Source organism: Arvicanthis niloticus, chromosome 2 (assembly GCF_011762505.2).
Source record: "Arvicanthis niloticus isolate mArvNil1 chromosome 2, mArvNil1.pat.X, whole genome shotgun sequence".
Taxonomy (NCBI): domain Eukaryota; kingdom Metazoa; phylum Chordata; class Mammalia; order Rodentia; family Muridae; genus Arvicanthis; species Arvicanthis niloticus.
The window spans coordinates 125,356,185-125,418,285 of record NC_047659.1 but is presented as its reverse complement, the minus strand read 5'-3'; the positions used below and the strand labels follow the sequence as shown (position 1 = coordinate 125,418,285).

Below are 62,101 nucleotides of genomic sequence, written 5' to 3'. Positions count from 1 at the left end.
GGTCTCAGACCTGGAAGCTCTAGTTTATATCCATTAGGCCTTTTCTGTAAGTGACAGGTTTGGCCAGTCTATATTGATTGGCTTGATACATGGTGGTTGGACTTAGGGGCCAGAGTCACTTCTAGTTTGATATGTTCAGGGAGGGACACAAAGATAATCAGACAGACTACTATGTGTTATGGGGAACAAAGCCAGATGGACTTATCAAATCAAGGCTTTGACTTTATGCAAAGGTCAAAGAGCCTGATTAAGTAAAGAAAGTTGGTGCTATACAGTACCTTTTATTCTCCTGTAGTAATTGTCTCCAAGGCTTACTGACTCCACTAGTACTAGAATCTAATCTAGGTCTAGAATATTTTCAGCCTCTGAAGCTTACTGCTGAATGAGCTCACTCTTTCTAGTTGCTTCTGACCTCTGGCAGGCTTGTCACCTCAGCTATTCTGGTCCAAAACTCCTTTCCATGTTAACTGATCCAAACTTGTTCTCTAGGCTTCTCCTAAATTGTTGTTTGGCCTCAGACTAACTCTAGCAATAGCAATATGTTCTAATCTCCTAGCCCCCCCACCGTTACCTGCCGAGTCTAGATTGTTCTCTCTTCAACATCTGGCTGTAAAATTCTCCCAGTAAGACTGCTCCTTCTCCTTTCCTCTTTGCACTTGCCCCTTAAGTAGCTTCTCCTTTTCTCTTCTTGTGAGAGTTGGACATATCCTATTCTGTCAGATTTTTCTGTGATTTGCCATTTTGTCTGACACTCAACTAGACAGCACTTTCTTCTTCTTTTTCTTCGAGACAGGGTTTCTCTGTGTAGCCCTGGCTGTCCTGGAACTCACTCTGTAGACCAGGCTGGCCTTGAACTCCCAAGTGCTGGGATTAAAGGCATGTGCCACCCACCACTGCCCAGCCATTCTTTTTTGTTGTTAATGTATTTATTTTATGTACATGAGTACACTGTAGCTGTCTTCAGACACACCGGAAGAGGGCATTAGATCTCATTACAGATGGTTGTGAGCCATCATGTGGTTACTGGGAATTGAACTCAGGACCTCTGCAAGAGCCGTCAGTGTTCTTAACCACTAAGCCATCTCTCCAGCCCCGTGGTGCTTCCTTCTATAAACTGATTTTACCTTCATAGTTTGGGATTAAAGGTATGTATTATGGGCATATCTGTATTCCAGCAGAGGGATTAAAGGTGTGTGCTAAAGGTTGAGCCATACGACAGTTATTTTTCTTCAGTAAACAGCACAATCTCAGGGTTCACAGTGTGATCAAACATCCTTCAGCAGGCGGCTGCTTAGCATCTGGGTTAGAGCTAGAGGCCTGCCATAACCCAGCCTCTAACCTTAGTCCCACTCTTTGCTACAGTAGACCAGTTGCCCACAGTGTGCTTAGCAGCACTCCCAACTTCTCCATCCCTAAAAGGTCAGTGGTTGACTCCCTCGCTCTATGGTCCTTGTTCATACTCAGAGGTCTCGAACTCATTAATGCGTTACTTGGTTCTTGTTTTGTTTATAGTATACATGCGTGTGTATAGGCATGTATGTGCTATTGCACATGTGTGGAAGTCGGGGGCAACTTATTTACCTATCTTGTGGGACCGGGGATAGAACTCAGGCTGTCAGGCTTTGCAGGAAGTTCCTTTCCTTGCTGGTTATCAGTCGCACTTCAGTTCGGCCCTGGGCTTTTCTTTTCTTTTCTTTTTCACTTGGTTTTTCAAGACAGTGTTTCTATGTGTAGCCCTGGCTGTCCGGGAACTCACTCTGTAGATCAGGCTGGCCTCGAACTCAGAGTTCCTGCCCCTGCCAGTGTTAGTGCTAGGTTTAAGGTGTGCACCACCACCACCACCACCCAGAGGAGATTTTCTTATGTAGCCTTCCCAGTTAGACAACACACCATGTAATATGTTCACGTCACCATGTAAAAATCAGTAAATCTTCCTTAATTCCCTTGATGCCCTGCTTCTGCCTATCTACATAAGCAGAGACAGAAGCCAAGGACTAATGCAAAGACCTAGGATTTATTGTTGAAGAGAAGCTGAGGGAGACACCGAAGACAAGTAGGCCATGGACACTCCCTGTACCTGATACCTTCAGAATGCTCCTGCCCAGGACAGGATACCCATACGCCGTTGAGTCTTTAGGCTTAGTGTAGATTGTGGTTGCTTCATCCAGCAGAAAGACAACAGATGCCCTGTAGTCAGGGCAAGGCACTTCTTGGGTAACAGTAGGTTAGCAAGCAAATGTAATTTGCCTCATTCCCACGTGTGCTGGGACCTTCTCTAGCCTGGAGGGTTCTTGTTTTCTTCCTGGGACTGTCAGCTGGCTAGGGTCTCCCAGGTTATGTAACAGGTAAATCTTGCCTTTGGCAAATCTGTAGCTCGGTGGGGGGGGCTGTGGCCCCTCTGCAGTCATCTGATGCTTGTACTACCTGGCTCGCACATGTCCTGCCCTGCCTATGGCCACTACCTGTGGGTATTTTGAGTAGTGTCCCGACTGGGATGTAGCAGGAATGGCCCTGGGGATGTCAGATTCTGATTCAGGGACTCATCCAGCTTTCGGGTCTCAGCCTCCAGAACAGTGGCCTCAGGGGCCTGGGCCACGGTGAGGAGGGAGTGAGACAGGCTGTGATGCAGGCCTGCTAGCTCACGGCTGGTCTGCACTGAGCGTGCAATGTAGTCCTGCCTCTGCTTTCGCTCCAAGGCCAGCTGGGCTCGCAGCAGGGCTACCTGGTGGATAGGAAAACCAAGGATGCAGTTGAGGGCTGTGAGGCTGTCCTGGCCCTTCTGTTCTGTGCTCTCGTAGAATCAAGCCTGCTACATATATGAATCAGAAACAGGCTCTAGGGGTAGGAAAAGGGCCCCATGGACTCCAAATCCATGATTCCTAACACTGGCTCCAGTTATGATGCTGGTTTAACTGTCAGCTTAACACATTCTAGAATCACCTGGGAAGCATCTCTGGGAGGGGTCATCTCTCCTACATAAACAGTGTGAGCACTCAGCTCATGTGGTGGTACCACTCCGTGGCTTTGATTCCTGGACCGTAGAGCTGACAGTGGTCATGCCTGCATTCGCTCTCTCTGGGCTTCTGACTGTGATGTGACTAGCTGCTTTAAGTTCTGCAGCCATGAACTCCCTGCTATGATGAAGTGTTACCTGAAATTATCGCTAAAATAACCCCTTTCTCCTGTACATCACTTTTGTCAGTGTATTTTATCAACGCATACAAGACAACAGGTGACACACAGGGAGCTACAAGCAGCAATAAAACTCAACAATTTTTTAATTTTTAAAAGGTTTACTTTTAAAAAGTGTATGACTGTCTTGCCTGCATGTGTCTGTGCGCACCATGGGTGCCTGGTGCCCGCAGAGGTCAGAAGAGGGCATTAGATCCTCTGGAACTGGAGTTTGTGGATGGTTGTGATGGGAACTGAACCTAGATCCTCTGCAAGAGCAACAAGTGCTCTTAACCACTGAGCTATCTCTCCAGCTCTTCGTCAGATTTATTAAAGGAAAACTTACATGTGATAAAATGCCTAGAGTTTTAATTTTAATAATTTTGATAATGGATATGTCTATGCATAACCACAATCTAATCAAGACATAGAGCATTTTAATCACAGTAAAAGTTCCATCATACCTTTTGGAAGAAAACATTCCAACTTAACTAGAATGGTGTGAGGCCCAGGTATCAGTATCTCCCCCCCCACCCCCCGTGGCTCTAGTGTACAGTTAAGGTTGAGAATCACCAACTAAACTTTCCATTCCTCAGGTAGACAGTGAGCTAAGCAGAAACGGGAAGTGACTGGAGTGTCAGGGTTATATAGAACTAGCTGAGGGGAGGCAGCAGAGAGCCAATCTGTGTAGGCATTAGGAAAAGAAGGGCTTTTCTTGCCTCAGGCTGAGTCAGGATTGCATCATATATATTTAACAAAATTAAAACCAACAGGCAAAGTACAAGAGCCAGCCCTGACAGTAATAACTGCTGAGAGGCTCAGACGTCAAATTCTACACTTCTGAAGGCTCCATGGCCGAGGCTGGGAGGAGAGAGGAAGGGTGAGAGGTGTGGGGGAAGGAACAGGGTGGGAGCTTTAAGTAAGATACTTGAGGCAGGGAGGTACTGATGTTTCCCTGAGTAGCCTGCTGGAGCTGTGTCTGGGTCCTCTGTCTATTGCGCTGTCGGAAGTCCTGCCTGCCTACAGCCGAGGCAGAGGCTAGCCACGGCTCCCTGGTCCATTCTGTTCTAGGCGCCCCTGCTTCCTTCCCTCTGTGGAGGCTGGCCTGGACTTATCCCCACATTTCAGGTGGGGTTGGAACTGCAGCACTATTTGCCTCCCATGAAGATGGAAGTTCTCTGAATGCCAAAGCTACTTCCTTTCTCTGGCTGGAAACACACGGGCCAAGCACATAGCAGACACTAAGCCTTGTTGCCTGCATAGTGAGAGGGAAAAGGAGACTAGAAAGTGGATCCTTCCAGAACATACCTCTTTCTGAAGCTCAACCACAAGCATGCTGTCCGAGGAACCCCTCTGACTTCCTCTCCCATTCTAGGAAAACAAACATGGATCCTGTTAGCTGGGGTACCCTGCTCTGGAGTATCTACAGCATCCTACCTCTGCTCCAAGGCCAGCTAGGCTTCCGGGGGGTCTATCTACTTGGCAGGCCCTAGGAGTACTGAATTCGTCATCCCTCTTCTGGGGGTCTAGGCAACATCTGAGGGCCAGGAGAACCTGAGCTCAGACTGAAGTTCTGTAGAGTGTTGTTCCAGGGTTGGGGGAGGCTGAGGAGGACCCATAGCAGCACATGGGCAACATCCTCTGTGAGGAACTTTTGTATTTAACATAAGGGTTCACAGTGGATCTGTTTTGTGGCACCTTGGGCTATGATCCAAAGATATCAAGGGGAAGACTGTCTGTCCTTGGGAAGTGGGGTAAAGCTAGATTTGTTCAGGTCCAGAAGCCATCTCTCCCTCCCATAACAGGCACGCTAACCCAAGGCAGCCATAGCTAAGAGGAGCAAACACCTTTCCTGAGGTCGGGCCTCTGTGCCAGGAGCTATCAAGAACCCTAACTTTGTAAACACAAAACTAAGGGCTCCAAGAAAGCTGCAATGTTGTGATCCCACTCCTGGGCATGTCAGGAGCTGGCAAGCAAGACACAACTCCTAGATACCAGGGATTCTGGTTGACCCGAGGTGAACCTGAGGCACTTGTTTGGGAGTGAGTGAGTGGATCTGAACTAAGAATGCAGGCCCACTATCCCTCAGAACACACTTACCTATGTAGGCCTCCTTCTGAAGTAAGGGCAGTCTAGGGCAGACTCAAGCAGTAGGGGCTCTGGGTTAGCTACATAGAAGAGTGTTGGGATGCGTGCTACAGAGGGTGGCCTTAGGGCGAGGTAAGGGCAGGAAGAAAAACAGGAACCTGTTGTGTAGGGGATGAATCCAGAGTTTCCCTGGCTTCCAGCGACCCTGCCCGTGATGCTCGCATGGAATCCCTCTTCAGCTTCCTCCGTTCTCGCTCCACCTGCCAATATGCAGTCGACAAATCACGTGTGCAGAGATGAATGTAAAGAGTTAGAAGCCGCCAGAAGACTCCTGGGCCGGGGAGGGCATAAGGCAGAGTGCAAGTGCTCCTGGCATAGAGGAAGCAGGCTAGCTCTCAGGCCTTGGAAGCAGAGGCTAGCTTTGTGGGCTGTTCCAGCTCTGTCACAACTACTGCGCCCCCTGGAGTGGTGAGCAAGCACCCACAGACAAAACTAATAATTTAATAAAAGTGTTTCAGAAACAGCAGGAGGAGTGGAGACGCAGGTGGGAGACTGCAGAAGTTACTGACCTGCTCCAAGGTGGTCCGCAGCTGTGCATTGTGGCACTGCAGCTTGCTCCGGTCAACTTCCAACTCTGCCACCGCTTGCTGCAGACGTTCAAGCCTCTGTGTCAGCCGTTCCTTCTCCTCCACTGCAGGCCTAGGCTCAGTCTCTACTACCTGTAGGGGAGACCCATCGTGCTCACCTGGGCAGCCCTACAGACAGGGAGAAGAGCTGGAGGGCAGAGAGACCCATTCCCAAAAGACAAGTAGTTGACAGAGCTCCTCCTGTGCCACTGGGCTGCACTCACCTCTTCAGGTTGTATGCCCTGTCCAGCTTTGGGTCCCCGGTCTGCTCTGCTGGCTGAGTGTGGGCCATGTGACTGCTGCTCTTCCAGAGCCTGTCTGCTGAGTACCAATTCCTCCTAAGGTACAGTATAAGAGTCACACTATGGCAAACCATGTCCAAAGTTGTCTCATTCCCTTCCATCTTGATAAGCTAGCCATGCTCAAGAAGGGAGACAGATCTGCAAGTGTGTTGTGTGCTGTGTGTGATATGTGGACCTGTTTTGTGTACGTGCTGTGTATGTGCACGTGTGCTGTTTATGTATGTGTTTTGTGTTTGTGTGCTGTGTGTATGTATACGCTGTGTGTGGTGTTTGTGTGATGTGTGGTATATTGTGTGTGTGCGTTTGTGCACATGTGTGTGTGTGTGGTATGTCACAGGCTCACAGGGAAAGGACGAGCCAAGTGGTCTAATCAGAGTCATAGTCAGACTGTCAGAGCTAAAGTACTTCAACCAGATGTCTGACTTTGGATAAATTCAGGTCTCTAGTATTTTTTAACTATGAAATGAAGAGTTCATAGTATCAGTTTCTTCTCTGAGTTTAATTAAAAGTGAAAACAATGGAACCTGGCATATAAAAATGTTTACAGTGTAAAATGCTAAGTGTAAAGAGATGTTCCCAGTGCTTACATGCCATGGCTCACAACTACCTCCAGCTCCAGCTCCAGCTCCAGCCGCTCTTGTCTGGCCTCTACAAGCGCCCGCACACACATAGCACACTCTAGAGACATGCATATGTGTCGCACGCCTGGTCTACAGAGAGTTCCAGGACAGTCAGGGCTACACAGAAAAACCCTGTCTCCAAAACCAAAAATACAAAAACAACAAAAGGACCCCCACCACAAAGTGCTGTCTCTGAAAGGTGCTTCTGTAGGGTCTGGGGATAGAGAGCACGCACAGGGCCCCTGACCCTCATTTGCTACTGACAACACTTGGTAACATAAGGGCATGGTTTCAAGTATCCTCGTGCCCAGATTCCTGAATTCCAAGGCCAGTAAGATGGCTTGGGGGGTGGGGGGTCGGTGAAGATGCTTGTCCCTGAGCCTGATGACCTGAGTTCAGCCCTGGGAGCCCACACAGGGAAAGGAGAGAACAACTCTTGCTAGCTGTCTTCTGACCTCTACACACGCACTGGTGAGCTCCACACTGCTGACTGCATCTGTTTCATTCTTCACCCACAGGCACAGCTGCCTGCTGGAATGTCCCCTCCATGGCCCACAGGTCCCTTGCTCCACTTCCAAACCAAGCCCACCTTCCTCAAGCCTACTTTTTTTTATCTCAGTGGGTGAAAACCCTGGTGCTGCCTCTGTCCTTTCCTTACTCACACTTGCCACCTAAAGTCCCCACCTCTCCCTGGACTTCTGTCAGTTAGTCCCTTTTTGGTCTTCCCAAGCCTGATGTCACTCCACATGCTGTCCTGAGCAGTTTTTCTGACCTTGCCCTAAATCTTCCATCCATTTCCCACTAGTGACCCATTCCTTAGAAGTCCTGATGCCTTGGCTTCTGCTGTCCTCTTCTCTTGCCAACACCCTCTATGTCCCAGGTGATTTCAACCTCCCTCACAGGTCTTCCATTTGTCCCTTCCTCCTTATGTATGTTTCTTTCCTCTGCCTTTCTCCAAGAAAGCCCTACCTCCACTCTACCTGGCTGATTCCCTGCCAGTCCCTTCTAACCTAACCTTAAACACCACCTTTACCAGGAAGCTGTTTGGTCCCCACCCTTGGAGGCTTAGCAGCGTGCTCCCAGCACGCTGAAGCTCCTCGATCAGGAATGAATGAGGCTGCGTAGGGCTGCAAATCTTCCCTGCTAGCGCTGAGGTGGGGCACTCACTGTCGGGCTTCTCACTCTCTGAGGAAGCCCAGGTAGGCAGCCCTTGAGCTCAGTTAATGGCTCTGTTCCCTGCCCTCCCTCCCCCACATGGCAGCTCACCTGCAGTCTTTGTTGTTCCGATTCCCGCTCTAGGACCGAGGCCTGTAGGAACATGGCTATCTCCTGCAGACTGCTGATGCTGGCCTTGCTTTGGGCCAGGGACAGAGCCAAGTCCTGAGCCTTCTCCCTCCATTCGATTTCCCTGGCCTCTGTCTGCCTTAGGGCATTCTGCAGTCGCTCCAACTCCTGTTGCGCTGGGGACAGTTGTAGAGATGGCTTCTCAGCTGGGAAGGGTCTGTGGCTTGGAGATGAGGCCTCCTGATTCTGCTTTTGCTGGGCTTCCCTCAGCATCAAAATCTCTTCTTCCTTCCGGGCTACAGTCAGCTGTAGCTCCTTCAGGCTCTCAAGAAGCCCCCTTGTTTCCTCTTCTTGGATTCCATCTTCTTGATTCCTCTGGGCCATAGCCTTCTCTAGGAGCTGCCTCAGCTCTTCTTCCTTCTGGCAAAGTTCCTGCTGGAGGTGCTGCATAACCTCCTGGTGTCGGAGAGCCTGGGCCTGGATCTCACCTTCTCGAATCCTCAGGGCCTCCTCCAGCTGCCGAGCACGTGCCTGGCAGGTGTCCAGGGTAGCTTGCAAGGTGGCAGTGCTGGCCTCCAGGGTGCAGCTCAATTCAGCCTGCTCAAGGAGACTCTGCTCTTTCTCCTGCAAGGCAGCTTGGGCTTTGCTGAGGGCCTCCTGCAGAGCCTCTGCCTGGCCAAATGCAGCATCCTCCTGCTGGCGGCAATACTGGTTTTCTGCTCGCAGAGCCGCTAGCTCTTGTTCTTGTTCTGTGAGTGTGGCCTGGGCTTGCAGCCAGCTGTCCTGCAGGGTCCTGGCTTCTGCCTCATGTTCCTGGGCCTGTTCAGCACATTGTTGTTGAAGGGCCAGCACAGCCTTCTCATGCTCCCGAGACTCAGCCCTTAGGTCTCCCAACACCTCCTCCAGGGCCCGTACCTGCCGTCCCTCCACTACTAGTTCTTCCTGGAGCCTTTGCACCTGTTCCCTGTGTTCTTCCAGCTCCTCCTGACGCTCCTTCAGTGTCACATGGGCCTGTTCCAGAGCGGCCTGTAGAGCACTTGTCTTTTGCTTCATGCTTTCTTCCTGGCCCCGGGTCTGCTGTTGTTCTTGCCGGAGGGCCTCTAGTTCGTGGTCCTTCTGGGCCAGAGCTCTCTGGGCCTCTTCCAGCTGACCCTGAAGTACCTGCTCCCTCAGCTCCCCTTGTTCCTTGGCTTCCTGGAGGTGCTGCTGCAGGGTTGCAGTCTCCTGCTCTCGATGGGTCAGGAGTAGGCTAGTCTCACCCACCTTCCTGTGCAGACCCTGGAGCTGCTGTTCCAGCTGGCCCATGTGCCCCTGCAGTTCCTGGATGCGCTCCTGCTGGCATTCCACCTCCTTCTCCTTATCACGCAGGATCAGCTTCAAGTGCTCCAGGCTCCCTCGCTGCGCTTTCCTCGGGCTCTTCCCGTCGTCTGCACGCTCATGCACTGGCGGCCGCTGAGAGGCCAGCTCCTGGCCGCGTTCTCTCAAGGAATGCTTGATCTGTTCTAGGTCCTCCTCTAAGATCTTGGTCTGCAGCGTCCTCTGATCTTCCAGAACCTGAATCCTTTCCTTCTGCAGCATCAGCTCCTGGCCTTTCCTCTCCAGGTCCTGAGTCAGCTGTTCCTTCTGCTTTTGCAGCTCCTCAATCTGCTGGCGTTGAGACGTCACCTCCTGGTCCCTCTCTTGCAGTTCTTTTGCCAGACGGGTGCTATGATTCTCTAGCTCATGGAGCTGGCTGCTTTGTGCCTGCAGTTCCTGGCTCCTTTCTTCCAGGTCCAGTGTGAGGTGGGTTAGAGCCACCCTCTGCATTTCCCTCTGGCCCTCCAATTCTGTGATCACCTTCTGTTGGCCCTCCACTTTGTGATGGCTTTCCTCCAGTTCCAGGGCCAGGCATTCCAGTGTCCCCAGTTGCTTTTTCAGATCCTGAATCTGTCCCCTTTGGGACTCAATCACCTGAGCCTTCTGCTCAAGGTCCAGAAGCTGGTGTTCCAAGACACTCCTCTGGGCCTCCCGGTCACTCTCCAGTTCTCTGATCTGGTCCCGCTGCACACTCAGTTTCTGCTCTCGCTCTTGGACGGCCATGGGCAGGTGCTCTAAGACAGACCTGCATTGCTCCAGCTCCTGAATCTGTTCTTGTTGCAGGTCTACCTCCCGACTGCGCTTCTTCAGGTCCAGGGAGAGCAGCTCCAGAGCAGCCTTCTGCATTTCCCGCTGCTTCTCTAGTTCCTGAATCTCAGCCTGCAATGTCTCGACTTCCCGTTCTCTGTTAGTCAGGGTCTGTGCCAGCAGGGCTAGATTCTCCTGCAAAGCTTTTCCCTGAGCCACCTTCAGCTCACCCTGTTCTTTCAAAGCCTGGGCTCTCTCCCGTTCACTCTCTATCTCCTCATTTTTCAGTTTGAGTGCAGAACGAGCCGTTCGCAGATCTTCTTCCAGGACACCAGCTGCACTTGCCTGAGCCTGGGCTTCTGCAACACAGGCTTGCAGATGCTCAACCTGGGCTGACAGCTTCTCCTTGGATGCTTGAAGCAACTCTCGATCACTCTGAAACAAGAGGCAAAACCCTTAAGACAAGATTATTTCTTTTTTTATGGAGGTGGAATGGGGTGGGATTTAGACAGAGTTTCTCTGTGTAGCCCTGGCTGTCCTGGAACTCGCTCTGTAGATCAGGCTGGCTGCAAACTCATAGTCTGTCAGCCTCTGCCTCCCAAGTGCTGAACAAGATTTTCTTGATACTGTCAGTCTAACCTGGCCTCTTTTATGGCACCAGCAGTAACCAGGCCTTAACAAGGACTGAAGAAGTGATGTATTCTACTTAAGGTGATCCTATAAAAGCATCCCTACTTCTTTCTAAAGCTCTTCTGTGTCCAGGGGAGATAGCCTGGTGCAAGGAGGCATTCTAGATCCTGATCTTCCAGACCAAGGAACAAGTCTCAACCAATTCAGAAAAAATAGAGAAGGTTCACAGTGCCCTTCACAACAGACACATCGGAGAGCCAGAGGAACTGTGAGACTTGTTGAAGGAAGCTGCCATGTGAGCACAGGCCAAAGTGGGCATGCCTCTCTCTAAGCAGTTCTACCGAGCCGTCCTTCCCCAGACAGGACTTTACCTGAGCTTCCATTTTTTGCAGTTCTGCCTGCCGTAGGCGACACTGTAAGGATGCCACGGTTTCTTCCAAGTCCCTTAGCTCCGACTCCAGGGAGTTCTGTTTCCCTTCCCACTTGGATTTCTCTTTTAAAAGAACAGAGGTGTTGGAGTCAGGTGCTCTGTCACAGGAAGAAGAACACGGGTGCAGGCAGAGGCAGATGGAGGACAGGATGGGAATCAAAGGGGAGCAAGGACAGGAGGAGAGTTACACCCAGTGCCTGGACCATCCTTACCTGCCAGCAGCCACTTCCAGCCTCACACCTGTGCTTGCTGCCAGCCTTGGCACAGCAAACCTACTAATCATTTAACACTTCCTCATCTGATCACCCAGAGCTCCTCCCATGAGTTCTCCACATGACAGTTGGCTGACAGCAGGCCCTTCTGGCCCCAAATCATCTAAGACTTTGGGAAGTTTCTAGAAACCCTCAAGCCTGAAGACACCAGAGCCAGCTGCCTGTAAGGGTCTCAGGGACCCTCAGATGACTAAAACAGGCTCAGACCCACCAGGTTGACCTCTCTCCTTCTGCAGTGGAACTACTTTCCTTTCCATTAGCCACCGGCCCTCCAAGCCCCCAGCAGAAGCACATGACAGCAGGTTCTTCCCCATTCCCTTCCTGGCCTTTTTTTTTTTTTTTTTTTTTTTTTTTTTTTTTGGTTTTTCGAGACAGGGTTTCTCTGTATAGCCCTGGCTGTCCTGGAACTCACTCTGTAGACCAGGCTGGCCTCGAACTCAGAAATTCGCCTGTCTCTGCCTCCCAAGTGCTGGGATTAAAGGCGTGCGCCACTACCGCCCGGCCCTGGCCTTTCTCACAGTACATTTATAACCACTCTGTCCTCAAAGGCTAATTTAGAGAGTAAAATGGGAAATGATAAAAATGATGGAAGAAATGACAAAAGAAACACAAATTTATGTTTTGATAGTTCTGGCCTGGGGTTGCCAGGATTTTGAATTTTAACCAATAAATAAAGCCTCCTGCTTGGGCTGGTGAGCTAGCTCAAAAGGGAAAAGCTCTGGCTACACACACACACACACACACACACACACACACAGAGAGAGAGAGAGAGAGAGAGAGAGAGAGAGAGAGAGAGAGAGAGAGAGAGAGACACATATACATTCGTTCTCTAATAAAAGTAAATAAAAAGTATGCAAGTTTAGAAATGCAGCGAGCAACAGCAGCCCAGGCAGCAGCATCTTTCCGTTACTAAATCTGTCCCTCCAAGTCCTCCTTCCACAATGGCCACAGGAGCTAAAGTCACGTGGTAAAGGAGTTTAAGAGGCTCCACCCTTTCCGGGCCATCTCTAGTCTCCCACTCCTGTTCGTATCTGCCCACCTGAGCGCCTCACCTTCCCGGCTCTGTGAGAGCTGCTTCTGCAGGTCCTGCAGGTCTGAGTGGACCTGGCTCTTCTGGGTCTCTGTGTCAGTCAGGCGCTGCACCAGCTTCTGGACCTGGTCCCTTAGGTCATCCTGGGAAAGGAAAGGTAGGGTTGAGCTTCCGCCCTCAGGAGTTGCCCCTGTCCTTGCTCTGTAGCCTTTGCTGTTATGACCCGACTCTAAACCAGCGGTTCTCAGCCTTCCTGATGCTGCAGCCTTTCCTCATGCCCTGGTGACCCAACCATAAATTATTTCTGTTCTTACGTTATAGCTGTAGTTTTGCTGTTATGAATTATAATATAAATATCTGTGTTTTGCAGGGTTCTTAGGCAGTCCCCGTGGAAGGGTCATTGGACCCCAAAGGCATGGAGACCCACAGGTTGAGAACCAGTCCTCTAAACTCTCATGCCTTTAGTACCCCGAAGGGAAGGTGAGCCTGATGGATGTGGGAAGCCCCTTGGGCCTATGTGTTGTTACTTCAGACAGTCTCATGTAGCCCAGGCTGGCCTTAAACTGACTATAAAACATAGGCTGGTCTGGAACTCCTGATCATCATCTTGCCTCTACAACCTAAGCACTGGGGTTACAGACACTCAAGGTCCTATACCTGGTTATCTGCCCAAAATCTTTAAATTTGGGGGGGAGAGGGGGGAGGACATGGTCTTAATAAACTTAGGCTGGTCTCAAATTCTCAATCCTCCTGCCTCAGCCTTCTGAGTGCTATGACCACAGGCATGTGCCACCATACCTGGATGATTTTTTTGAAATAACAGCTCAGTGTCCCATTACAGGGCACAGTCCTTCCCTCCCTAAAGCCTACTTCACAGTTTAGACCAGTTGCTTCTTCTCCTGACACTCCATCCCAGTTCCAACCGTGCTCTAGCTACATCTGAACCAGTGACTTATCAGTTCCAGTAGTAGAGTGCACTTTGGGCTCCACCATGGAAGGGCTTCTGGAAGGCAGCTTTGGTCTTTGTTGTATATCACTAGCTCTGATCTCAGTGGTTGGGGAACAGGCAGCTCAGTACTGACAGGTGCATGGTGGGGTGGACTTAGTTCAGTCTTAAGCCTAGAATGTTCTTATAAACAGTGATTCTGTGTTCCCCGGTTTATACTTGACTTTTCTCAGATGATCTGATACTAAGAATATACTCTTGCATGAGAGGAAATGACACAAAACAAAACCCACGTGTTGTGTTGAAGGGTTTACAGTTCACAGGGCAACTTCAAGAGTCCCACTCACAGCAACAAGGGTATGGAATGGTATGTAATGGTGGGGTGGCGGAGGAAGGGGATGCATTGTCTGCTCTACTTTCCAAGTGAAAACAGAGCCCAGGAAATCCAAATGCCCCATTATGTCTGCATGACAGTAAGTGACAGAGGTGCAACAGCAGGCAGAGCGCAGGACGACCGTCCTTTGGCCCTTCTTCCTCCATCACAAGTCTGTCTCGGCTTCACAAGAAAAGGAAGACAGAGGACATACCCTAGCCTGCTGAGCCTTCCACAGGTCCTGATGAAGCTTCTGGAGAGCCAGTGCCACGGCCTCGGCTGACAGTGCAGTCTGGAGGGACCCTTTCTTGAAGAGTCTTGAAGCTCCATTCTGATCTGAAGGAGGGAGATTCTTGTCACTTGGCTGCCGTAATATGCAGCAGCCAACCCTGAGACAGGCCTTGGCATTCCCACTAGCTCCTCCTCTCCAAAGAATCCCTTCTGTGGTTCAGCCACACACGTCCCATTAGATAATGCTGGCTATAGGCTGCTATGCTTTCAGTGTAAGTTGCAAATTTTATCTTTTTTATTTATTTGTTTATGTTTTTTTCGAGACAGGATTTCTCTGTGTAGCCCTGGCTGTCCTGGAACTCACTCTGTAGACCTCAAACTCAGAAATCCACCTGCCTCTGTCTCCCAAGTACTGGGATTAAAGGCGTGAGCCACCACTGCCCGGTTCATCTTTTTTACTTTTTTTTTTTTCTTTAAAGACAGGATTTATGTAGCTCAGACTGGTCTGGAATTTACTATATACTTGAGGAAGACTCTGCACTCGTAATCCTCCTGTCCCAGCTCTCATGCCAAGCAGGTTCCATCATGCCCAGCAACTCACATGTGTCTCAGACTGGTGGAGCTTACAGGCAGGTATCCCACATTTGGCCTCGCTCTTTGTTTGTAATCTCCTTAGAAAAATCCCAAGCTAGGACTTTAACACTTTCATTTTATAGTCAAGAAAAATCAAGTTCAGAGAAGTTAGGTAACTTACCTGCTACCAAACAGAATAGGGTTCAAACTCACCTGGAATCAGTTACAGCATCTTAACCTTGATACTATTTCACAAGAGGAACTACAGTCCCTCCCACCCCAGATTTAGCTCTCATCTGGCTTCCTCACCTGGATCAGGACCCCATAGGGTAGGAGCAGAGTCACCTCCACCCCTTAGCTCAGGCCGACTCTCACATGCAGACCCCAGGGCCTGCTGCAGAACAGAGCAGAGGCTAGCCAGCTGGGCCTGCGCCTGGTTCTCTGGCTGCTGTTCTGCAACCAGTGCCTCTAGCTGGCTCTCAGTGCTGCGCAGCTGCAGCTGCAGCTGGGTTGCCTTGGCTTCCTGGGCCCACAAAGATGCTCGCAGGTGCTGCTCTGCGACCCGTGAGGCCTCCAACTCCTCCAGCAACTGTGTTTCCCGGGCCACAAAGTCAGCCTCCTTTTCCTTCACCTCCTGTCTCAGTAGTTCCACCTGTCAGAAGGAAGGAGAATCCCTGAGAAGTGGCACCCTCCCCTTAGTTCTCCCACACCTGACCCCACTTGGGAAGAAGTCTGGCAGGCTCAGCTCTGCAGCGGGTAGGAGAGGCCCTGAAGTGAGTTGTTCTGACAACAGGGGTCCTAGGCAGACAGCTATGCCGGCCCGGCTGTGACTGCATGAAGACGAATAGGCAGACCTGCGCCCTGCCAGTGTCTAGCTCCTCTCTCCTCCCAACTCCATCGCTCCAGGCACAGGCCCGGGTCTCACCGTGAGCAAACTGAGTCTAGTTGTCCTCCTGTGGGTATTTTTTGATACCCTCCAACTTCTTCCTGCTGCATTTGCCAATCAGATAAAGCATACTTCAAGTGACTGCATGAGTCAGGTCCACATGGTCACTCTCTGAACACTGTTCAGGATGTCAGGCTCTCCACAGGGAACATCCTCTGGGTCAGGTTCTCCCGGCTGCCAAGCCCTGGATTCCCCCTACTGCCAGGGATGTTGAGGTTCCAACCTATCCCATTTCTTGGACAAACCAATTCATTCAGCCTCTCTAAGTACAGCCTCACCAGAAAGTGGGGCTCAGGCCTAGTGGGGTACCTGTACACCGAGCTCTCTTTGCCCTTCCTGGGCGTCCTGTATGTCCTGGCGCAAGGAGCTCAGCTCCTGCTGTCGAACAGAGTCAGCTTCTTGTAAAACAAGGAGTCTTTTTTCCTTTTCCACCAGTGACAGAGCCAGGCTGAAAACAGGTTAGAGAGGTAGGTCATTCTCTCAGGGAGTGAGACAGCATGCTTCACCCAACTAATCATTGTACTGTATCAAATACAGACAGTCATGGTGACAAGAGGGTCACAATGAAAGCTTCTATTTATTGAATACCTACTAAGGGGTTGTGGGAATTTCATACATATGAAGACTCATTTCAGCACAAATTTATTCTTCTCTGATAAATTCCACACTCATATATATACATATTTCAAATTCACTACATCCAAACTTCTGGACCCTTTGAGCCCCCAATTTCCCACTCAATCATCTCTCACTCTGTCCCCTGGATTTCTGAGAGGCTCCTTCATCAAGTGTCAGAGTATGGAAGCCATAACCATTTCAGGTCCCACGTGGTCCTACCCACATCTGGTCTATCATTATATATGATTGAGTTTTAAGCCCATGTGTCTCAAGGTCCTTTCTTCTTTCCTTCCCTACTATTTACCATGGCTCAGTCTTGCTACCTCTCACGTGAACAGCTACACCAGCTCATCTTTAGGACTCAGGTGTCACTATCAAAAAGACCCATCCCTTCTCAGACCCCTCAGGCACTGAGTGTATGCTGCTCCCATTCTGAATGGGCTCATGCCACTCCATGTGCTTCAGGCCATTACTGTCCCATTGAACACAGCAGAAACTGGATTGTGCTGATTTCCTCACTTGAAATCCTTGCAGTTTCCCGCTAAATATAACCTACAAGTTCCTTGCTATGGACTGTAGCAAACAGTACCTAATACCACATCTGGGCATCACAGTATACAGCATGCTTCCATTGGCCACAGGGCTTCTAAGCACGGTCTTACTGAGCAGAGCTCTCTTCCTCTGCATGGTTGGCTCCCTTTCAGCATTCAGGTGATTTATTTACTGTGTATGGAGGGTACATGTGGAGGTCAAAGAACAATCTTCAAGAACAGATTCCCCTTCCATCATGTGGCTCCTGGAGATGAAACTCAGATTGGCAGGCTGGGCAGCAAGCATCCTTACCTGCTGAACCATATTGCCAACCCTAGCATTCATTTCATTTCAATCAATCAATCAATCAATCAATCAATCAATCAATCGTTAATCATTTGTTTTCTTGTATTTGTTTATCTATTTATCTAAGGGTTTCTCTGTGTAGCTTTGTATTTGTTTGTTTCAGGTTTTCTGTGTAGTCCTGGCTGCCCTGGCACTCACTTGTTCACTGTAGACCAGGCTAGCCAGAGATCTACCTGCCTCTGTCTCCTGAGTGCTGAAATTTAAGGATTAAAGGTGTGCATCATCATGCTCAGCTTAGCATTCAGTTTAAGTTCAACTTTCTATTTTTTTATTTTATTTTATTTTTTTATTTTTCTATTTTTCTACTTTTTTTTTTTTAAGATTTATTTATTTAATGTATATAAGCACACTGTAGTTGAAATACCAGAAGAGGGCATCAGATCCAATTAGAGATGGTTGTGAGCCACCATGTGGTTGCTGGGAATTGAACTCATGACCTTTGGAAGAGCAGCCAGTGCTCTTAACCACTGAGCCATCTCTCCAGCCACCAATCCCTACACCTTTCTAAAGCAAGTCTGTCTGTCTGTCTGTCTGTCTCGCTCTCTCATTCTCTCTCTCTCATTCTCTCTCTCTCTCTCTCTCTCTCTCTCTCTCTCTCTCTCTCTCTCAGCACCTTGCTTCATTCTTCCATACCATAAGCAAAAATTTGTAACAATGTATCTTGAAAAATTGTTTAATTAAAAATTTCCCTACAGATATATTCTACTGAAGTGGGGGTCTCATTGCCATAAGACAATGGTGCACCAATGGTCTTCTCTAAATAGTTACTAAATGACTCAAGTAAGATTTGAGATAGAGGGCTGGAGAGATGTCTCAGCAGTTAAGAGCACTGGCTGCTCTTCCAGAGGTCCTGAGTTTAAGTCCCAGCAACCACATAGTGGCTCACAACCATCTGTAATGGGATCTGATGCCCTCTTCTGGCGTGTCAGAAGACAGCAACAGTATTCTCATATATACATAAAATAAGTAAATAAGTCTTAAAAAAAAAAAAAAAAAAAAGATTTGAGGTAGAGACCCCTGAAGTAAGACACGGAGGTTGAGACAGGCATGCACAGAACATGCCACAATGACACATGGAGACATGTGGAGTCAGAGACACGGTGAGAAGGCAAGGCTACCCCTCTGGCTGTCTAGCCTACCTGGCTTTCTCTTTCTCCAGTTCCTTCTGAATCCGGCTATATTCCTGAGCCTCTTTCACCTTCTCTTCAATCTCTTGTTTCACCAGTCTCTGGGAGTCTTCGTGGATTACCAGCTGAGATGTTAAGTCCTCTATCTGGAAGGTGACAAGCACGAGGCTGAGATGGCAAACACGGGGCCAAGTGGGAAGGTACTTCTAGCCTAAGGCTACAGGCTCCTGTGAGCTGTACCAGTCAGTGGCCGTCTCCACAGGTCTGGAGGTTTCACTTGTCCCTACACTATTTTGGTTTTTTTTTTCTTTACATTTATATGTTTATTCATTTATTTGTGTATACACTCGAATACATGCCAAGACATGTTTGTGGAGGACAGTAGACAATTTGTTAGAGTTAGTTCTGAGCTATCTCACTAAGATATATGTGCACGCACATCATGCATATGCATGCACACGCACGTGCATGTACATACACACACACCCACAGACATACACAAACGCAATGTGTGTGCACAGTTAGGTCAGAGGTTAATATGTGTCCTCTATCATTCCCTAACTTTTTTTTTTCTTTTTTTGAGGCAGGGTCTCTCTTTCTCCTTAAACCTGGAGTTTACTTTCAGCAAGACCAGCTGACCAGTGAGCTCCAGAAATCCTCCTGTCTCTGCCTCTTCAGCCCTAGTGTCAGAACATGCCACCACATCTAGATTCTCATGAGGGGGTAGATTCTCATGAGGGGGCTGAGAATCTCAACTCGAATCCTTATGCATGTGTAGCAGGTACTTTATCAACTGAGCCATCTTCCTAGCCTGTTCTTGTTTTAGAGACAGAATCCTACTATGCAGCTCAAATTGACTTCAAACTCAGCAGTCCACATCTTAAGTGCTGAGATTAAACTATACAGTAATTGAAGATAAACTATTCACATTCTCCTATACATTTTAAACCATCTCCATATTACTTATCAAACCTAATATGATGTAAACGGTACCTAATGCAATGTGAATGCTATGTAAACAGTTGTTCTATACTCTTTAGAGAACAAAAAATAAGTCTATACATTTACACTAAAATGCCTTCCCAATGTTTTCATTGGCCACTGGTAGAATCTGTGGATAAAGAGGGCTAGTAATACAGTCCCAGAACTCTCAGAGGTGTGTGCTCAGCTCTGGACACGCTTCAACTCTGCATTAATTTTTATGGCCTATTTCTGTCCTCCTGAGCTTAGGAAGCAAGCCCCAGGTTCCCCTTGTCTGTGGAAGGCAGTAGGACTGGCTATATAGGGAAGGGCTGTGGGGCAAGTAGCAAACAAGTACCCGCTTCTGCAGGTCTATCTTGTCCTTCTGGAAGGCAGCAAGGTCGTCCCTGTGCTGCTGGGCTGCATCCTTCAGCTCCTGCTGTGCCCCCCGAAGCTGGGCCTGCAGCATGCCAGTGGTCTCCTACAGAAAAGGAATTGGTGAGTACAGGAGAGCCTCCACGGGAGCTAGTTCCTGAGATGCTTACTGTATAATGCTTACTTGATCTGTTTGTTTCTACTGAGTTGGCAGAAGCTGAGGCAGGAACTAGCAATATATACTCGTTTCCCCTCTATTCTCAGACCCCATTTCCCCTCCTTCCATATGACTGCACGGGTTCAGCCACTCTTTCTGGACAAGTAAATGTCCCTTACCCAGACCCACTGGCAGCTTCCTGAACAGATCCCTGTTTCCACTTAACTGCACACACACACGCACATACTTTCACTTGGTCAAGTACTGCGTTAAAAGATATCCTGGTCAGGCGTGGTGAGGCATGCCTATAATCTTAACTCTAGGTTAGCAGAGCATATGGAAGCTACATAACAGAAAGACCCTGCCTCAAAAAAAAAAAAAAAAAAAAAAAAAAGACTCTCTGGCCTGGCATTGTTATTTAGTAGTTGAACATTTGTCTAACATATACAAGGCTATAGGTTTGATCCCTAGAACCATGCATAGATAACAATAATAAAAAATATAAATATATATACAGAAATACATAAACTATGCATGAAGGGGGCTAGAGAGATGGCTGGTGGTTAGGAGCACTTGGTGCTCTTTGCTGTTGCAGAATCCCCAGGCTCCGTTCCCAGCACCCACATGGTGGCTCAAAACTTCAGAAACTCCAATTCCAGGAGATCTGACATCCTCTTCTGGCCTCTGCAGGTACCAGGCATGAACATGGTATATATACATACATGCAGGCAAAATACTCATACACATAACATAAAAATAAATAAGTCCGGTACTAGAGAAATGGCTCAGAGGTTAAGAGCACGGACTGCTCTTCCAGAGGTCCAGGGTTCAATTCTTAGCAACCACATGGTGGCTCACAACCATCTGTAATGGGATCCAATGCCCTCTTCCTCTTCTGGTGTGTCTGAAGAGAGCAATAGTGTAGTCACAGACATAAAATAAATAAATCTTAAAAAAAAAAATCATGTGTCTCTCCTGCTCTGAAAATACCATTCACCAGTTTTTCACTGGCCTCAAAACAAACTCCAAGTTTCTATGGCTAAAGAGGGGTCCTTTCATTCTCTCCTTTCTTCTGTACTCATCCCAAGTTCATCAACCTAGGGCCAAGCACCCTCTTTTATCCTTGAATTTCCCAAGCCCCTGTCTGTTTCAGGGCCCTAAGACAATGGAATGGCCTAACATGTCCTTCAAAACTACCCTAAGTGGGTAAGGTGCTCGCTGCCAAGTGTAATGACATGAGGCCAATCTAGAGTCCCATATGGTAGAAGGAAAGAACCAACTCCTATACGTTGAATTCCATATGCACGTCATGCTATGTGCACATGCACATACATGCATGCAGAATAAATAAACGGATGTAGTTTAAAAGCAAATAAAAACTGTCTCCTTCTAGCATTCAAGAAGCCCCAAGGTTTAGTTCCTAACAATACTTAAAACTGGGTGTTAGGGTCCACACCTATAATTCGTCCATTTAGGTGGTAGAAGCAGAAGGATCAGACCCAGGACCACACTCCATACCTGCTCCTTTAACTTCTGAATCTTCATGTCCTGCCTCAGCCTTTCCAGCTGTTGACTAGCATCTGCCAACTCCTTCTGGGTCTGGAGCAGCGTCTCCAGGAGGGATACTCTCTCCTTCTCTGTTTCTAGCTGCATCTGTGGAAGGGCAGGAAGGGGAAGGGCTTCATGGCTCTGGATTATCTTGTTCACCCAGGAGGCCATAAGCACATTACATCTGCTCCAAGTTCTTCCAACAATAGGAAGAGAGGCTGAGGAAAAAGGAAAGTCTCAGACCATTAACTTAGAACCAGGAAGTGCAAAGACTGCCACCGGTTCATAAGCTGACAGGATGTGGTCAATGCTGGCCCTCCCTCAGGAAGTATGACATAGTGCCTGCTTGCAGCTAACTGCATGTTAGTCTCCTCACAAGCAGCAGGGCGGTAGCTACACTCTTCAGGAAGCCCCTCTTGAGCCCTGCTCTCAGGAATGGAAACGTAAGAGGTAAGAGACTGGGCATGCAGAGATCACGAGAGTCCAACCCTCCGAGCTGCTCACTTGGTACAGAGCGCTGTCAGCCTGGTTTCGTTCCTCTTCCCTCTGTGCACGGAGAGCTTCTGTTTCTGTCTGCTGCTCTCTCAGCTTCGTTCCCAGCTCTGCTCTTTCCCTTTCTAGGGTTTCCAGGGTCTTATCCAGCTCCTGCTGCAGCAAGGAGCGCTCTTTCTCCTGCTCATGTGAAGGAGACCACAGTTACAACAGTGAGTGAGAGGGGGCCGGGGAGGTTGTCTGGAACACAGATCTCTTCACTGTCTCACTGTGACTTGGGCACTGCTCTAAGCCCGGTGACTTATTCTGCTGGGAGGTTCGAATCCCCGTCTCACTAAAATTTAAAAGTCATTTGAGATTTAAAAATATATATATTTTTAAAAAATAATGTATAAGCGGGAAGTGGTGGCTCACGCCTTTAATCCCAGCACTTGAGAGGCAGAGATAGGCGGATTTCTGAGTTCGAGGCCAGCCTGGTCTACAGAGTGAGTTCCAGGACAGCCAGGACTACACAGAGAAACCCTGTCTTGAAAAAAGACAAAAAAAAAAACAAAAAAAAAAAAAAAAAAACAAAAAAAAAAAACAACAACAACAAAATAATTAAAGGCAACTGTGAATCACCTGAGGTAGGTGCTAGGGACCAACTCAGGTAGGTCCTCTGAAGAGCAGACTCTTAACCACTGATCTCTAGCCCCTTGATCATGTTTTACAGTGAGTTTTCTGGCAAGACAGCAGCCAAAAATTGCCCATTTTTAGAATTATGTGCTTAGATGATAGTGGGTATGGGAAAATACTTGTTGAGTAGTGTCCACAGGCATTTTCTTGACCAAAATTCAGGCATGATACCTACTGAAAGCCCCAAAGTAAAAGATTACAAACCTGCTGGTTGATAAGCTAACAGCCTCAGGTTTGCTGGAAGGAGTGACTATCATGGTCACACTTGGATCATGGTGGTCCCTTCTCTTTCCCTTTCCACACACTCAGACAGACTCTCTTATAACTTTTTTTTTTTTTAATTAAGTGTTTAGAGAGGGTCTCACTATGAAATCCTTGAACTCACTAAGTAGATCAGGTTGACACTGAACTCATAGATATCCACCTGCCTCAGCTTACAAAGTGCTAGAATTAAAAGTATGCACTATCACTATGCCCAGCTTAGAAAAGTGTTTTACAGGATATGTGCTCTGCTCTTTCTGGTGCCTGTATCTGCCTTATTCAGAATGGCACTGGATAGTAAGCACTGGTCCATGTAAGCACCATACTTCTCCTTAAGAGTGTAGCTACTGTAGTTCCTCCATGCCTCCAAAGATATCTACATGTGAATAAAATAAAACTAAAAGCAAGAAACAATTCTTTTTTCCCCCCAGACAGTTCCAGTCTTGGCTGTCCTGGAACTCGCTCTATAGACTAAGCTGGCCTCAAACTCACAGAGACCTGCCTGACTCTGCCTCCCAAGTGCTGGGATTAAAAGGCGTGTGCTACCATTGCTGAAGTATCCTAACTTTTGGGAAAATGGTATTCCTTTGTAACACAGGTAGCCTTGAACTCACAAGCCTCCTGTCTTCTGAATGCTGAGATTATAACTGTGCTCTGCCAGGTTTGCTCCTAGGCTCCACACTTAATTCTTCATATACATCAAGCAAGCAAGCAGCAAGCAAGCAAGCAAGCAAGCAACCCCCCCCACCACCACCACAACACACTGGATTTTAGACCTTGGTAGTCGAATTTCATTCTTCTAAGCAGCAATATCTGCACCAAGAGGCAGCAGGCGGCAGACTCACTGAAGGGAGGCCATGTCTGCCTCTCCTATCTCCCACTCACATCCATCACTTACCCATCTCTCTTGGAGCCTGATCACCTCCTCTTCATGGGCCACCTTCTGTCGCTCCAGAGCTGCTTGACCCTCTTGCTCAGCTTGGGCTAGCTGCCTGGCTACTACATCACGCTCCTGCTCTCCCCGGGTCCTCTCAGCATCCAGTTCCAGCTTCAGGCATTTCACTTCCCCTGTGATATCAGGTGAGATCACCTCTGAGCCTCTGTCCCACTCTTTCTACCTAATGTTATTCTCCCTGCCCACCCACCTCATGAGCAACTTCCATTTCAGAGGCCCGAATCTGGCTGAAGAAAGCTTCCCATTGCGTTCTTGGCTGTTACCATCTCCCTGGAATGCAGTGTGCCCCATCCCAGCGGGGCTCTCACCTTGAATTACTTCCTTGGCTTGAATAATAGTTTGAATCTGGACCTCCAGCTGACCCTTGATGACCTGTATCACAGAATTTTGCTGTTGGGCCTCAAACAGATTGCTCTCCAGTTGTTCCTTGGCTGACCTATGAGATTTAGGGATCAGGAAGAGTTCTAAGCCATTAAACCCCTTACCTTTCTCAAGAGGGACTGCATTGTAAGTACAGGTTACGTAGGGAAGTTACAGGGCAATTACATGTCTACAACTCATTTAGAATGCATACATACACTTAGGACAGGGAGCTTAGCTTGGCTACCCTTGGGCTTGCAAAGCTCTCAGTGCTTGGCTCAACTAAGTGTGGACCCTACCTGAGCCCGAGAACTTGTTCAGTGAGGTCCCGTCGGTCCCGCTCCACAGCCTGCAGGCGCACCTCAAGAGCTGCCCTCTCCCGTACTAGGGCTTCCTTCTCCTGGACTGCCCTGGCAAGTGTTTCTTCCTGTCTTTCTGCATCCTGATGCAGCTGCTCTAGTTGAGCTGTAGCTGTTTCTTGCTGGTGATGTGCCTGAGGGAGAGAAATTGATTAAATACAGAGTAAGGCAGAATCCCAAGATTCCTGCTCCAGAGCTACTACCAGAAAGTCAGGGCCGGTGTGTTTTCAGAGATTCTGAACTCGGCACTGTGAACGCCAAGCACTGCTGAATAGCTGGCATTTATTTATTTATTTCCTTGATCAACCAATAATCCCCAGACCAGAAAGGATGTTCTATGTGCAAGACACTGTGCTGAGGACAGCAGGACCTGTATATGCAAAGAAAGTGACTAATAACCTGGGAAGGGCCTCTAAGAATGGTACACACTAAGTATTACCTTAAGCTAATACTCCAAGCATTAGGGCAGTGAGCGGCTTGGTAGGGAAAAGTATGACTGTCATGACTGATCTTCATTGTCAACTTCGTGATTAAGAACCACCAAGGAGACACACCTCTGTGTGTCTGTGAGGATGTTTCCAGAGAGGATTAATGAAGAAGGAAAACCACCTGAATGTGGACATCTTATGAGCTGGAGTTGTAGATTCAATAAAAAGGGCAACAGCCGAAAGCCGGGGGGAAGGGGGGGGGGGAAGCCTCGTTCCCCTTCCTCTGATGGCTAAGATGCAAGCAAGCAGCTGCCACATACGCTGGCCACCACAGACACCTGCTGCTATGTGTCCCCCACTTTGCCAGACCATATCCCCTCAAGCTGTGAGTCAAAAAAATATAGGTACTCTGTTGTGAAAAGCAAACAGAGAGACGGAGACATGACACATGTATAGCTGTCGATGGTAGCTATAATCTCAGCATTCAGGAGGCAGAGGCAGGAGGAACACTGTAAGATGAAGACAGCCTGGTCTACACAGTGAATTACAGGCTAGAGTTAGATTTTCTCTCAAATGACCAATATAAGTAAGTAAATAATATATGCTGATTTTTAAGGATAAACAGATAAGTAACTGCAGCATGAACTATCATGTTCGAACTGAGTATGAAGTGAGAGCAGGAAATACAGGAAGAGCATCGAGGACTGGGATGTGGGGGTCAGTGAAGGACTCCCATAGAAATGCCTTAAAACAATGGGAAGATCCGCCTCACTCACGTCACTTCTGAGTCCTTTCTAGTAACAGTGAGCACGCGACACATTGCAAGTGACACCGGTGATGGCCTCTCACCTCACTTAATTTCTCTTTAAGTTCTTCCTTCTCTTCTCGGGCACCCCTCAGTTCTGCCTGTAGCTCAGCCCCTGTCTCCTCTGCCTTCCGCAGCTGAGTCTCCAGATGAGTTTTCTTCTCCCACAGGGCTTCCCTGCCCCTTTCTGCCTCTGCCAGGTCCACCTGCAGGGCACTTCTCAACTGCTCTGCGGCCTCCATTCTGCTGCACATAGACTGCTTCTCCTGCTCCAACTACTGGCCAGAAAGAGAAGGGAATGCAGGGCATCACAGGTGAATGGTTAAAGTTCCCTCTGCAGACGGGGAGATCCAGGCATTCAATCTGGTGTCTACACTCTAGGCACTAGCTGGCCCTGATGCTGGGATAGAGATAAAAAAGGCAAAATCTTGCTTTCAGAGAATTCAGAATAATACCAGGTGGTAGTACATGCCTATAATCCCAGCCCTTGAGAGGTGAAGGAGGATCAGGAGGACAGCCTTGGTTGCATGAAACACTGTCTCAAAACAAAAACAAAACAGCAACAACAACAACAAAAAACCCAATGAACTAACCAAATAAAATACACAAAATAATGAAATAGAGACATTTCTGGGTCTTGGGAGATCTAGAAACAAGAAGTTTTCCCTACTAAAATGGCAGGTTAAATTTCTAACAAACAGAGATGATTTGGGGGCTATTTGGGCTATTTAGCACATCTGCCTCATGCAATAGCATGAAATACTTAGTCTCCCTTCCAGGAATGTGGATTATCCCTATCCTTATAAATTCACCCAATGCTCAAAGGTTCTGCTGCAGGGGTGTGTGGGGGGAGTCACAGTGCTTAAATCTCATCCTCTGCTCTCCTCTGTACTGTTGCAGGGGTGTGTGTGGGGAGTCACAATGCTTAAATCTCATCCTCTGCTCTCCTCTGTACTGTTGCAGGGGTGTGGGGGGGGAGGAGTCACAGTGCTTAAATCTCATCCTCTGCTCTCCTCTGTACTGCTGCAGGGGTGTGTGTGTGGGGGGGGGATGGAGTCACAGTGCTTAAATCTCATCCTCTGTTCTCCTCTGTACTGTTGCAGGGGTGTGTGTGGGGAGTCACAATGCTTAAATCTCATCCTCTGTTCTCCTCTGTACTGTTGCAGGGGTGTGGGGGGGGAGGAGTCACAGTGCTTAAATCTCATCCTCTGCTCTCCTCTGTACTGCTGCAGGGGTGGGGGGGGATGGAGTCACAGTGCTTAAATCTCATCCTCTGTTCTCCTCTGTACTGCTGCAGGGGTGTGTGTGGGGGAGTCACAGTGCTTAAATCTCATCCTCTGCTCTCCTCTGTACTGCTGCAGGGGTGTGTGTGGGGGGAGATAGAGTCACAGTGCTTAAATCTCATCCTCTGCTCTCCTCTGTACTGTTGCAGGGGTGTGTGTGTGGGGGAGGAGTCACAGTGCTTAAATCTCATCCTCTGCTCTCCTCTGTACTGCTGCAGGGGTGTGTGGGGGGGAAGGAGTCACAGTGCTTAAATCTCATCCTCTGCTCTCCTCTGTACTGCAAATGGCTCTCTTGCTCATATTCTCAGCTATATTTGGGAACTGACCTGCCTTGTTTGCCAGCTCATGGCTAATCTTCAGATGAGCCATCCCCGTCCCGGGACAACCTTTGCTCACCTGGAGAAGTTGCTGGTTCAGCCCAACTTTATCTAAAGCCAAAGCCTCGTTTAAAGTCCCAAGCTTGACAGCTGCAGCTCGAAGATCAGCTACCTCTGCCTTCAGGCTGTTCTCGGAACTGGATAGCTCCACAATGGACTGTTCTGCCTAAAAACAAAAGGGTTAAATGTTTCCTGCCTTGAGTTTCCCTGGAACAGTAAACCGAACACACTCCCAATACCTGCTATTTTATTTGTAAACTTTGACTCCATTTCTTCCCTTGCATTCTAAACAAGTCATTCAATGAAAAACAATTTTCATTACAAGACAGGTGGTTACAGCACAGAAATACAGAGAGCTGTGCAGAGCAAATACCTACAGCTGTCAGGACACTATAGAAACTGTAAGTGCACTGAAAACTCAAAGAGGCACCAGTTCAGTTAGAGAGAGGAGCTGAGGATGGAACATGACAGGAGCTGGTTCTTGGGAGTCAAGGTAAAAAAAGGTGTATACAATGTCTTAGTGTCACAAATGAAGATGACTTGAGACTGTAGCTGACATTCTGTGTCAAGAGCAAAGGACACCTGGACTGAAGGTGGCCTTGGGAAGGCAGGCCACTAATGGTTTAAAGCAGATGGCAAAAGGTGCTGAATGTGGTGCCAGAGCCGACAAGCCACTGATGTTGTCATATATAGATAGGTTTTTTTTTTAAGATTTGTATATTTAAATTTTAAAATCGTGTGTGTGTGTGTGTGTGTGTTTGTCTCTTTTCTCATGAATGAATGAATAAATGTACAAATATGAGTGTGGTGTCAGATTCCCCTGGAGTTACAGGTAGTTGTGAGTCACCTGATGTGGATGCTGGGAAATGAACTCAGATTTTCTACAAGAGCAGTGTGCACCCTTCACTAGGGAGCCACCGGCAGCCCCACTGGATGGTTCTAAGAGACCAACAACCAGATTTATACTTAAAAAAAAAAAAAAACCAACTCACTGAATTTTAATGAGGAGGGTGTGTGGGGAGGGAGAGGACCCAGAAGCAGACGAGGAGCTTCACGAGATTCCAGCCCTATCTTAGGAACACAAGTTGCCAGCGAGGAGACCCACGTACCCTGGCCAAGGCTGCAGCCACTTCCACTTGCTCTTGCTTCAGTAACTCTCCTTCGAGGCGACTTGACTCCAGGGCTTCTCGAAGAGTGATCAGCTCACTTAGTGATTCTGACTGCTTGGCTTCCAGGCCCACCAGCATTTCCTGACTAAAGAGGGAAGGACAGGGAGCCAGGGAAAGTGTTGGACTGGTCACATTCCAACTTGAGGCAGGAAGATACTTACTTTTTCTATGCAAAACAACAACAAACCAACCAAAAGAAATGCTGTGAAATAGGAAAGCTCTCTCAGAGCAAGTGACAAGACAAAAGTGTACAACCGGGTGCTAGTGGACAGTCCACGCAGAGAGAAAGTGGCATGTTGGCATGGGGCAGACTGCAAAGATACATGAGCAATTAACCGAAACAGTTACCGACAGAAGGAAGGTGAGACAGAGAAAGCACAGATGTGGGGAGACTTCCCTGTGTGCATCTCTTTAAATAGGAGGCTTTCTGCTGTTTGTTTTGTTTATTGAAACAGGGTTTTGCTCTACAGCCCAAGCCAGCTCTGAACTCACTGCGATCTTCTTGCCTTAATCTCCCCAGTGTAGGATTACAGGTATGAACCAATATACCCTGGTATCTTTTGAAATAGTTTTGGCTTTTGACTTACCTAAGTATATTATTGAATCAAATAAATTAAATTTTTCTTTAGGGGGTGTCGGTTTTTTGAGACAATGATTCTCTGTGTAGCCTTGGCTATCCTGTAACTCACTCTGTAGATCAGGCTGGCCTCGAACTCAGAGAACTGCCTGCCTCTGGAGATTAAAATTTAAACACACATGTATCTGTGTGGACTGTCTGTCCTTTCCCTCGTGGAGGGACACAGGACATGGTCCTACCCTTTGGCAGGCCTTCAGGCTTCCTCAAGCTTCCACTGTTTACCAGGTGCAAGGAATGAGGCACACAGGAGGAGATATACCAAGGGAAAAGCCTGCAGCCAGGCTCTCTGCTCACACTAAATACTGAATTCAAGCTGGGCAGTGGTGGTGCACACCTTTCATCCCAGCACTCAGGAGGTTGAGCTGCTCGGTCTCTGAATTTGAGGCCCGCCTGGTCTATAGAATGAGTTCCAGGATAGCTAAAAACCCTGACTCAAAAAAAAAAAAAAAAAGAAAGAAAGAAAAAAAAAGGAAAAAGAAAAAAAAGGGAGGGGGTAGGATTTAAGGCAGGCTAGGACTACACAGTGAGACCCTGTCTCAAACAGACAAACAAAGTTACACTTATTTGTGTGGGGGGAGGGAACCACAATATGCATGTAGAGGCCAGGGGACAGCCCATAGGCATCAGAGGAGCAAACTCAGATTGAGCCATCTTGACAGCCCTGTGCTAGCATTTGAAGTACTGCCCTATCTTTTCAATAACTCTTCAAATATCATCTTGATTTTGCCAAGAGACTCCCCTATTCTGGTGGCAAAGCCAAAATCTACAGCAACTCTCTAGAGTCCCTTCCCTTTCTGTAGCATTACCTAGTGGAATTTACAGGCTAGTTACTGTAGGCACTGACTTGGGTTTCCCTTCTTGACCAGTGGATCACTTACTTCTCAGTGGTCTTATCTTCTCGCAGCCAGATAATTCTGAACACAAAACTCCTACTTCCTTTTCTTTACTAGTCCGTCTCCTTGGTCATTTTTTCTACAAATTAAAATAGATCAAGGACCCTCAAAGAAAACCCCCGGCTCCATAAAGTGTCCCTGATTCCCAATAACTATTGCTCCTATACTTCCAAACACCAAGTTTGGACTCTAGTGAGGACATCTTTCCTTTAGCTTCATGTCACTTTAGCGTTTGCTTGTCTGTCTTCTCATTAGATTTCAGGTCCTTGAGATCATAGTTAGTCTCTTACTCATTTTTGTAGCCCTCACAGTCAGTCCTTCATCCGGACAGGGACTCAAGAATGCCTAGATCAGTAGTTTTCAACCTATGGGTCATGACCCCTTTGGGGCCACATACTACATATTCTGCATATTATATATTTATATTACACTTCATAACAGTAGCAAAATTACAGTTATGAAGTAGCAATGAAATAATTTCATGGTTGGGGGTTACCACAACATGAGGAACTGTATTAAAGGGTTGCAGCATTTGGAAGACCGAAAACCACTAGACTCTACATAAACATACTGAACTCATCTTTCTACAGAAGCAGTTAGCTAATGTGAACCCACCAAGTGTAGGCTTTAGGCTCTCTAGTTCCTAAGAGTGGGGTTGGGGAAGGCCAGGCCCTGGTGAGGAGATGCCTGGTCACACTTACAGGCGCTCCCTCTCACGGATAGCCAGGTGCAGTTCCTCTTGCTGCTCCAGCTTCTCCCCTTGAGCAGAGTCCCCCTGCAGCTGCAGCTCTGTATTCATCCTGCGCAGTCGCCACGCTTCCTGTTCCAACACTTCCAGTTGCTGCTGCAGGTCTCCCCTGGCCTTCTGAAGCAGCTCCCGCTCCCTGAAATTGAGATCAGAGATGGGCAGACCTAAGGACCAAAGATCAAAGATCCTAGTGGAAAAAGACTTTGTAGAGCCAAAGGCAAGAGAAGCTTGTTTCTTTTCAATATATATATATATATATATATATATATATATAATATACACACACACAAACACACACACACACACACACACACACACACACACACATATATATATATAAACTTTTTTCAAGCAGAAAACCATTTATAATATGATCTTAGAGACCAAAATCCAAAGGGTTTCCCCACAGGAAATAGAATAAAAACCAAAGTAGCCTTAAGCATCCATGGGTCCAGGGACAGCAGGAAGTGTCAGTCAAACACAGGACAGTGACAGTAAATGGCTTAATGAGGAATGAAACCAGACACTGGGGAACTGAGAATGCGGCTCAGGCCTCAGAGTGCTTTCCTAAAAAGCCTAAGGTTCTGGGTTTGATCCCAGCCCTGCAAAACTGTAACAGATATGTAAAAACAGATATGTAGCAAAATAAAAATTTGAAGGCTTTGCTTTTATTTAAAAAACAAAAACAAACAACCAGACATGGCAGGGAAGAAGCAGCAGCCTGCTCACTCACTTGCTGAGAGAGTCCACCTCTCCCTGAAGGTCCACAGTCTGGCCCGCCAGAGCATCCCGCTCCCCAGTGAGCTTCTGTAGCCTTTCCCTCAGGGCTTTGCCCTCTTCCTCCCACTGATTGTGCTGCTGCTGCAAGAAGCTCATAGCCTCCTGGCAGCCTGAAAGCTGCTGCCTGAGGTCCTGTGGAAGGAGATCGATAGAAAGAAGGTGATGAACAAGAAGCCAGAGGCAAGGAATGTCTCCAAGGTAAGGGGACTGGGAACAGAAATGTGGCCAGCTGAGATGCCAACGGATCAAGTTATTGGGCTCTGTGGTTCTAGACCTTGGAGCCCACCAAATGTGCTGGCATGAGGGAATACTAAGGTCTCTTGGAGTAGAGGAACCTTTACATTCTCCCAGGCCTCTGCTTGCTGCCACTCAAAGATTACATGCATGCACTTGGTGTGAAGAATATCTATCTATCTATCTATCTATCTATCTATCTATCTATCTATCTATCTATCTATCTATCTATACTTGTAAGCCACAAGCACCACCGGGCAAACAAGAGATGTTAATGAGCATTTTGAGATGCAACTGAGTATCTTATGACTGCCAAGCTGAAGGGGTAATGCAGACTAGAGGTGTGCCTAGGGTCTGAGGAGCAGCCCCGAGGGCTCTCACCTGCACAGCCTGCTGTCTCCGAGTCAGCACTGAATGCACCAGAGTAAGAGCCTTGTCTGGGTCCTGGAGATCAAACTGGGAAAGGCCATTACAGTCCAACTGCAATGAGTTCTCATGACCTGAGGTTTGGCTCACAGTGTCCTCTTCTTCCACTGAGGCCTGAAATTCAAGTCAGTGTTACAGAGATTTGCACTAAAAACCAGGCACCATGAAGGCTCCCTTCACAGGCCCTCCCCCCAGGAAGGGGCAGGGAAGGGAACCTAAGAGCAAAAAGGACTGGTCCCTTCAACTCCTCATGCTTGGTCACCTAAGTACAGAGTTAGCAACACAGCTAGAATCCTCTCTGGGGCAGTGAGTGAGGAAAAGGGAAGAAAATGGTACTGCAACATCAGGGACAACTCAGCCTATGACCTAAGAGCATAGCAGACAAGTTAGAGGACCTGCCCACTACAGCACAGGAAATGAACGATTTACCTATACCTCAGAGTCCCAATCTTCAAGTACACTACGGAAGCTTATCCTTACGTGACCCTCAGTCCAAACCTCAGTTTAGAACTCAAGGCAGCTGAGAGGCCATGGAGTTCAGATGAGAGGCTTACCAGTGCCTGGGTTATGCTCTTGATCACGTGCTGCAAAGACAACATTTCTTCTTGAGCATTCCTACTGAGAGATGCCTCATGTTCCACTAACTCTGCATGGTTTGTCTCCTGGTAAGGAAACAGAATAGAGCCTAAAAGCCAAACTCCCAAAAGACAATCACCATTCTCATCCCCACATCAATCACAGACACATTCTATCTATTCTGTCAGCAGTACTTTCCCAAGGGGTCTAAAAACAATGTAGTATGGCAATAAAAAGCTCAGGATAAATGATTAGAAATCTAAAGGACTGCCTAGGTTAAGGTTCTTCTAACCGCAGTGACTACCATGACAGCCCAGGAAAACCAGAATTCTTTGCAAGCCAACCTCGCTCATTTTAAGTTACTCAAGCTCTGTGATGTCTGCATTGGTGAATTCCTGTCTAAAAGGAGATAAAGAGGCAAAAGAAGTCAGCTTTCTAGTGGACCCCAAGGTAAATGAGATTAAGGGTGTGCATGTGGATAGGGGTTCAAGAGCTGTCAAAATTCTGTGACCAGAACATATGTTGCGATGAAAGGAAACATGTAATAAGCCAAGAATCCTGACATCCAATCTTAGAGAATCGCTTCTATATCATCCCTGACAGATGTTTACGTCACAAGTACAACCTCACTCTTTCACAAGACACACACTGTTCCAGTGACAGCCCCAGCTTGTCAAATCTCCTATCTTCCACAACTTACAGCCACTGACAAAGCTTTAACTTCTCCCTTCAACTCTACTTTAGAGATGTGAAGGCAGCCAGCACATCTTCCTCATAGCCATTCTGCTCCGGCTAAGCCCTGCCACACTCCTCAGCCGTTTCCCATGTGACTTGATTTAAATCTCTCCACAGATCCCTTTCCTGATACTTTGCTTATTCCCACCTTTTAGTTTTTCTTAGGGTTTCACGTAGCTCACATTGGCTTCAAATACACTACGACAAGTCACCTCTCTCTGATAAGGACACATTTCATATACATGTACTTTCCCCAGGAATATAGACAGTTATTAGTATTTTATTGTGCAGGTAAATGAATGAGTTAACTAATTTTCAGATTCAGCCAAAGTTTATTTTCAGCATTGGAGAATTTCATCAAATACCATTTAACTGGCATCATTCTTTACTTGTCCACAAAGAACAAGGAACCTGTCAACACAGAGGACCACATACCAGAATCTCCATTGTTTCTCTTAGAGCCTTTACCATCTTTTCATAATCTTCATTTTGCTTCTGAGACTGGGTTAGCAGAGCAGAGAGTTCCGTCACTCTAAGGAGAAAAGCATAGCACTGTCACCTGAATGGCCTAAGGACGTGGACAGAGGCACACAATAGCACACCTCAGCCCCCACATGGACACACTCACGGCAGCCCCCAGAATCCCTTAGGTATACCCAGTCCCTTGCACTCCCTGAGTAATATGTGATTCTATATTCTTGATCTGGTGGGAAATGCCAAAGCCACTCAGACACATGCAGGGATTTACCACATCTCAAGACTGGAACGCGGGTTTGAGGGCCTGAGAGCTGAAGGAAAGCCCCGGCCCAGGCCCTTCTAGGCCTCCCTTGATTGTGAAGTCAAGCACCCTGAAGCCAATAAGAACATCAGAATTGCCACAGGGGATAGTCCCAAGGTCCCTCCAGCCCAAGGTTTTGACTCTGATAGAAAAAAAGGACAGGTGACTTGGGAGACGATACTAACGATGTTCTGCTAACTCAGCAACATCTGTGTCACTTAAGAGCATCTTGGAGTTTCGTGCCTAGCACTGCACACATGGCTTTCTTTCCATTTTCCCTTTTTTGATATTTTGGGGCAGCATCTGACCATGAGCGCCAAGCTTGTCTAAAATTCTCTACGTAGTCCACAATGACTTTGAACTAGAAATCCTCCTGCTTCTAGGCAGAAGTACTAGGTTTAGTTCTCTCGCCGGAGTACTAGGATTATAGGCATAAGCCATGACACTTGCCTAACAAGTATTTCTTAAATGAATGCTACCTAGGAGTCTTTCTTTCCTTATTTACGTATCATTTGTTCATTCATTCCCTCATTTATTTATTTACTTTTGAGGCAAGATCTCACTACATAGCCTTGTCTGGCCTTGAACTTGCTGTGTAGACCAGGCTGACATTGAACTTATAGAGATCTACCTGCCTATAACTCCAAAGAGCTAGGATTAAAAGTGTTGACTACTGCACCTGGCCAAAAGAAAAATTTAAGACTTAATAATTTTATTATGAATCACCTCTAGGGCCCAAATCACTGTATTATCTTTCATTTAATTTTATGAGAGATATATCATTTAACATTATGGGATAGACTTCAAAACACTATAGAGACACAACTTACTAAGATATGATCTTTGTTCTTAATGTCTTCAGAAGCAAAAAGAAAACAAAATAGTCCCCAGCTTATGTACACCACCAACAGGCAGAGAGCCCTAGCCATGATATAGACTGTGCTCTGATGATCAGTGGAACTCTGTTCATATCTTCCCTTCTTATCATTTAAAAAAGTCCTATTTCATTATAATCCAAAAATTAAAAGAGCCAAGGTAGAAGTAGAGCTCAATGGTAGAATGTCTGATTAGTATATGCAAGGTCCCAAGTTAAATCCCAGCACAGCAAAACCAAAGAAGCCTAATGTTCCCCTAACGTCCTCAAAAAAGGACAGACAGAAAGACACAAAGTTATTAAAGAGAAACAGTAAGATCAGTGCTGTAAGGAGCAGGCCAGAAAAACTCATGGGACTATGAGCTACTGAAGTCAGAGATGACACCCAGGAGGTGACATGGGAACTCGACTTTAAGGGTCAAGGCATTCCCTTTAAGAGATGGAGGGAGGCATTCCACGCTAAGGCTGGCACACAGGAAGACACGACTGTGGAAGAGTATGGCCACAAGGAGACTGCTACTACAGAGAACAGCTGACATTACAAACTAGCAGGGAGGAGACTGGCTGCAAGGTAACCAGAGGACAGTGGCAGACCCTAGCTGAGACACCGGACTCAGACGGCTCATTTCGGTTCCCTCAGGGTGAAGGTGTTCTTGACATCTTTTCTGCCCACCCACAACCCTCTAGGGAAGTCAGCTTTCCCTCAGTAGATTCCTCCTGAGCCCACATGTCACCTCACCGATCCTGGAGCTCTGCCTTCTCCAGATCCCCTTGACTCTTGAGCTGTATTAACTCCTGGCTCTTTTCATGGGCTTCCTTCTCCAGCGCCTGGGTTTTAGCGACGAGCAGCAGCAGCTGGGCTGGCTCACTCTCATCTGTTCTCCCAGATCCACTGGACTCCCTGGACTGTGCTCTCAGGGTCCAGCGCAGACAGCAGGTCAGCAGGGACCCTGAAAGCCTTGCGTGTTCAGCCTTTAGTTCTGTCAGATCTCTGAGCACAGGAAGGAAGACTGAAGATTCCAAGGAACCAAGGAAGAGAGCTTGGCCATAAAACCCAAGAAATCTAAGGTACAGGTCTGAGAAAATCATTTCTCCAGTAACAACAAATCTCCCTCCCAGCCACAACCCCCATTCCTCTTCTACAGAGCCTGCTACCTAAAGTTCAGAATCAGCAGAAGCAAATCTCTCTTAGCCCCACACTGACCTGTCAGTAGCTGACTTCATTTTCAGAAAGTGACGTCGGAAGGTTACCACCTCTCGCCATAGATTGAGAAGACGACCATGTTCACCTCTCAAATAACCCTTGAAGAACTGTGTGTTCAGAAACCCAAGTCATACCCAAGGGCAGGGACCTTACACCAACGCAAGAATCTTGGATTCCTCATGGCTGCTGGGAGAGGGGTGAAGGGAGGAAGGATTTCAAGGCGATAGTGTATGGATAGGAGTCCATATTCAGGGTATACTGAAGAGGTTAATAAAGTTGGCAGTGAGACTCAAGAGGTCAGGAGATGAAAAGTGGCCTTCCACTTGGCTAGATCAGAAGAAGATATGCACTGGCTGCTTAACAAATGGGAACTATTACTACAGACAGGCGAACTGGGTGTTTAATACATGCAAATCACCCAGACCCAGAACCCAGCACAGGTTCAGGAAAATATTTGCTTTCTATAGCTCTGATTTGAAAAATTCCCAGGGCCCATAACCATTTTTTTCTCCTCCATTCAATCCAGCAGCTACTTGCTTGGCATCTAGCTGTGCAGACCTTCAGACAAAGGCAGATGATAAATTTTCAGATCCATTTGAAACCTAAGCTAGTCACTTATGCAAGAATTGAGCCTTATGCTACCTGCTAACAAAGCCTAGACTAGGCAGAAGTAGGAAGAAAGCTGCAACAGGGCACAGCTGTCAGCTTAGGCAGAGCTAATCAGAGGTGGGAGCAATGACAGATCAGTTTCCACCCAGGTCCAAGTTAACCCTTTCCAGTGCTGCCTGGGACAGCACCCAGAGTGCACATGTCACTCTTCTTCTCCTACCTCCTGCTCCATCCTCCACTGGCTCTCCTTCCTCATCAACTCATCTCGGGCCCGACTCCAGTCCACTGTCAGTTTTTCCACATCCTCCTGCAGGGCTTTATTCACCACACCGGCTTTCTCCATGTGCAGCCGAAGCTCCGTGTTCACCTCCACTAGACTCTCACACCTGTGCTACGTAAGAGCAAGTGCAAAATAAGGTCTGGTCCCGCCCTTGGACCTCGTGGGAATAAGACAGTGAACAGAATTTTCCATTGCCAGGAATTAGAGGACTGGAATCTTGTTTGCCCTCAGGACATAAGACTCCCGTGGGCCCTTCCCTCCTTCCTTCCCTCCTTCCCTCCCTCCCTCCCTGCTCCCCTGCCCCTCTGCTTTCTGCCTACCTTAGGTTACACACAGAAACCACCATCCTCTGCCAGTTTCCCACCCACACGTTCACTCTTGGAACAGAAGTTTTCCATCAGCCTTTCCCCCCACTGGATAACCACTCAGGTCAGGAGAGTTGGGTCCATCACCTCTGCTGCTCCTCCTCCAGCCGGATCAGCAGCTGTTCCAGGTTTGGCTCTTCTACACTTTCCCACCGCTGAGGGATCAGTCCCTTGTGAGACAGAGACAGGCCTTATAATGCTGCAGGAAAACCTCACCCAGGACAATTCTCTGATGCTTCCTTGACAGTCATTTTTTGTTTTCTCTGGGAAGCAGTTGGCAGTTTGGCATCTAACCTGTGGAATGGAAGCTGCATCTTTCACTAAGGCCTTAACTTCTGTTAGACTAACTTGGGTCCTTGGGAAGTTACTCATCATCTCTAAGCCACAAAATGATGGTGACTGTCATTCTTCGCCAAGAGTTTGCAAGCAAAGTGACCCAGAACAGTACAAAATACCTAGGGGTGCCCTGGCCTGCACAGAAGGTGCTCAATATATTCTGGTCTTTCTTTCTTTCTCCCACAAACTTTTCTGAGGGGAATGAGAGGGTGCTTAAGAGAGCTGGAACAAAGAATGACAAAAGGGTCTTTCAAAGCCAGTCCTACCCAGGCAACAAGATGAACACATCCCTCTGCTAAGGCATGGCCTGTAACTTCCTGACGTATAAACACTGACACCTGCTGGATGAAAAATGAATTTCCTCTCTAATACCACATACACATTCAACTATGCTAAGTCCCCATAGACTGCATTTATGTATGGAAAACCAAGGGCTGCAATCTCTCAGGACAAGGATCTCTAGAAACTCATATTGATTGAGCTCTTAGGAGCTGAAGACAAAAGGACTCCTACCAAACACCCTATATAGCCCCAGTCTCCTTTGGCAGCATATAAAGCCCCAAAAAGTATATTTTGAGGGCTCAGGGGAAGTCCAGAACTGAATCTTACTCACTCCAGTGGCTTCTAGCCGCTTCTCCAGGTCTTGGCACCAGCTCCGGTACTGTAAAACCTGAAGCAAAGAGAGCAGGCCCTGAATTCAGCTACAGTTCATATTAACCGCATAAGCCATAGGCTCCAGGAATCTTGTGCAATTTTGCTGTGAACATGGGAAGTGGGTGGTGATGGTGACGTAAGGCCACAATGTCTTAAAGAGTTTCTGTCTGGGTGTTTAAATAATACTTTCTGGGGAGACACCTCAGTAGGAAAGCACTTGCTGTCTAAGCATTAGGACCTGAATTCAGATCCCCAGAACCCAAGTAAAGCCAGGGGTGCTAAATCTACAGTCCATCTCTCCTATGGCAAAGTGGGAAACAGAGACTGGAGAAAGAGACCCTATCTCAAACAGGGTAGAAGGCAAGGCCAACACCTGAGATTGTCCCCTGACCTCCACAGTGTGTGTTAGGTACAAGTATGCTTGCACTCACACCTAACACACACAAAGATTTTAAAAAACAAAACAAGACACTATTTCCTAGGGGTTGATGAGATGGCTTGGTCAGTAAAATGTGCATGGTGTTGGAGGTGGTGGCGCACGTCTTTAATCCCAGCACTCAGGAGGCAGAGGTGGGCAGATCTCCAAGAGTTCAAGGCCAGCCTGGTCTACAGATCAAGTTCCAAGACAACTCGAGCCATACAGAGAAACCCTGTTTCAAAAGACAAATAAAAAAGGAGTATGTTTACTGTGCAAGCATCTAGATCCAAGTTCAAATCCCCAGTGCCCACATAAAAAGCTACCATCTCAGTGTTGAAGAGAAAAGGCAGCAGATCCCTGGAGCTCCCTGGACAGCCAGCCTAGCCAAATCTATGAGCTCCAGTTCAGTGAGAGATTCTGTCTCAAAAAATAATATGGTGGAGGCCAAAGAGATGGGTCAGTGCTTTAAAAATTGCTGGTCTTTCAGAGGACCCAAATTCAGTTTCCCTGGCACCCAGCAACCACCGTTACAACTCACAACTGCCTGTAACTCCAGCTGCCCTCCAAGGCCACCAGCACACACATGGCATACACTTATACAGACATATGCACACAAATACACAAAATAAAATTTAAAAAATAAGGTGGAGATAGAAGGTGCTCAATATTGACCTCTGGCCTTCTTATTCACACTCACAGTTTTATGTGCATTTGAACACACATACATACACACACACACACACACACACACACACACACACACACACCTTTCTATATGCCTTGTGTATCTGAAAGACAAACCCAGAAATTCTAGGGTTTGGGCTTAGCTCCAGACTAGTAGATCTCAGCCTGTGGGTTTACAGGGGTTGCCTAAGGGACCATCAGAAAAATACAAATATTTACATTACGATTTATAACAATTATAAAGTAGCAATGAAAACAATCTTATGGTTGGGGGTTACCAAACATGAGGAACTGTACGAAAAGGTCATAGCATTATGAAGGTTGATCTAGAGATACTCTAGATCACTTGTCTAGAGTAAGAGAACAAACCTAGGCAACTAGTTTAACTATTGTGAATGAAATGTCTTCTGGAAGGAACACAACCTATACTCTGTGGAATAGTTGTGACTATCAAGGAGAGGCTATGGTTGAGAGGTGGAATGTTCACCAGGATGTTTGGTCCTACACGGTCTCTCCCTCCTCCATCTCTTATCCCCACCCTAGCACCAACTCTGGGGGAGGTTTCTCCCCTCGCCCCCCAGGGCCATCTGCCTCACCTTGGCCTGCAGCTTCCTCACAAGGGTTGCTTGTCTCTTCTGGGCCTCTTGGGAGTTCTTCAGCTTCCTCCAGGATGCAGCCTGGTTTTCTGCCATCTGCTGCTGCAGTGATAGCACCTGCTCCTCCAGCACCAGCTGCAGGGCCTGGGGCTTCATGTTCAACCCAGGGCTTCCCGCCTCCATAGGCACACCACAGAACAAATCCGCAGCTCCTGTGTAGCTATAGGTTGGTTGCAGGAGGGTGTCTAACCATTGTTCTATGTCTTAGACCTCCTCTTGAGCTAGGGACCAAAACATATGACAAAAATTGAATAGGCTGAATTTCTCAGATTTACTAAGCAGACATTTATTAAGTGGAGGGAATCTGGGTGGAATGAAGTAAACAGGTTTCTTGTTACAGGACTCCTCAGAACTTTCTTTTTCAACATTTATTTATTTTTATGTGTGTGAGTGTTTTGGCAGTATCCATGTATATGCATCATGTATGTACTTGGTGTGTGAAGAGGCCAAAATGAAAATGAATCAAATACGTGGCCCTCAGGTGTTTCTTTTTTGAGATGGGGTTTCATACAGACCTGGCTGTCACGGAACTTGCTATGTGGCTAAGGATGAATTTGAACTCCCGATTCTCTTGCCTCTACCTCTCAAGTGTTGTGATTACAAGCATGTGCCACCATCCCATGAAAACGTTAAGATTTCAAAAATAGATGCCAACACTCATGACTCAAAGAATACATATGCAAACATGCATTTCAGACTCTTCTGAATAACCAGACGACCTACTAACCCATAAGGCAATGACCAGCAATCTCCTGCCTCTCCAGCATCTAAAGACCAAGACCTCATCTATATATTCATTCTCTAGGTAACACAGGTAACAATCTCCACTGGCAAAATTGGTGAGTTCTGGGTTTAAGTGCAAAACCCTGATTCGGCATATAAGATGGAAAGAGACTGAGGGAGACACCCCAATCAATCTCAGCCCCACAAGTGAACATGACTACACCCTCGTACACACACCATACAAATAAAACAACAAAAGGAAAACAGCAAAACCCCACCAAACCACACCCAACACCATCACAAAAAACTAAACTGAGCCTAAGTGGGTCATGGTGGTACAGGCTAAAGTTCGGCCACTCAGGAGATCAAGGCAGACGGACCAATAGTTTAATCATTTTCAGTTACATAGGGTTAAATGAGATCCTGTCTCAAGAAAAAAAAAAGTGAAATTGAATCTTCTTTGTTTGAGTGTAGGATGAAATAAGGCAGAAATGACTAAGGTGAGACGGTAGGCTCAGCAGTTAAGAGAACTGGCTGCTTTTGCAGAGGACCAGCGTTTGGTTCTCAGCCCCCAAGTGGTAGCAGTAGCTCAAAGCCACCTGTAACTCCAGTTCCAAGGGCTCTGACACCCTTTTATGATGTCTGGGGACAGAAATGTGGTGTACAAACACACATGCAAGCAAAACATCCACACACATAAAATAATAAAATAAATCTTTAAAAATGTTTAAGTAGAAATGCCTTCTGAAACAAGGTCACAGGAGGTGCTATGCCTTGTTGCGTATTCGCTTTTTCTGATCAATCTCTCTGAAGAAATACCTACTCTGTCCTGAGGACACACGAGTACCTGAGGAGGCCCAGGAGAAAGCATCAGGGCCTTCTGCCAACAGCCCTGCTGGGAACAGATCTTTCAACCCCCCACCCCCCCATCCCCCCACCCCCCCCACCCCCGGTGGGAAGCTTCAGATCAGGGTTGGCCTTGCCTGAGCCTGCTAAGCCAGAAACAACCGCTGGTCTGCTCTTCACTCTCCCCCACGGTGAATGCATGAGATAAGAAACTGCTGCTTAACACTAAACTTGGAGTAGCTCCCTGTACTGCAACACAGCCGAATCGCTGCCAAAGCTCCTCCCAGGTGCTGGTGATGCTTCCTAAATTCTGTTATTTTGTTTTGTTCTCAATGGGACAGTTAGAGGATCCTTTCATAATACAAACAGGACTGCTGAGGTGGCTCAGGGATAAAGGTGCTAGTTGCCATCCTGACAACCTGAGATCAACCCACATGTCAGTGCACTGCACATGCGCAGTGCATTTAGGAACTTGACTCCAGCCCCTCCCAAACGGGGCATGCAAATAAGGTACAACTAGGGTACCACGAACCTGGCCAATCACCCCGCCCGGGCGGGGTATGCTAATGAGTATGCTAATGAGTCATTGCGAATTGACCAATCGGACACCTCCATGTGCTTTGCCATGCCCAGGGCTGGGGGTATATAAGTAGCCCATTCTGAGCATTCCAGTGAGTCTCTCCCAGAAACCTAAAAGAGCGCTTCCAATAAAGGCTGTTGAGAAGAATCCGGTTTGTCGCGTCTTCCTTGCTGGACAAGCGGGGCGCGACACCCACAGACCCAGAGTTCGAGGAGAGAATGCCCGCACGAGAGCCATCCTCTAACCTTCACCTGGGAACGGCACCATATGCTTGTATGTACAGATGCGCTCAAAATCAAAACAAACAAAAACAAACAGCCAGGCATTGTGGGAAATGCCTAGAATCAGATGCTTGTGAGGCTGAGGAAGGACTGCTACAAATGGGATTGATTCTTCCAAGGGCTACCCAAAACCCACACACACCCTATTTAAGAGGCAATTAAAGAGTTACAGAGAACCTTTATACTTGTCAGAGTCCTAACTGAGCCATCTTAGCCAAATGAATTAATCCTATTTCTCTCTCATCTTCCCTTTGCTCACACTCCTCCACTCATCCTTATGTATGAAGAACACAGCAAGAACCACAGTCATCCACATGATTTGCTCCCTAACCAGGCTTCTGACCAAATGTCACCTTCTTAGTAAATTGTATGATATAAAAGTACCACCACACCTATCCATATGTGTGGACATTCTACTTATCATGTCTATCCTTCTCTAATTATTATGTATAACGACTAACCAAACTGTAAGTCTCTCTAGTGCAAAGACTGGTGTTTGTTTGTTTGAGACAGTGTCTTGCTTTGGTGGCTCAGGCTGGCCTAAAACTTTTGATCCTCTAGTTTCTGCCTTCCAAGTACTGAGATTACAAATGGGTACACACACACACACACACACACACACACACACACACAAACACCAGCTATCATTACTTGAATCAATGCTGCATTCCCAGCTCCTAAAACAGACCTAGTATGTCAAGTGCCCATTATATCTGAGTGACCAATGTATAACATTAAGTAACATGATCCTTCTGACCACCAACACAGCTTTACAAACTGTCAGCAGTCCCAAAGCCATTCATAGAGCAAAAGTTAGATCACATATAATGTGTACAGTGTTTCACTCTTACAATAATCAGCTGCAACTTTCATTATCACAAAGAAAAAAAAACTTAGAGGTATTAAGAGTACTGTCCTCATTTTACAGTCAAGAAAACTAAGATGCAGGGCTCTGTGGTTAGGAACACTTGTTGTTCTTGCAGAAGACCTGGGTTTAGTTCTCAGCACACACATAGTGACTCATAACTACCTGGAGGATGCAAGGACCTCTTCTAATTTCTGATGGCACCAGGCACTAAGATTGTGCATGTACACACATGTAGGCAAAGCACTCATACGTATAAAATAGAAATAAATAAAATCCCAAAAAAGAAAAAAAGAAAGAATGAAAGAAAACTAGGATTCAAAAAAATGGAAGTGTGAGCTGGGCATAGTGGTGCACACCTTTGATCCTAGCACTTGGGAGGCAGAAGGAGGTAGATCCAAGTCTGAGGCCATACTGCTCTTGCAGGGCATGCAAATTCAGTTCTCATTGTGTAGTCTGGGCAGCTAACAACTGTCTCTAACTGAGCTCCAAGAGATCTACGGCTCTGATATCTGCATTTGTGTCCATCCTGCTGCACCCAAACACATAATTAAAAATAAATATTTCTTAAAAATGGGAGGGAAAATGGAAACATAGTTCAGCAGGTAAGGAATTGGCCTGATGATTCTAACCCACATGAAGGCTGAAGATAACTCCACAAAGTCCTCTATAGCCTTCATGTGTACACCAGGCAGCTCTCCCATCACACACACACACACACACACACACACACACACACACACTTTGTTAAAGGAAGAGACACAACTGGTTAGTAGCAAAGCAGAAATCAGACTCTAATCCAATCCAAATTCTATGCTCATTTCCGTAGCGGCCAAAGTCAGAAACTATAAAAAATCACAGCATTGCAAAGCATTTACTAATGGATATATATATGTATATCATCCACACCTGAAGATTTCTGAGGTAAAAGGAGCAAAATGTGACAGAATGTTCCTGGAGCACAGGGTGCAGGTATACCAGTGGACATCGCAGAGCTGGCCTTGATTTTTGTTAAGAAAATTATCGATTTGGTAACATCAATTCTCCTTCATAAGTTTTCCAGGGCCCAGCCTAGACTAGGCCTGAAATCTCGTTCTTGGGAGGCTAAGGCAAACGAACATCAAGTTCAAATCCAGCCTTGGTAAATTGGTAAGACATTGTCTCAGAATAAAAAGGAAAACGAGGCCGTGAGATTAGTTCAGTGGTAGAACACTGACTAGCATGCAAAAGACCCTGGGTTCAATTCGTTACCCGCCGCCCCCCCCCCAAAAAATCAACCCTTTTATTGAAATGTGAGTTGTAACCCTGACCTCCATATCTTACAAGCTAATGTATAAACAGCAAATCAAAGGCAATCTAGGTAAGTCATAATATACGTAGGGGATTCTAGCTCATCGTAGAACTTAATTTATAAGTGCTTGTTTCTTCCATGCATAAACGTGAATATACAGAACCCACGCCATAGATGGCTGCGTGGATTAAAGGGGACTTTGTAGGTAATGCATTTAGCAGAGCTATCATCGTAACTTTTTTAGTTACTAGTAGTCATCATGGGACATAAGAGCTGAAAAAAGACATTGACTTCTAACAAACAAGCCCAGAACATCAAAGAGGAGCAGAACACTGACTTGGGCAAAGATCGCAAAAGCCAAGAATCAGATTAGCTGAGCCTGGAGCAGGCCTCTAGGAAAGGTTTTGAAGAAGTGATCTTTTGAGTTCTGAAAAATCAAAGTTCTGATGATGGGGTAGCGGGACTTTCACCAGTAGATCACATGCAAAGCCGTAGGGGCAACAGGGAGCTGCAAGCTCCCGGGTGCACGGAGAGAGATCCTCAGGGAGCGCAGCATCCAAACCATCAGTTCCAGGCAGTGGGCCGCCCGGGTGTGAGGTTCTCCAGGGCGGCGGCAGCAGCAGGAAACTGAGGCAGGCAGGCCCCGACCCCTGGGACAGGTCCCAGCCCCTCTCTGGGCCCGGGGCTTCTCCCGGAATACAGGAAGCCGCTGTCCAGGCGACATCCCTGCGGGCGCCCAGGCCCTGGGCCTCGGACCGTTACGCTCGGCGCCTCCCGCCAGCCCCAGCCCACCTCACCGCGGCCGGTTCCCGAGGATCCCGAAGCGCTCCGCAGATGACCGAGGCCGCAGCAGCAGCCCGCAAGCCAGGCCCGGGACCGCCCTCAGTCAGGACGCCAGGCCCCGCCCCCTAAACTCCCGCCCTTTCGTGGGAGACCGCCCAGCCGAGCATCGGGGTTAAGAGCGCGGGTGCAGACCTCTCGCCATATTAGGTACTGGCAGCCAACTTACTAGAGAAGTCCAAAAGGAAATGAGGGAGGTATAGTGAGACACACAGTCGCTTCCAAAAATAAAGACAGTCACAGCCTCTGAATTCTAGCACTGAACGTTCTGAGGTGGAGAAGAAACTCTCGCCCTCAATCTCCCGCCTGTGGCTTCAGAGTTAAGTATTGCGCATGCGTAAAGCCAAGGTCTCGGTGCACCTGCGCACTGTCCCACCAACAAAGCCGAGTAAAGTAACTGCGTGAAAGCGGCTAGCTGCAAATAAATCTGGGCGAACGAATGTCTCAGCTTTCGATCATTTCTGATCCTCCACGCAGCCTCAGGAAACACAGCATTTGTAAACAACTCAGTGTCGTTTGGAATGCTCGGTGCTCCACAAGCCTTTGCACAGGGTTGCTTTACATAAATGGTTGAAATGCCAGGAATGCTACTTTGTCCTGTTATGACTACCTGTACACGACTGCGTTCCGTTAGGAACGAGGAGTTATTTTGATAATATATTGTACAATCATTATTAACGCATTTTCTTAACATTGAAATTTCATTTGTCTGATTCCCAGTTGGTTATAGTTTTAGTAGAGACAAGACAAAAAAAAAAAAAAAAAAAACCAAACAAGCAAAAACAAAACAAGAAATGGATCGTCTAAAGTATACACTTCGATTCCATCCCTGAAGACTCAGTACACCAAAGGTGAAGCCAGGAATCTGCATTCTTTCAAGTACCCCAGATGATTTTACAGTCTGAGAGTTACACAAGACTGAGTCCTTGAGGATAGAGCACTTCTTGGGCATATACATGACTCTAGCACACAGTACAAGGCCTGACACAAAACAGACCCCCAGCAAGTACTGAGTGAATTAATGTATAGGTTGTATGAACATAAGAGAACCAGCCAGCTGGGCAGTGGTGGCACATGCCTTTACTCCCAGCCCTGGGGAGAAAGAGGCAGGCAGATCTCTGGTCTACAGAGGGAGTTTCAGGACATTCATAACTACACAGAGGAGAGGGGTGGGGGAGAGAAGGGAAAGAAACGAGAGAGATAACCACCTCAGCTTTAAAAATGTTTTGGTTTTTTTGGGTTGGTTGATTGGTTGGTTTTTTTGAAACAGGGTTTCTCTGGGTAGCCCTGAGTGTCCTGGAACTTGCTCTGTAGACCAGGCTGTCCTCCAACTCAAAGATCCGCCTGCCTCTGCCTCCCAAGTGCTGGGATTAGAGACAAGAAAAGTAAAACTTACTCTATGTTTTCCCATTATGGCTCCTTGTTTCTTTCATAGTAATTCTGTCTTTTATTTGCTGACTTACTGTTTTCATATGTTTCCTCTTTGAAAATTTAAGTTTCATGAAGTTATGAGTGTTGGGAGCCGACTTTAGTAGAAAGCGGCTAGATCAACTTTGCAGCCATCTGGAACCATATACCCTGATGAAAGACTTGGTTGTCAAAAGCCTATAACAGCTGAAGCACACTCTGATAAATATATTGTTTATCCCACATAGCTTGTTTTGCTGTTTAGTGACCCCAGCTGTATGGTGCACGTGGTAAAGTGTTTTCACCTGTGTTCTCCTGCTTGTGTATATAAATACCTCAGAATTCCCTTCAATAAGAAGAGAGACTTGATCACACCCTGTCTTGTCTCTATTCTTCGAGTCTCCTGCCCCAAGAGCCCCACTCTCTCTTGACCAGAGCACTTAGCCCCAAAGCGTTGAGGAAGAGTACGGGTCACAACATATGAGAGTGCTATTCTGAATGCTTTGAGTGTATTCTCACAGGCATTGAGTAACTATCCATTGAACTGGATAAGTCAAGCCATCCTCAGAGTTAAAAAAAAAGTTACTGAGAGAAAAATCTGTCGCGGGGGTAGGGGGTGTGGCTCAGCTGGTTGTGAGCTTGCCCAGCACTGTGAAGCCCTGGGTCTGCTAGATCTGGACATGGTGGACAGGCCTGCAACCCCAGCATTTGAGGTGGAGGCAAGAATATCAGAAATTCAAAGGCATTCTCAGCTACGTAAAGAGTTCCAAGGCTAGCCTGGGTTACATGAGACCCTGTCTCAAAAATTGAAACAGAAAATCCATCAGCAAACTGCCAGCGTACTTTAGGGAGTAGCCATAGGTTTCAAATTACCAAATATACCTATAAAAGGGACCAATGGGGGTAGTAAATCAAAACCAAACAGTAATCATTGGCCTTTGTAAAGGGGAACCATTCATGTCTGTACTAATTCATTCATTTACACAGCAAGTATTTGTTGGACACTTGTTTGTTATGTCCTACTATCAGATAATAATATAATGTGTTAACAACCAGTTGGAAATTCTATTAAAATACAATTAAGGGGGACCACTGGGAACTGCCTGGGCCAAAGCAGAAAGTGGAGTTCCCATGTGGTGGAAAAGTGGGTGACACAGTCTGTCTCTCTCCAGACTGCAGAGGAGGAAGGAGAGAGAAATAGATGAGTTCAAAGAAAACCATCCCCTCCCCCCAGTAAACTGTCTTCCTTTACATCCTAAATTGAATCTCTGGGAATGCACCTTCAATTTGGGTCCAACAGGGAGTTTGCACCCCAACTTTGCTTATTGTTCTATGATTCCCCCCTTTCTCTTGTAAATTATATGTGTGAAGTTTCAAGGTGAGATGCTCTGTTATAAAGTTCTCAAGCTCCTTAACTGTTAAATACTGTACTAGGGTTCTTGAAGTTTGGAGTTTGTTTTACTTTGTTGTTCATGTTGTTGTTGTTACATTTATTTATTGACAATTTCCAGGAGTTAGTTCTCTCCTTTTATGTAGGTCCCATGGATTTAACTCAGGTTGTTTGGCTTGGGAACAAGTGCCTTTACCCACTGAGCCATCTTGTTAACCATCTACTAGGGTTCTTGGTTTCTTTCTTTCTTTCTTTCTTTCTTTCTCCCTTTCTTTCTTTCTGCTAGGGTTCTTATATACAAAGATAGTATTTATTTGTGTTTGTATTTTAAAGTTATCTTGTTTGTGCATGTGTCTGTGTAGGAGTGAAAGCGTGCATGTATCATGGCACTTGTTTGGAGGTCAGAGTCCAACTTTTCTGGACATTCTTTCTCGTCCTTCTTGCTGAGACAGTCTCTCTGGCTTCTGCTGCTCTGCTGTGTATTGTAGGCTAGCTGGCCTGGGGCCTTCTCAGTGATTTTCCTGTGTCTACCTTCCATCTTCCTTCAGGGGTGCTGAATTATATATGCTATCCACTGCCTCCAGCCTTTTGTGGGTTCCAGAGACTGAACTTAAGTCATCATGCTAAGTGGTGTGCACTTTTACCCACCAAGCCATCTCACAGAGTCTAAGTATACAGTCCAAGCTGATCTTAAACTCAGGATCCTTCTGCTTCAGCTTCCCGAGCGTTGGGATTACAGGCTTACATCACCATGCCTGGTTTGGGAGACTGAATCTCTAGAATCCCAGACTATACAGTGCTGCTCTGTCTCCATCCTCATGGTTGGTTCTGGGATCCCTGCTGGAGAACCTGTCTGTGAGTCTATAAACAGACTTACCAGGTGCCCTGGTTCCAGGAATATGACAGGTACCATTCTCACCTCCCCAAGGAAATTCACAGACTGGAATGCCAGGGCAAGTGGTGGAAACACATACCCTGATATATAACAAGTACACCTCAACTAGAAGTCCTCCTCTTCCTCGATTCCCTGCCTCCTCAGAGTGGCAAGTCCTTCCTCTCCCATGCCACCTAGGTATCATGGACAGCTCAGCTGCCAGCTTCTGCTGTGAAATTGTCCCTTTTCCTTTGAGATCCACAAAAAGGGACTCTCCAACTGCCTTGTGGGCCTGAGCTCTTCTCAGAGCCTCTGCTGTGTTGCTGTCTGTCCATATCGTTGATGACTCTTCTACTAAATTTCTTCCTCCTAAAGAACAATCTGCCTAAGCCGTCCTCTAGTATCCCAAACTGAGGACTTCCGGAATGCAGATGGAGGAAATAAGAATGGAAGGAGGAAGGGAGGGATGGAAGCTGGGAGTGGACGGTCCAGCAAGGACCTGAGGACTCTGAGCTCGAGAATGGCAAGAAGCTGAGGATGACAGCATGTAATCCCAGCATTAAGGGCAGTGCAATGAACTGTCAAAACCAGCCGAAAAGTTCCAGGTAAGAGGTTGGAGTGGGAGGGAAGAGGAGAATCTTCTCTCTCTTTTTAACATTGTGTCAACTATATAGACAAGCCTCCAGATTGGAATCCTCCTGCTTCACACAGCCATGCCAGGATAATTTGATTTTTAAAATTCATTTTCTTTCTTTCTTTCTTTCTTTCTTTCTTTCTTTCTTTCTTTCTTTCTTTCTCTCTCTCTCTCTTCTTCTTCTTCTTCTTCTTCTTCTTCTTCTTCTTCTTCTTCTTCTTCTTCTCCTCCTCCTCCTCCTCTTCTCCCTCTCCCTCTCCCTCCCCCTCCCCCTCCCTCTCCCCCTCCCTCCTCTCCCTCTCCCTCTCCCTCTCCCTCTCCTCCCTTTCCCTCTCCCTCTCCCCCTCCCCCCTCCCCCCTCCCTCCCCCTCCCCCTCCCCCTCTCTCTCTCTCCTGGTGTTCTGAGTCTATGTGCTTGTACTACTGGCATGCAGTGCCCGTGGACACCAGAAGAGGGCACCAGATCCCTCAGAGAAGTAGTTAACAGTTGGTAAGTACCTGGATATCCTTTGTAGGAATAGAATTCAGGTTGACTGGAATGAGTCATCTCTCCCGCCCCTGTTTCTTTACTTCTTCAAGACAAGGTTTTTATATAGCTTACTGTGCACTGGCTATGCGTACGTGTGTCTATGATGAAGGAGGGGCTAAGTGTTTGGGTGCCCATATGAAGGACAGGGAACAATTTCTATGGAGTCAGTTTTCTCCTTCCACTTTTATGCAGGCCATGGGGATCAAATTCAAGTCATCAAGCTTGCCCACAAAGTGCTTTTACCTAGCGCTAAACTATCTTAGCAGCCGGCTGTCAACCTTGACACTGTATTTGACCTGCTCTTTTACTTTGCTTTGAATAGTTTCCTTGCTCCTTTTGCAATTGGTGTGAGCCTTTATCTCAGTCCCTTGAATAAGAGGCTAAGAACCACAGGATATGGGAGCATACAACTCTGATCCCAGTGCTCGGGAGGCAGAGCCATCAAATCGCTCTGAACTTGAGACTGGCCTGGTCTACATAGCAAGCTCCAGATTAGCCAAGACTACATAAAGAGACCCTGTCTCCAAAAATATAAACAAATAAATATATAAATGCCAAGAACCTAAAAACACGTGGCCCAGATTCTGACCACTGGTAACTTAAGTGCTGATGGTACAGTTCTGTACCTCCTACACAGCACATATCCTTCTAATGCCTTCCATTATTTACTTACTTATTTATTTATTTATTTTTGTTTGTTTAGTTTTGGGGTGTTTTGTTTTGTTTTGAGACAGGGTTTCTCTGTGTAGCCCTGGAACTCACTCTGTAGACCAGGTTGGCCTCAAACTCAGAGATCTTTCTGCCTCTGCCTCCCAAGTGCTGGGATTAAAGGCATCTATCACCATGTCTAGCCACACTTCTTTTTTTTTTGTTTTTTTGTTTTTTTGTTTTTTGTTTTTTTTTTTGTTTTTTCGAGACAGGGTTTCTCTGTGTAGCCCTGGCTGTCCTGGAACTCACTCTGTAGACCAGGCTGGCCTCGAAATCCGCCTGCCTCTGCCTCCCAAGTGCTGGGATTAAAGGCATGCGCCACCACCACCCGGAGCCACACTTCATTTTTAAAAATACTTATTTTATTTATAGTTACTTGTCTATGTGGGTGTGTAAATGCAGGTGCCTGAGGAGTCAAGAAGAACATGTCTGATCCTCTGGAGCTGGAGTTATAGGTCCTTGGGAGCCACTCCGTGTAGCTGCTAGGAAGTGAACTCAGATCCTTTAGGAGAACAGTACTCAAGTACTGCCAAGCCTTTTCTTGAGTCCCCCCAAAAATTATTTTACTATTGACATATACTATTTCTAAACTAAGGCACAGAGAGATTAAGTAATGATTTAATCAAGATTACTTGGTTGGTAAATCAAGGCCCTGAGATTTATCTGAAGGGTGGTAGTTTCATATTATTTATTATGTGATAGCTCGCCTGCCTAAAACCCTCCATTCGATTCTCCAGTGCACTACAAATAAAACTGAACGAGGTGCTCATGGCACACAAAGCCACAGATACGGTTCTGACACTGTCTGGCTTGGTCTCCCTCTGCTTCAGCAACATTAGCTTTCCTTAGTTTCTTACTTGAGCCCAGCACATTCTTACCCTGGGGCCTTTGCATTCAACTGAAGTGATCAGATCTCCCAGGCCATGGTGTGCCTCACAGCATCTCTGTCTCTGCTGAAATGCCACCTATCAGCAAGATGCCTGTCCTTGCAGAACAGACACTTTATTGACTGTTTTGTTTCCTATATAGCACTCAGAAAGAAGTTCCTTAAATTGTGCATTTATCTGTCTCTTTCACCAGAATTTGAACACAGACTGTGATGTCTGGTCCACTGCTAGATAGCCAGTGCTCATAATTAAGCAAATGAATGAATGAATGAATGAATGAATGAATGAATGCACAGGGCAGTCAGCTGGTAAGTGGCAGAGCTGAAACTCAGACTGCTGTCCCATCTCCAATCTGCCCCTTCAGCTACTGTGCTGTGCTGGCCTAACCTGAGATCTCAGGAGGTTGACAGAACAGAAGGAATATGAGATGTCCTTGAAACTTCCTAAGGGCTTGAGTAAAACAAGAGAGTATTCTTCTTCAGGTCACTCAGCTCTTACTGCTTTGGCTCACTTTCTCTGTAAGGATGTTTTGTGAGGTACCAATGAGATAATGGATGGGAAGCATTTAAAGAAGTTAGAGGCTTTACACAGTGGAAGGGCCTGTGGAGATTATTTCCATGCCAGTGGCTTCCCAAGGCTCCCATCCTCTACCTTAGGTTTGACATTAATATTACTGACAGGAATGGGGGAGGGAGGGAGCCACAGGGGACCCAGAGACTCTGTGTCCCAGTAATTAAACATGTCGGGACTGAAGCGCAGCCAGCAGCAGCATCTGGTTGCAATTACCAGAGGGGACCAAAGTGATTAGTCACCTTTATAGTAAGAGCCAGGCAGGAACTCTGGGCTCCTCCCTGGAGAGGGCCTTCCATCCAAATTTGGAGTCTTTTTCCTTTTTTTCATTGGAGATTTCCCAATTCCTGGGAGTCTCTTGGTCCTTAGACATTAGCCCTTGTCTGAGATATCTTCATGTCCTCAGAGTTCCAGACCACTGGGTGAGTCTTTTGGCTGAAAGTTAGAATTCCCTAATGTTCCCACTCCACCACCTTATCAGTGTTGATCACATTCAGAGAAAGATTCTTGGTATACTATGTTGAAAGGGGCCACTGAGATGGGTCAGTGGGTAAAGATCTTGCTGCCAACCTGGTGATCTGAGTTTGATCCTGGAGCCCTCATGGTGGAAAGAGAGAATCAGCTCCTCCAGTCTATCTGGAACCTCTGACCTCTGTGTACCACTACATACAAATAGAAATAAAATTTTAAGCCAAGAACAATGATAAACACCTTTTATTTTGGTGCTCAAGAGGCAAAGGCAGCGGGCGGTGGTGGCGCACGCCTTTAATCCCAGCACTTGGGAGGCAGAGGCAGGTGGATTTCTGAGTTCGAGGCCAGCCTGGTCTACAGAGTGAGTCCAGGATAGCCAGGGCTACACAGAGAAACCCTGTTTGGAAAAAAAAAAAAAAAGGCAAAGGCAGGTGGATCTTAGTTCAAGGCCTGCTTGATCAACATGGTGAGTTCCAGGATACCTGGTGTCAAAAGAAGAGAGAGAGAGAGAGAGAGAGAGAGAGAGAGAGAGAGAGAAGGAGAGAAGAAATCTTTTAAAAAGGAAAGAGAAAAATAAAATTCTTAAGTGTAATTTTAAAAATATTGGAAAAGGGATGAGCATGTCAGTGCACAATCCCGGTATTCAGGGAAAAGTGTCTGGAGAATCAGGAGTTCAAGCTTGCCCAGTGGTGGTGGTACACATCTTCAATCCCAGCACTTGGAAGACAGAGGCAGGCAGATCTCTAAGTTCAAGACCAGCCTAGTTGACAGAGTGAGTTCTACAGAAACACCATATTTTGGAAAAAAAAAAAAACTAAATAAATAAAAATAAAAATTACATCTCATTTATTTTGTGTGTATGCATGCATGTGCTCAGATAGGTGAGAGACTGGGAAACAGGAGGTTGGAGGACATCTTGTGGGAGTTGGTCCTGTTCTCCTCCACTGTATGGGATCTAGAGATCAAACTCAGGTTGTCCGGCTTGATGGCAGACACCTTTACTTATTGAACCATCTCACTAGCCCTCTGTTTAGGTGTTTAATAATCCACTCCACCAAATACCCACAAAAGCGTGTGTCAGTATCGTCATTATCCTGGTTCAGAGTTTCAGAATGGGTGGATGGCTCTCCAAGATCGCATAATGTATAAATAGCAGAGCCGCCATGATTCAAATCCAGGTCCGTCTGCAGAGCCACCGATTGTTATCAAAGCATGCATTGGATGTCCGAGTTGACACATTCATAACTTTGTTTATTCAGTACATAGAGCTTATGAAATACTTGGCCAGTAGCAAGACAGCGTGTCTCCCTTGTAGGAACTCAAAGTCCAGTAGAAAAGGCAGGGTATATTAAAAATGATGGCTTCTCAGACTCAGCCACACACATAGCACATGCTTTCTCATGTACGTAGCATCTGGATCTACATATATGGCCTGAAAGCAGAAGGGGGACTAGTGACTACTGGGAAGATGAAGGGACTGATGGGAGCACATGGGAGCAGGAAACTGATGAAGGGCGGGGCCACGGACATTGAGTTATTTTCTTTCACATGCAGAAGCTGTATATTTGAATATATAGAGATAGAACAGGAAATGGAAAGGATGCTTGGGTGGAAGAAGAGGTGTGGGGTGGGAGGTGATAGGGAGTGAAATGACCATAGGATAATGATATGCACATATGGAAACATTACAATGAAACCAGTTATTTACTCTAATTTTAAAACAGAAATGATACAAAAGAAAAAGGCGGTGTTCCTTTAAAAGGGCCAGTCTGAGGGCCATTCATACAACACACTCTGAGAATCTGCTATGTGCTGGGCTCTGTGCCAAGCCCTGGGAATAATTGAAAGACAAATATGGTACAGTGTAGTTATAATCTAATGGGATAGACAGATATGTACATAAATTATGATAGCCACAAGGAATTCAGTTATAATAAAACTATGAAAAAAACACATAGACTTTAAAAAGTGACCTGCACTGGAGGTGGGGGCAGAGACCGAGGCTGGATGGATTTGAACTCTGAAAGCAGAAAGCAGCACAGAAAGTCTGTGGTGGCTGATTGGAAACTTCATGACTTTTCTGAGGTGTAAGGGATACCTTTGTGTGACAGCTGATACATGGGTCAGCTCTTGTCTGGTGGGTAGGCTTTAGGAAGAAGAAGGGTTGGGAAGAGGCCCTGGAGGCCAAGAAGGCAGTTCTGAGGGAACTGTAGTAGGTCAAAGGGTGAGGAGGATGGGGCAGTGACAGAGTCCACAGGAGGAAGATGCCAGAGAGGACTGTGAAAGTCAGTCACAAGTGAAGTCAAGAGTGATGGACTGGATGATCTGAGGGACTGTAATGAGTTCAAGCTGTCCTCTGAACTCTCTAAAAAGAGCAGGTGGTGCCTTGGTCCTTTGAAGTGAGCCTCTTCAGACCTAGGAGCTATCAGTGAAGGCTGCAGTGGACCTAGGAGCAAAATTATGAAAAAAAAAAAAAAAAGTGCTTGCTGCTCATAGGAAGGACAGAATTCTGCTCCCAGCACCACATCAGGATGTCTCACAGCTGCCTGCAACTCCAGCTCCAGGGGACCTGATGCCTCTTTCTGGTCTCCTCCTGCTTTCTTCACATTCGAATAAACAAAATAAATACTAAAAGGAAGAAAGAATGAAAGAACTAAAGAAAGAAAGAAAGAAAGAAAGAGAGAGAGAGAAGAGAAGAGAAGAGAAGAGAAGAGAAGAGAAGAGGAGGAGAAAAGGAGAAAAGAAGAGAAAAGAAAAAAAAAAAAACCCAAACAGGCCTGTATCTACCTGTATCTCCAGAGTGAGGACTTTGGTGTTGTCTTGGTGAGGGCTTTGTGCACACTAACAAGCACTGGACTACTGAGTGACATGCCTCGTCTCCAGCAGAGAGCCTCTAAAAACCGACTTTAGCATTTTAGCATATGAATGGATCCGTTAGGTCAGCTCTAAGAGTAGAGGATTAATAAGGAAGGCTGGAGTAGGTGGTACAGTTCTATAATCCTACTCTGTAGCCAAGCAGGTGGAGGTAGAAGGATCAGGACTCCAAGGGCAGCCTCAGCTACATTTTAAGTCCAAGGTCAGCTCTTGCTACAGGAAGAGTATTTGAGCTAGAGGTGGTGTAAGACCAGGAGTTCAAGGCCAGCCTTGGATACATAGTGAATTTGAGGCTCTCATGGGTTATCTGAGACATTATCTAAAGACGATGAAGAAGAAAAGGCAGAGAGGGAGAGGGTCTCTCTTGAGTTAAGCAGGAATTCAAATTTCACCAGCTCCTGGAAAAGCAGCCAGGGAGAGCTTGTTTTCCCAACCCCCTGCAGGGGTCGCTGCTGCCTTAGGCTGGGGCTGCCACCTCTGGCCTCAGCTAATTTCTTCTAAGAAAACTGGCGGGTCTTTGCTTGGGTAGTGGCTGAGGTACGCACACCCTGGGCCTGTTTCCAAGGGGGCTACAGGATGGCAGTGCTTAGCCAATGGCATTTGGTGGGGGTGCTATAGTGGGCACTGATTTTTTTTTCTGTTTCTGGGTCACAAGTTTATTAAAATAAAAGAAACTGTGGGTAAATGTTGCCATCTGTGCTGTCCTACACACACACACACACACACACACACACACACACACACACACCAGGTCTCAGACTAGACAGAGAGATTGAAAATGCTTTTCAGACACTCCAAGGACTTCACTGAAAACCTAGCTCACACGCTCAGCGCCTGCAGGTCTCTACACTCTCCTCGACATCTCTGCTCAGGATGGTGGGGTGGAGGTGAAGACCCCTGAGTCTACTCTGGGATGTGGAGGCCCCCTAAGCCAGAGTCCCGCTATGGGGCTCTGAGCCAAGAGCCCCTGTGAGCCATGGCCTCCAAAGGGCAGCGGTGATTTTTTTCACATAAATATATCGCACTTAAATGAATTTAGACAGCATGACATCAGAGAGTAATTAAATTGGTTTGGGTTGGAATTCCGTTTCCAATTCCTGAGTTCAGGTTTGTAAAAGATTTTTTCTGAGCACCTGCAAGTTTGTGTGTGTGTGTGTGTGTGTGTGTGTGTGTGTGTGTGTGTGTGTAAGTATTTTCACTGGAAAGGATTCAAAATTAGAGGGAAAAAAAACTGGAGTGCACAGGCTGCATTACGCCATTCCTCCTTCTTGGAAAAATCCCTCAGCCTTATACAAGCCTCCTTCAAGCCCTCAGTCAGTTGTGCGGGAGAAAGGGGGCGGTCGGCTTTCTCCTTTCAAGAACGAGTTATTTTCAGCTGCTGACTGGAGACGGTGCACGTCTGGACACGGGAGCATTTCCACTATGGGACTGGATACAGACACACGCCCGGCGGACTTCAAGACACTCAGACTGAGGAGAAAGCCCTGCCTGCTGCTGCTACTGCTGCTGCCCCCGCTGCCTCTGAAGACCCAGTCCTTTCATGGTTTATCCTGCCAAGCCAGAGACACCTTCGCTGCTGCTGCCTTTCTCTGTGGTGTCATTCAGCGGTTGGCCAGAGGATGAGACTCCCCAAACTCCTCACTTTTTTGCTTTGGCACCTGGCTTGGTTGGACCTGGAACTCATCTGCACTGTGTTGGGTGCTCCTGACTTAGGCCAGAGACCCCCAGGGGCCAGGCCAGGGTTGGCCAAAGCAGAGGCCAAGGAGAGGCCACCCCTGGCCCGGAATATCTTTAGGCCAGGGGGTCACAGCTATGGTGTGGGGGCCACCAATGCCAGGGCCAAGGGAAGCTCTGGGCAGACACAGGCCAAGAAAGATGAATCCAGAAAGATGCCCCCCAGATCTGGTGGCTCTGAAACCAAGCCAGGACCCTCTCCCCAGACCAGGCAGGCTGCAGCCCGGACTGTAACCCCAAAAGGACAGCTTCCTGGGGGCAAAGCATCTTCAAAAGCAGGATCTGCCCCCAGCTCCTTCTTGCTGAAGAAGACCAGGGAGCCTGGGACCCCTCGAGAGCCCAAGGAGCCGTTTCGCCCGCCCCCCATCACACCCCACGAATACATGCTCTCGCTGTACAGGACGCTGTCCGATGCTGACAGAAAGGGAGGCAACAGCAGCGTGAAGTTGGAGGCTGGCCTGGCCAACACCATCACCAGCTTTATTGACAAAGGGCAAGGTGAGGGGTTGGGGTGGCAGGGAGGGGCATTTGCACAGACCCAGGAGTTCCAAAGTCGTGGAGTATGCAGGTGGAGGACAGTGTGTGTATTTAGCCTAGGGTGGGAATCCAGAACTTCTCTCATACACACTGGGTCCAGTACTAGGAGCACTTAGGGATCTCCAAGTTCAACTTCTGCAAGGTGCAGAATGGGTACTAAAATGCAGAGAGGAGCTAAGATCTGCCAGTTGGATACTAGACTCCAAGACCCACTCTTGATTACTGGGTGGTGCTCTGTACCTCGTGTGGGTCTAAAGTCTCTAAGCTCCAGGTTTTTCTCAGATAGCAGAGAGAAAGAAACTTTAGGTCCCCGTGGTTCTTCAACTGTACCCTCAGATAGGAGGTGAAGGGGGCAGGAAATGTAAAGACAGAATACTTGTCATCTTGGAGTCCCAGAGGGAGGCAGCTGACTGAGGGCACACTGAGCCCCTTCTTCCCTGGGGTCTCTTCCTATATGTATACTACATGGGCATTGGACTGGGTGATGTCTGAGCATTTTGAATGGGAATACCTTGTGTCCTTTCCATCAGTAACCTGGGAGAGTACTTGTCTTTCTTGCATTGCCAGAGGGAGGTCTGCCCGCCTAGTGTTGCTGGCTCTTCCTCTCAACTTGCTGCGTGTTCTTAGCAAATCCCTTCCCTTCTGAGTCTCCAGTTCTCTGGCTGGCAGTTGGTGAAGTTTCTTGCGGTTCACAGGCTCTGGTGCTGAGTCTCAGGACTTTGGCTGGCAGGGTGGGGGAGGGGCCAGGGTGGGAGAGGCTCCTCATTAGAGTTGGTCTGTAGGGGAATGACAGGGGGTGGGGGAGGTACAGAGGCAGTAGGTCTGGCAGAGGTGGGGGAGGTGGCCTGGCTGCCTGCCCAGCCAGGGAAAGCTGTGACCCCTCTAGGGCTCATAAAATAAGTCCTTGTGTCCCCCCAGCACTAAGGGAGCGTGGGGAGGGGAGATGGAGAGTTTAAAGGCCTAATTAGTTACCTTCTAGAGCAATAGTTGAATGTTCCCTAATGGCATATTGGCATTTAGGAAGGAGGGCATGCTGATTCAGAGATACCATTGAGCTTACACACACACACACACACACACACACCCCACACCACACAGCCTTATATTTTATACACATGGTAAATGAATTACATACATGCACACATACATATATAGCATCATGTTTAAGGTATTCATATAATCCCAACTCTACTTACACATGTCAGTATATTACCTTATGCTTACTCGTGAACCCAGTTGCACACATGGGTGTGTGTACACATACACAAACTGGAACACTCATGTACCAAATCATTAGCATGCGAACTAGGGAAGCTGAGCTGCAGACTGATCTTGTTAATTTGCTGTGTTACCCACATCAGTTTACTCTCAACTCTGTGCCTTGCCCATAACAAGAACTCTAAGATCGTTAAAGTGTAAGAAGCTCAGACCAGACTATTAAAGTTCTAGGCTACACTTTTATTTCTTTCTCCTTAGCTAGATGACATTGAATACGCCTCTGAGCTTTACTCTGAGCTTCTGTTTCCTCCTCTGAAAAGTGGTTAATTTAAATGTACATACCACCTATCTTATTTATAGGAGAGAATCACGCTGGATCACGCATGGGGAGGACACTGATAGGTGACAGTTATAAGGCTAATGACTTTAATACATATTGGCACAAACACCAGGGTCACTCAGATAATAAGTAGCCACATACCTTCATTGGGAAAAGGGCTCTTGGTGGTTTGCATGTTGGCTTCGGCCATAGTGGGGAAGAGGTTAGAGAAACCTCTTTTGATTGGGAGAGAGCTAGGTCCTCCCTGGAGGCCCAGAGGTGGCGGACTCTCTTGGTGAAGTGACAGGAATTGACTTCTGGCTGTTTTCTCTAGATGACCGAGGTCCTGTGGTCAGGAAGCAGAGGTACGTGTTTGACATCAGTGCCTTGGAGAAGGATGGGTTGTTGGGGGCTGAATTGCGGATCTTACGGAAGAAGCCCTTGGACGTGGCCAAGCCAGCGGTCCCCAGTAGCGGGCGGGTTGCCCAGCTGAAGCTGTCCAGCTGCCCCAGCGGCCGGCAGCCGGCAGCCTTGCTGGATGTGCGCTCCGTGCCAGGCCTGGATGGATCTGGCTGGGAGGTGTTCGACATCTGGAAACTCTTCCGAAATTTTAAGAACTCAGCGCAGCTGTGCCTGGAGCTGGAGGCCTGGGAACGGGGCCGGGCCGTGGACCTCCGTGGCCTGGGCTTTGAACGTGCTGCCCGACAGGTCCACGAGAAAGCCCTATTCCTGGTGTTTGGTCGTACTAAAAAACGGGACCTGTTCTTTAATGAGATTAAGGCCCGCTCTGGCCAGGATGACAAGACCGTGTATGAATATCTGTTCAGCCAGCGGCGGAAACGGCGGGCCCCACTGGCCAATCGCCAGGGCAAGCGACCCAGCAAGAACCTCAAGGCTCGCTGCAGTCGCAAGGCCTTGCATGTCAACTTCAAGGACATGGGGTGGGACGACTGGATCATCGCGCCCCTTGAGTATGAGGCCTTCCACTGCGAAGGACTGTGTGAGTTCCCCTTGCGCTCCCACTTGGAGCCCACAAACCATGCAGTCATTCAGACCCTGATGAACTCTATGGACCCTGAATCCACACCACCCACCTGTTGTGTGCCTACACGGTTGAGTCCCATCAGCATCCTCTTCATTGACTCTGCCAACAACGTGGTATATAAACAGTACGAGGACATGGTCGTGGAATCTTGTGGCTGCAGGTAGCAGCGTGGGCCCTCTTGTCTTCCAGGGTGGCACATCCAGAGAGAACCCCCTCCACAGGCTCCTGGAATCACAGAGAAGTTGTAAAGCTGCAGCTGGAAGTATCTCAACAGCCTGCAGGAAAGAGTTTTCATCAGGCTTACTCTCCGGATATGTTTTGGGCTAAAGAGACCCCCATCTGAAGATGCCTGTCCAAGGAACAGACTCTGAGTGGGCCTGAGGCCCAGGAAAGGTGTTCTTCAATGAGACTCAGTTCACCATATCTCCTCCCCGGGGCTTCCTTGCTCTCCAGACTCTCCAGAGAAACTGGAGCTATCGCCGAAGCTCCTCATGGGAGAGCTACAAGTGCCATCCCCTCCTTGAGTCACCTTTGTGCCTGGTGTGCCACGAGATGTTCATTGCAGGGGCTGGGCAAGAAGGGGAAAGGACTTGGGCAGGGGTGAAGAGTAGGAGACTAATTAGGCTGTTAGATTAAAATGTACATCGATGAGATAAAAAGCTGAATCTTCATGGCTAAAATTGTGGCAGATTTCTTGTTTACTCCAGGGGACCCAGATCTCCTAAAGAATTGTTAACCCTTGAGAGTGAAAGTAGGGTGCCTCAGGTATAAACTGTTTCCCAGGCTTGGACTCTACCCCCACTCCTGGGAACCGAAGCAGAATGGTGCAGAGAGTACAGCTGGTCAGGGCCAGAGTTCACCTCTCGCCCCATTCCTGATCTTTCCAAAAGCCATTGGTCCCTAGCTCCTTCTGTTCCATTGGGGCCTAGCATAGAGCTAGAGTTTTACATTCCCTAAACAAGCTCCTGTCTCCAAAATGAAGCCTTCAGGGGGTAGGGGGTGGGGAAGCGTGGTTTTCTTTTACACTGTCTCCACTTCATTCACAGCCTCTGCCCAGTGCCCCCCTCTACCACAATAATCACAGACTTGCCTGGGCTTCATTTAAAGGGCCTTCTACTTT

General features: G+C 47.3%; 2 protein-coding genes and 1 long non-coding RNA gene across 6 annotated transcripts; 1 reads left to right on the top strand and 2 right to left on the bottom strand.

Annotated features, from left to right (window-relative positions):
- Positions 1-1,995: 1,995 nt before the first annotated feature.
- Positions 1,996-46,075, bottom strand: Cep250 (centrosomal protein 250). 3 transcript variants are annotated; one of them, XM_076930067.1, is made up of 33 exons: positions 45,954-46,075; positions 40,299-40,579; positions 38,560-38,616; positions 37,698-37,780; positions 37,186-37,351; positions 36,357-36,463; positions 35,892-36,143; positions 33,936-34,032; positions 32,744-32,851; positions 32,145-32,303; positions 31,483-31,661; positions 30,703-30,885; positions 28,412-28,556; positions 27,322-27,468; positions 25,687-25,917; positions 24,350-24,543; positions 23,999-24,126; positions 23,634-23,803; positions 21,812-21,979; positions 21,278-21,412; positions 19,586-19,708; positions 18,280-18,413; positions 15,935-16,073; positions 14,989-15,331; positions 14,090-14,211; positions 12,579-12,699; positions 11,196-11,317; positions 8,074-10,629; positions 6,110-6,223; positions 5,829-5,978; positions 5,418-5,519; positions 4,480-4,542; positions 1,996-2,722 (listed from the first exon to the last, which is right to left on the bottom strand). In XM_076930067.1, exons 2-33 carry the CDS (start codon positions 40,479-40,481, stop codon positions 2,459-2,461), a joined length of 7,245 nt encoding a protein of 2,414 aa, XP_076786182.1. In that variant the 5' UTR covers positions 40,482-40,579; positions 45,954-46,075; the 3' UTR covers positions 1,996-2,458. The 3 variants fall into 3 exon arrangements, with proteins under 3 accessions (XP_076786182.1, XP_034351027.1, XP_076786183.1); XM_034495136.2 differs by lacking the exon at positions 45,954-46,075 and adding an exon at positions 45,737-45,844; XM_076930068.1 differs by lacking the exons at positions 35,892-36,143; positions 36,357-36,463; positions 37,186-37,351; ... (2 more) ...; positions 40,299-40,579; positions 45,954-46,075 and adding an exon at positions 34,249-35,831.
- An 11,334-nt stretch (positions 46,076-57,409) lies between these two features.
- On the top strand, positions 57,410-61,145 carry Gdf5 (growth differentiation factor 5). The gene is made up of 2 exons (XM_034495665.2): positions 57,410-58,360; positions 60,271-61,145. The coding sequence occupies exons 1-2, from the start codon at positions 57,748-57,750 to the stop codon at positions 61,143-61,145; spliced, it is 1,488 nt and encodes a 495-aa protein (XP_034351556.1). The 5' UTR covers positions 57,410-57,747.
- LOC143441481 (uncharacterized) lies at positions 58,304-61,169 on the bottom strand. 2 transcript variants are annotated; one of them, XR_013108935.1, is made up of 3 exons: positions 61,031-61,169; positions 60,099-60,282; positions 58,304-59,175 (listed from the first exon to the last, which is right to left on the bottom strand). It is a non-coding gene; the product is annotated as an uncharacterized LOC143441481 (long non-coding RNA). The 2 variants fall into 2 exon arrangements; XR_013108936.1 differs by having other exon boundaries at positions 58,304-59,122.
- Between the last annotated feature and the right edge of the window lie 932 nt (positions 61,170-62,101).

What these genes read in the sequence shown, in the direction of transcription:
- Cep250 (XM_076930067.1), bottom strand. Translation starts at nt 40,481, where the DNA reads ATGGAGGCGGGAAGCCCTGGGTTGAACATGAAGCCCCAGGCCCTGCAG. An exon ending in ATCCGTGAGAGGGAGCGCCT is followed by an intron (nt 28,557 to 30,702) that starts GTAAGTGTGACC and finishes TTCCCTCTTTAG; the next exon opens with TCAGGAAATGCTGGTGGGCC. An exon ending in TGGTTGAGCTTCAGAAAGAG is followed by an intron (nt 2,723 to 4,479) that starts GTATGTTCTGGA and finishes CCTATCCACCAG; the next exon opens with GTAGCCCTGCTGCGAGCCCA.
- Gdf5 (XM_034495665.2), top strand. Translation starts at nt 57,748, where the DNA reads ATGAGACTCCCCAAACTCCTCACTTTTTTGCTTTGGCACCTGGCTTGG. An exon ending in CTTTATTGACAAAGGGCAAG is followed by an intron (nt 58,361 to 60,270) that starts GTGAGGGGTTGG and finishes TGTTTTCTCTAG; the next exon opens with ATGACCGAGGTCCTGTGGTC.